The sequence below is a fragment of the Terrapene carolina genome, unplaced genomic scaffold (assembly GCF_002925995.2).
Source record: "Terrapene carolina triunguis isolate 2854851 unplaced genomic scaffold, T_m_triunguis-2.0 Scaffold96, whole genome shotgun sequence".
Taxonomy (NCBI): Eukaryota; Metazoa; Chordata; order Testudines; family Emydidae; genus Terrapene; species Terrapene triunguis.
This window is the reverse complement of record NW_020664447.1, coordinates 4,108,246-4,169,208: the sequence shown is the minus strand read 5'-3', so window position 1 is coordinate 4,169,208 and position 60,963 is coordinate 4,108,246. Positions and strand designations below refer to the sequence as shown.

The following is a 60,963-nucleotide window of genomic DNA, read 5'->3' as shown; positions in this document are numbered from 1 at the left end:
TCAGTGGTCTCCACCAGCATCGGTTCCTCCGGGTAGGTAGCGAAGGGTAGGTTCGGCTCCTCCTCGGGGTAGCTGGAAAGGGGCAGACTCGGCTCCTCCTCGGGGTAGCTGGAAAAGGGCAGACTTGGCTCCTCCTCGGGGTAGCTGGCACGGGGCAGGCTCGGCCAGTCCTCCTCAGGGTAACGGGCGAGGGGTAGGCTCGGCTGGCCTGGTGAGTCAGCAGGCCGGTCGCGGCCTGCTGCTGTCTCCCAAGCGGGAGCTCGGCCACAGACGTCTGCTCTCTCCGCCGGCTTGTTCTCCACTGAGCTCTGCAGGCGGGCTTTTATACTGCCGGGTTGGCGCCGTGACCTCTGAGGGGCGGGCGCTGGACCCGGTGGCTCCGCCCACATTGGTGTTAGGGGAGGTTCGGCCCTCAGCGGGGCTGTGGGGTATCCCACCGCCTCGCTACACACACACACACACACACACACACACACACACACACACAGAGTCCTGCCAGTGATGTTTATAGTTACCAGTCTGTTGTAGCTCGAGTCAATCTAATGGCCAGTTAGATTGAGCACGAGTGTGGAGCTGGGTTCTGTCGGTCGCGATCCAATGCTCCGAGGCTTTGCAGGACTGAACCCAGAGTTCCATGGCAAAACACCCCAGCTTTATAGTTGTAAATTCTCATTTGAGTCCATGCATTTTGCAATGTTATCCTGTAATCATTAGTCCTTAAGTGGTGTTATTATTTGATGATTATTGTCCGGCTTCCCATCGTTATCTCCTATTTGTTGTCTCGCCTTTGGGGGTGCCTGCCTCACCTCTGAGGTAGTCAGTGCTGCTAACATGTTTAACATCAGATACAATGAATGTTTTCTGATTGTCTCCTGGTCTTTTCAAGTCTCTTACTTCTTCTTGACCATCTGGACATTTGTGATGGCTTTCACACCTTATCTTTTCCTGATGCATGCATTCCTCATTCACACAAACAATCTCTTACAGAAACCTTCAAAGGTATACAGACAGCAGTATTGTATATTCAGCAGAATACATTGTAAATCAAGCCTTGCTAAATCTTATAACTAAAACAATTCACAGGTCTGGTCTATACTACCCGCCTGAATCGGCGGGTAGAAATCGACCTCTCGGGGATCGATTTATCGCGTCCCGTCGGGACGCGACAATCGATCCCCGAATCGGCGCTCTAACTCCACCAGGGGAGGTGGTAGTAAGCGCCGCCGACAAAAAGCCGCAGAAGTCGATTTTGCCGCCGTCCTCACAACGGGGTAAGTCGGCTGTGATACGTCGAATTCAGCTACGCTATTCACGTAGCTGAATTTGCGTATCTTAAATCGACTCCTCCTTGTAGTGTAGATGTACCCACATTGGGGCTTCAGGCTCTCAACATTCCTCTAATCTTCTTAACATAGATACAATAGAGAATCCTGTCTCTTACTTCCTAATTTGTAATACATATAGGAAATCATAGTAGCTTTATAACTTATTCTAAAACAAAAGGGTGACCATAATCAGTCATAAGGATTGTTCTGGTCTGTCATTCCTTTCTGCTATTCAAAAAGGGTGGCTGACAGGATGAAATCAAATCATACATTAATTCTCATAGTACATTATAAAATCCAGCTCCTACACCAATGGGATTTGGACCAGGTCCCTGAACAGAAGCAGTATGCACTTCTGATTAGTTCTTCAGTCAGCTGCAAGTATGTACAATGCTCTGAAAATGTAAGCTCTATATAAATGTGAAGTATCACATTATTTATTTCTTGGCTGAGGGGATAGAAATATCCCCCTAAACTATAGATTCTTTTGGGATGTGGGCCACATTAACCTGCCTTTTCCCTTGTGCTCTCTTGAGTGCTATGGTGAGATTCTGCCATCTATTGCACAGGGAGTAGAGGCTCCCTCCTCCACTTCCTCTTGTGTGCCAGTGAAGTAAAGGGCAGGATTTGGCCCTGTATCAGAGTTCTGAGATGGAACCTATGAATTTACAAAAAATTTTGGAAGATTTAAAGGGAGTCATTATTCAATGAAATTGCTCAGAGTGATCATATGTCTAAGTGCTGATAAGGGAATCCAATATGACAGGAGCTATGAAAATATGAAATGACTATATAAAATTCACCATATACATTGATTACAAAAATTGATTTCAAATTGAGAGACTGACAAGTAACTCTAACCTTAATAAATAATTTTATTCAAGTTTGCATGTTATATGCTGTCCAATAAAGCAAATGAAGATAGAATTCTCTTTCCCATCGACTTAAAAAAGGACTTTACCTGAGTAAAGACTGAATAGGATTTGGCCCTAGATTTGCACTGCTGTGCAGAAACTCCTGAAATACACATGCAGCATACCACTAAGGTTATATTCTACAGTTACATCTTTTAGGGGTCTACACAGATAATATCTTCAACCTTTCTGGAACACTATGTACATGAATGTTAGCAGCAAATGGGGCTGTAATGGCCAGGGCAATATTTTCTTTGTCTTACTGTTTGGTGCAATATTGCTACTACGTTCCCTAAGGACTAGTATGTGCACAGGGGTTTTTTATACTGATTTAACTAAACTGATTTAGAATCTGATATAGTAAGACTGATACAAAATTTTGTAGACCAGATCTAACAAATATTTTTGGGAAAAAATTGTTTTATTTTTAAAGTACAGGAACTAACTGCTGTGGTTCCTGCTGTTTTTCTGCTTATTAACTAACCTCCTTCTGTGGATGGCATAGCCCAAACAAATAAAGTATAAATAGCTAACAAGTTGTATAATATTTTCAGAAAAGAATTAACTATTCTAAATGCCAAGAACTCCATTTCATGTAGCAGTAGCTTGTTGCTAACAACCTTCACTTTCCTCAGTAGATGTCACTAGATTCCAAGGTATTTCCAAGATGAGGCTAGAGGGCACAGAAGAATGTTGACTAGAGCTGGGCAAAATTTTTCAGACACCTGTTTTTTTTGCTGAAAAATGAAGTTTGGGGTCAAATTAAACATTTCATTAATCTGCTTTCAATTTGCCAAATCCTTTTGGTAAAAAAACAGCAACCAAAGTCTAAACATTTGTCCCTGTTTTGTTTGTTTTGTTTGTTTTGTTATCCTTGTTTATTCCCAGACCCACCCCAGAGCCCTCACTCCCATGCCCCAGCCCCTGAGCCCCCTCCTGCACTCTGAACCCCTCATTTCTGGCCCCATCCCGGAGCCTGCAGCCCTAGCTGCAGCCCTCACCCTCTCCCGCACTTCAATCCCCTGCCCCAGTCTGGTGAAAGTGAGTGTGGGGAGGGGGAGGAGAGTGAGCAACAGAGGGAGAGGGATGGAGTGAGCGGGGCGGGCCTCAGGGAAGGGGGCAGGACAAGGGTGTTAGGGTTTTGTGTGATTAGAAAGTTGTCAACTTTATAGACTGCAGAGCAACCTTACAACCCGAGCCCCTGCAATGCCCGGCACGCTGGTAGTCTATAAGTACTGTTTTAAAATGAAGGGTATGATACATTGCTTTAAAACAAAAAAACTCTGTATACCAAGGATCACTTTCATCACCATGTCATTGGCATCAACTCTAGGGGAGAATATGGCACCTATTTAACAGTCTATGCCAATACTATACAAGTGTTTAGGACAGGAAGTGAAGAAGGAAATATCTAGTGGAAGCTGTGCTCGCTCTGGTGGGGGATGGCCTAGGCCCTTCAGGGGTCAGGGTGAGTCTGGCTGATTGGGATGCAGGGGGCCTCTGACAGGCAGGATCTGTCGCTGCCCTGCCAGCAGGGCCGGCATTAGGCCAATTCAACCAATTCCCCTGAATTGGGCCCCGCCCCTAAGAGGGCCCCGCGCCCAAGCCCCAGTACGGCGTACCGGGAAGAGCCGGTATGCTGTACCCGGGTGGCCCGGCTTCCCCAGGGGGCAATTTAAAGGTCCTGGGGCTCCCAGCAGAGGCTGGAGCCCCAGGCCCTTTAAATTGCCACCAGAGCCCCACTGCTGGAGCCCTGGGGTAGGGATGCGGGACTCTGGGGGCTATTTTAAAAGTCCAGGGCTCCCGTTGCTTCTACCGCCCCGGCCCTTTAAATAGCCGCTGGAGCCCCGCTGCTTCCCCAGGGCTCCTGAGGCTATTTAAAGGACCGGGTCGGTGGAAGCAGGGGAGCCCTGGGCCCTTTAAATAGCCCCCGAGTCCCGGGCTGCTGCTGCTACCCCGGTGGGGGAGGAGGAGGGGGCACTTACCGTACAGGCTCGCACCAGCCCTGCACCCCCTGCCCTGCCCGCAGCCAGCCCCTGTCTCCAGCCAGCCCCGCACCCCCTGCCCTGTCTCCAGCCAGCCCTGCACCCCCTGCCCTGTCCGCACCAGCCCGTCTCCAGCCAGCCCCGCACCCCCTGCCCGCAGCCAGCCCCGCACCCCTGCCCACAGCCAGCCCCTGCCGCACCCCCTGCTCTGTCTCCAGCCAACCCCTGCCACACACCCCTGCAGACCTGCCCGAAGCCAGCCAGCCCCACACACCCCCTGCCCGCACCAGCTCTGCACCCCCTGCCCTGCCTGCAGCCAGACCCTACCTCCAGTCAGCCCCTGCCCTGCCTCCAGCCAGCCCCATGTCCAGTGGTGCCCTGCAGTTCCCAGGGCAGTAACCCTGCACACCTGCTTCAATGAGGGGGGCAGGGAGCAGCTGGGACCCACACTTGTGCACACACACACACCCAGGGAGTGGTGGGGACCCACACATGTGAAACGGAGCTCATTTCTAGTTCAGGCCCATCTTTTTAAAGAAGAACTTTAGGTAGGGTTAACATACATCCGTATTTTCCCGGACATGTCAGGCTTTTAGGTTCTTAAATCGCCGTCCGGGAGGAATTTTTAAAATTTAAAAATTTAAAAATTCCTCCCGGGAAAATACGGACGTATGGTAACCCTATGGGTACAATAAATATATACTGTGGCACATCCCTTAAATCAAAACTTCTTATAGGGAACCAATTGCTAAGAAATGAAAGGCTTTTTTTTTTCCCGTGGTTTTATTTTTTTTTTTAAGTCATCCCTGCTGGGGCCCCACCAAAAATGTTCGAATTGGGCCCCGCACTTCCTAAAACCGGCCCTGCCTGCCAGGGTCCCTCCCCTGTGGCGGGTGACCCGGGAAGGCCGCAGGGGGGCTCGCCAACACTCCCCCTCACTTTGTTCCGCCCGGAACGTTTTGGTGAGTGCACCGAGCCCCCCCCCTCCGGAACCCGCGGACGGCGCCGCAGCTCCCCGGGGGCGCATTAGCCAACGGACTCGGTGTCACGAGACGCCAGGCCTTAGCGGAAGTAGGAAGTGAAGGTAGCGAAGCTCCGAGCTGGGCCTCGGGGGCTGCTCTAGCGGCCGTAAGGAGCCGGGCCCGGAGCCCGACATGGCGGCGCGTGCGCGGCTCTGCTCGCTGCTCGGCTCGGTGCTGGCCCTGGCCGCGCTCGTGGGGCAGGTGACGGGGGTCAAGGTGAGCGGAGCGGGGGCTCCCCAGCCCGGCCGGGATCCCCGCGGAGCCGGAGCCAGCCTCGCCCCCATTGCTGGCATCCAAGTGGCCCCGCCCCGCCAGAGCCCTGCCCCCTTACCCTGCTGACCCTCCTCAATAGACTCCCCCGCCCCAGCAGATCCCGGCCCCGGGGGGTCTGGGGGCCGCGGGGGAGACGCGGACGGTACGAGGTGGTGACGGGGGTGACACTCTCAGCCTGGTGCCAGCGGGAGCCCGGGGAATAAAGGCTCGGGGTTGTTGTCTAGTTTAGGCTCTTGCTGCTTCAGAGGGCTGGAGACGGGCGCGGGGCTTAGGGCGAAGAGGTGAGCCCTGCCTTGAAGAACTGGGCTCGGGCTTTCGAAAGCAGGGGCCGAAATACCTGGTTTGATTTTCAGGAGTTAATGGGCCCTCAGCGTTGTTGAAGATCGGCCCACTTACTTAGCAGACTAACTTTAGGCTCCTATTTTTTGAAAATCAAGGCCTTCGCTTGTCATACGAAGTAATTGAGGGGACTGGGACCAAAATCTTTAGTTAGGATGTTATTTTGAAAGGTGACATCTTCAAGTATGTAAAAATATCTGCATGGGGTTGAGTTTATGGACAGTTGGGGTTTATTGGAGTGAATGTTTTAAGGCAGCCATGAATAGGCATGATTCACTTCATCGTTAATAAGTTTTGATATAAGAAACCAAATGAATCCCCTTTTCCCACTACCCCCCTCAAGATTCTTGATGATTGCATTTTGTGTGGATTTTCCTCAATCGCCCTTAAAGTCCAGCTCTTTATTTGTGCCCTCTTATTATTGAACTACTCAATTTCTCATTGAAGTTTTTGGCACCCATCTCCTTGATTATCCCTCAGAAGTCTGCCTTAGTTTACCTAACCTATCAGTATCCCTCAGGTCCCGCATCATCTGAACTGTGTTTTTGTATGGTTATGTAGGCAATGCACTCATAAACTAGGGTAAATTTGAATCTTAATTTTTATTAAACCAACATAACTTGCTCAAGAGACAGAAGGCTGGGTCAGTGTGAAGAGAAGCTTTCTTTGCTAGAGGACCACCACCTGCTAATTGATGTAAGAGAGGGATTCCAGTAATCCATGTTCTCTTGTCTGTAACTGAACATGTACATGCTTAGACAAACAGATACATGGGTCTCATTACCAGAGTAAATGCTTATATTTGTTTTCCTGGTTGAAGGGTCTTGGCTAAGCCTGAACTAGGACATGAGGAATTTGTTGTGCACACCATATTGGATTTAGGAGGCGACTTTAGCTTATTCAACCAAGAAACTAATCTTGTGGGCTTTCAGCTGGTAGACAAGCTACTTCTTCATTTGCTGTCTGTGTACAATGTTGGTAAAATGATGGATGGTTTTAGCTTTTTAAATGAAGCTCTTTATAGTCTGGTTTACTGACAAGAAAAATCAGAGTTAGACATGAATAATAAACAAGAACAAAATGTAGATATTAGTCTACCAGTTGTAAAATTTAAGCTTGTGTTAATCTTGCAAGTAAATATTGTATTTAGTAAATTACTTGACTCTGACATTCTGTATTGAGGCACTGTCAAAGTGAATCTGTTAAAAATAAGAGGACAAGTGGTTGACACCCATCAAAGAGCCCCTTTCTTGAGACAAGGCTTCTGTATTGTGTGTATAGTCAGAATACTTATTGAGGCCCAGTTGTATAAAGGTATATATAGGGACTGTCACATGTACATCTTATTTCAGTATTTGTTTGTATCTTGGTGAACCAGTTTTATGCAATATTCCAAGTGTAAGTTCTCTAGCCCTCTTTAGGGCTCCAACAGCTTGTGCTGTTTCATTGATCTAGATTGTCTTGATTTTCTTTTATCTGATTTATGTTTCTTTAGGTGCTCCACTGTTGACTAGTATCTTGTAGTAGGTGAACATTTACAACATCATCAATTTATTTGCCCTTTTTATCTAGTTGTGAATACTCTTCATGAGCTAATTGCCAGCTAAGCGCTCCCATTTTATCCAGATATCTTATATCTCCTTTTTAGTATTAGTTAGCCCTCCAACTGTCATGTAACAAGATGTAAATACGTGACATTACTTGTTGTCTTCTGCAGGTGGCTGGTGTGCAGTGTGAACAAGATTGGCTCTAACATCCTTTATGCCTTCCTAATCAATCAAGCTACATTCATGTACCATTACTCTGAGCTCATTGACCAAACCAGGATTTTATTCAGTGTACATGTTTATTGTCAATTCTTTTTTAGCTAGTAGTCTCTTCTGCAATACTTTGTTGAAATTCAAGTCAGCTTTCAAGCAGGCTGCCCGTTTTTGCTTTTGCTGGCTTCCTGTCCCTTTCCCAAATAAATTCATCTGATTTGTGTTTAAGCATGCCATCATTTATAAATACATGCTGACCATCTTTGACCCATTCAGAAATCTGTTATATGTATGGACTTGAGGAAAGGGAAGGGATTTTTCCTTCCTATGTATATTTGCAAATGGGAAGTAAGTTATTGGAGGCTTTTTGCTTCCAGTCCAATAATAACCTAAAATATGAAAACCTCAGTTACAACTTCTCCATGCCATAGTAAGCTGTTAATTTTATCTTCTTTCTGTAATTTTACTCTTGTGCTTCCTTGGGTTTTATTACTATTTTCTCCCCTTTTGTTTGTTTCTCCAAGCGTCCTGTCCTCATTTTCCAGTTTCCCCTTTCTTTATTTGGGGACCAGGATGTCTTCTGGGATTCCCCTTTTCCACCTTCCACTTTGACCTCTCTGCTATTGTCTCCTTCATCCACCTAAAACAAGGACACTGTGCGTTCTGGTGAGCCTTCTAACAATTTCCCTTACAAGCCTTTCTCTTTCAAGTAAGAATAATAGTCACTGAAGAAAGATTTGTTCACAAGGGTCTCTCCCTACCAGTCTTCATTCAAGATGAATATTTCCTCCTTCATTCTTCTTAAACTGTTCTCTAGTTACACATCTGTATCTTCATTATACAGCTACCATCACAAATTGATTAATTCAGGTACACCTATTTAAGTAATCCTTGAAATCCTATTGTAGAAAATAAAGTATATTTTACAAATTCAGATAGTCTGTTCTTCCAAAGCAAAATAGGGAAGGCAAGCTACTCTTGCAGTCCAAAGTACACCTCTACCCCAATATAATGCTGTCCTCGTTAGCCAACAAATCTTACCGCATTATAGGTGAAACCGTGTTATATCGAACTTGCTTTGATCCGCCGGAGTGCGCAGCCCCGCCCCCCCCAGAGCACTTGATCTGCCGGAGTGCGCAGCCCCGCCCCCCCGGAGCACTGCTTTGCCGCGTTATATCCAAATTCGTGTTATATCGGGGTAGAGGTGTAATACAATTGCTTTTGGAATCGGTCCATTTTCTAGAAATTGGCTTCTGTCCCCAAAACTGCTAATAGTTCTTACATTTAAGAAAAATTGGTGATTAAGACAGGTTTCAATGGACATATGTGTGTAGTGTAGTATATAATATGTATTGCATCAACTATATGTTTTTGTAGAAGACTTTTTGATGGTTGATAATTTGTTCTAAGCATGTGTTTTCTTTACAGAATTCTGAGGATGTCCGATGTAAATGCATATGTCCTCCTTACAAAGATCATCCTGGCAATATTTACAACAAAAATGTTTCACAGAAAGACTGGTGAGTTTATGGAGTTCAGAAAGTAGAAGGTGTATTCTCATTAGGGTTATATTGCAGTTCAGTGGGTCATCCTTCATTAATGATTATATAGGGGATAGTTATTTCTTTTGTTGTGGCATGGGGAGAAATTTTATCCCATATATTAGTAGTTGATGCTCTCCCTCTTCAGAGTGTTCGCCTTGAACTCATTCTTCCTTCCCTGTTGGTTTTTTTTTGGGGGGGGTGGGGTGGGGGAAAGAAGGGACATAATTTGATTTGGCTTCTTGGAATTGTTTTTAGAATGTGGAGAACAAGTATGGTCATAGGACTGGGAGTTGGGAGATCTGATTTCTGTTCTATTCTGAGTTTGTTGAGTCACCTGGGCTCTACATGCCTGAACCTTCTCATGTGAGCAGTGGAGGAAAAGTAAAAACCAAAAGTTTTTTGAGGCCTAATTCATTTCTGTAAAGTGCTTTGTAATCCGTGGATGGACTATCCTGTAGAAGTGCAAAGTATTCATTAGTGACATATTGACCTTACCTCTTATCTATTTTTAAGAGACCTAGAGACCTCTGAGCATGATGAGAAGCCACAAATTAATAGCTCAATCCTGCAAATGCTTTAACGTCTGAGAAATTCCATTGAAATCAATGGAACCTATCATAGGAGTAGAGTTATTCATGTATGTGTCTGCAGGATTGGAGTTTAATTTATTAAATCACTCACTCTCATCGGACGAACAAAAAAGGTTTGGTAGAACCTACATTTTGTAGATTCAAAGCTTAAATTAATGTCATGAACATTATTTGAGTATAAAGTGCTTTGTCTAGTCAAGGCCATTATTTTATTCCAAATTATTAAATTTGTCACAGTAGAAATAATGTCATGGTGCAGTGATGAAACAGATTGAGATTACCTCAGTTGCAGCACACTTACGAAACCGTTTGCTACAAGCACTGCTGCCCATTATTTCACTTCTCTGTAACTAAAAATTACTTTCTCAGTGGCTTGCTTAATCTAGGATCTAGCAGAAGGCCTGCTGCTCCTATTTCATTAGGTAGATATTTTCCCTGAATTCAACTGGAGCAGAGTTGAACCTAAGGTTCCTTAGTATTGTCATTAATTGAAGGAAAAATCAGTTTTGAAGACTTGAACAATAAATTGTATGTGGAGAAAAACTGGTATATAATGGGTCTTGGATAACCTACTCTCCAGCTTTTAAATGTCATCTTGTAATCATGCTTGAGACCATTTGAGAACAGTTTATGGATTTGTGGACTTCTTTTGAAATGTCTTGATGCTATTTCAAATTCCTGATTTACTTTTTCAGAGGAGTATGATGGCTGGAGAGTGCATTCATGTGTAATAAAGCTGGGAACTTAGTGCTGTACAGCTGGCCTCTTCTCCATCTGCATGAGTTAGTTTTATTGCTGAATAGGACAGTGATATACTGCATTCACTTGATATTTAGCTCAGTTAGTTACATCGTACTAAAGAACCAGATCAATTTTTAATGTGCCTGTATAAGTTATTCACCATATAGTGGCCGCTTACAATTGGATTATCCAGACATTAAATTAGATTTTATATCCAGTGTGGTGTCTGTAATGTGATGATAATGAACTTACCATTAGGGAGTCTTATCAGGGCTTTTATTCACACTATTTTTCCAGGTTCAGACTTTGGACATGATCCTACAAAGTGCTGATGTCAGTATGAGTTGAGGATATCTTGACCTCACCAAAAGTGCTCACTGCTTTATGGGGTCAGGCCCACAACTACTGTAGACCGTTCAGCCCTGATGACTAATGCACTAGGCCCGGCATAAGGGATGTTTTATTCTAATAATTGAATACATTGTGCTCTCAGATATCAGTAAAATGTTAACCCTTTTGAAGGAAGTATGTTTGAATGGGTTTTAGTGCCCAAGAGACTGACCAAAGTGGGATAGCCATGGGTTGGCATTTAGTGGGGAGATGGAGGTGAGACACTTAACACTCTTCTGGCCTAATGAGTAAGGCTACGATTTTTTCACGGAGGCCGTGGAAGTCACAGAATCCGTGACTTCCAGCAACCTCCATGACTTCAGCCCCAGCAGCCAGGAGCTGCGTGTTCCCCCTGCTGCCCGGGGATTGGTCACATAGATCTCTAGCATTAATCTGGCCCAGCACTGTGCTAAATCTTAACTGAGCTGTCCTTGTAAGCAGATATTTTAAGGTTTGATAACCTGCTATTGACTTGTCCTATTGCTATGAGTTATGGGCACAAAGGCAGAAGTTGGTTCCAGCACCAAATAAGTGTTATGCACCAAAAGAGAGTCTGGGATGAGCACTGTGAGCAAGCAAACGGTGACTAAATGAAAGGCCTGGAATTACACAATGCATTGGCAGAGCAGTTGTCTTGGGACAGTTGGCGTCCAATGCTGTAATTTATAATGACTGCATTATATGCCAAAAGTTTGGTCACCGCAAAGATCTTGCCTTATGTTTTGTTTAGTTTTTAACCAAATAATGCGTGGGGTTGACGCTTCACTTTTCTTTCTACTGAACGTGTTCCTAAATGTTCACCTTTATGTCAGTTTAAATAAAAAGGTAACTTTATTCTTTCTCTGATACATGTGTGTAACTCACATTGGCAAAAGTGGGAGTTCTGTTCACATATCAAAGAGAGACTAAACTCTGTTTTTCTTCAGACAACATCTACTTGTTCTAAACTTTTCTAAATAGTGCCAAAAATGTGTTGGGTGCTTTACAGATCAGTAAGAAGATATGGTCTCTGCTCAAAATGGGCTTAAATCTGAATAGATGACATAGATGGGTAAGGAAATAAAAAAACTATTTGATGAACATGAGGAAGGGAGAAATGGACAGTAGCTGTAGTCACTCCTACCTTGCCATGATGTCTGTCAAAGTACACCTTGTCCGTCCTTTAAGTTCTGAGATTGCTTTTGTCATTTTAAAAAAAAGAAAAAGTAAATTCAACCCTTATAATTTCCTTCCTTGAGTCTATTGAGTGTTGAATACCCTGCTCTTGAACTTGTGTATTGTTTAAGGCCAAAAATCAGTGAAGCAAATGTCCTGTGCTCCATTCTTGTTTTTGAGATGTGGAGAAAACTAATGGAAACGCTAACCTGTGGGGGAAGTGAGGTCTGTTGCACTACTAATGGTGGCATCTTAATGTCTATTTCTCAATGTTTGAATAGACCAGTGCCCAACCTTGTTACACAGGCCACATAAATCTAAGCACAACCTTGTGTGGGTCAAATAGATTCTGCATATTTTAATAAGATTGAAAGTCACCTGTATTGAATTATATTTTAAGTTCATATATATATTTAGATAGGTTGTTTCTATGTACAGTCGTGTCTATTTACACACTTGTGTAAACTAAAATAATGTAAACATGACAACAAAATGCTAATGAATCGAACATTAGTATATTGTATTGAAGCAGGCTCTGGGCCTTATGAAATGCTCTAGTGGGCAGTAGATTGGGCACCCCTGGAATAGACCATCTATATTAGTTTTAATAAGAACTTTCTAGCTGGCTAACTAAGCTTGAGCAGCTAAGTCGCTATGTAATTTGTCTCATTTAAGTAAATTCAAAATGAAAAGTTAAAATCTGAAAAAGTTAAAGCTTGAACTTTTCTAGGTAGTAATTTCTAACTCTTAATCAAAGATCAGTTTCTCTTGCCCCTTGCTGTGGAATCGGCATGCATTCAGAGCAGAGGGAACTGCCTAAGTAGTGGAGTAAAATCAACCAAACTGACTCTAAGCTATTTTTCTTTCTCCAGTGATTGTCTTCATGTGGTTGAGCCTATGACCGTCCCTGGACCTGATGTGGAGGCATACTGCTTACGTTGTGAATGCAAATACGAAGAGAGAAGCTCTGTCACAATTAAAGTAAACATGTCATTCCACTGCTGTATATTAAACATTTCAGCCAGCTAATAAATGCACTACCTTTTATAAATGTATCCTTAAAAACAAAGCATTCTGAGTGCTCTAGAGGCATTATAATAATTAAATTACATAATCTCACTTAAACTCAGAATAGCAGTAGCACTAATAGTTAAGGCTGAATCATCAGGCTTAAAGGGACTCTATTAAATACCTTAGTCTCAAAATTTTCCATCCCTGACATTTGCTAAGGGGGATTCTTGTTTTTCTAAGAATTCTGGGTATTTTTATCAGTTTATGGGTTTAGTATCTTTCTCACCCTTTCCCCCACCTCCCCACAGTCCCTTGTTACGAAGATGCATATTTTGCTACCTTGACAGACACAGTTGGCTAACTATTCTCAGCTCAAAGTGATGCTGTGCCCACAAAAAACAAATCAGCCATGTTAGCTTTAATGGGTGAATTTAATAAAAATGAGCTCAAGTTTGGGCAGGCAACCAACCTTTGGGACATCCTCCAACCAGGTCTCTTATCTGCCTTCTTCGTCCCTTCGTTGCTCTACCTCTCCTGTACCTTTTTTGGCCATCTTGGGAGATCAGCTTATGGAGAAAGTTTTAAAGTGAATTTTGAAGCATAGATTTTGAATATTGTTATGCATTGACATTATCCAGTTAATAATAAGAAACTGTGGGTTTCTTGTCCAAACCTAAGATAATTGAATGGAGACAAACAAGCTTGACTGCAAAGGGAACCCCTGAATCACCAGCCCACAACCGAAACGGAATGTTAGTCTTATTTTGAGATGGGATTTTTCTCCCCAGTCTTTTGCAGAGAAGGAGCTTGAGATCTCAAGAAAGACTAAGAGGAAATTAAGAGGAAATTTTGTCTTAATCTGTGAACTTCCTTTTTCTTTGTCATTCACTCCAAACACATTAATATTATTTGGATCTGTGTGTCTGTGGCTTAATTTCTTGAGGTTGTTTGTTTAATTTAGAGACATTGTCAAGGTTAATAGGCATAAAGCAGACCTACTGACTGATTTACAGGCATTTTGTGTGTCTTGTTGTTCCTTTGCTTTGGCTGTCTGCCCTGTTCTTGAGAGTATTATGTGGAGTAAGTTCTCAGCAATAGTGAAAATTGTGCTTACTGCATGCAGGTTACAATCATAATCTATTTATCCATCTTGGGCCTCCTGCTGCTGTACATGGTGTACCTTACATTGGTAGAACCTATACTGAAGAGACGTCTCTTTGGACATTCACAGCTAATTCAAAGTGATGAAGACATTGGGGTAAGTTCACTTGAATGAATGCAATTGAACGCTTCCTTATGAAGGTTTTTCAATGGCAAAATAGCCCTCCTTTTCGAGGGACTGGTGGTAATCTTCACTGTTGCAGAAAGTTGTGTGGTCTCTCCAAGACCATTTCTTCACTTCCAATATGTCCACCCCATAAACAGGTGGATAGCAAGTTCAGGAGCTAGGGATTACCCTTTTCTCCCCCAAACCTAGATTATCGAGTAGTCCCCCTTTCTCAGAGCAGTCAAGGGAGGGAAAGAATAGGAAGTAAAATTTTCCTTACAGGGTTAAATGCTGCATTCCACCTGATAAGGGTTGCTATATTTTAGGTGGACTAGCGCAATGGTAAGGGGAAAATCTAAATAATAGATATATGAAGGGGTGTAGTCCTCCTTTGCTACTTCAACTTATGTTGGTTGACACTATTAAAAAAAAAAAAAAAAAAAAAAAAGTTCCAGCAGTGAAATATTGTCATGAGGGGACATTTTATTTCAGTTAAGTCTTATTCTTATAATTTAGTTTCCTGCACGTGATGAGAATAGGTTCCCTAAGATCCAGAACAAACTGTTTCAAGAGGTCTACTTGCACTATGGAAATGGACCATTGGTAAGCCGTATGATGGCCCATGTTTGGCCCAGTTTGTTTATTGTTAATGTAGACAAGACAAAATTGTCTTCAGCACCATAACGGGAAGGGTATTTAAGACCTGAAACATGGTGCTGAAAATAATGGGGGATTTTGTCCTTGCTACATTAGCAAATAAACAGTTGGTACCAGTTGAGTGGGGTAAGGGAGGACTATGTTACAGACAGCTATTGCTGGCGCGGGTCATTTTTTATGTTGTAGAGAGACTTACAGAATATCTATTAAAATAGAGAGATGATAATGCATTACAACTAATCAGCTTTACAAAGCTGATGGTCTGTTGTTTGCTATGTAGAGATGTCTGAACAAAGTAATATAGATATGCTAGTCTAGGGTGATGTTGCTGTGAAGCCATTATAGTCACCTGTTACCTTGACTGACTTATTACATTGATAGTGAAGCACTTCACAAAAGTATGAGCCAAACTCTCTCAGGGGAAGTTTGCTGAAGCAATTTGAAAAATCAAGAACTTATGTTTGCAGTCTAAGTATTAAGTATGTACGGTTCCTAATCCATGCTTACAAGTAACTGCTAAATATACAAAACAATTTATCAAGTCTAGAAAATACACTGGTGTATTTACCATATTGTATAACCAAGCAACATTAGCAGTAGAGTTAAAGCTCATTTTGAGCATAGTGTAACTTTAGTAGACCTTAAAGGAGGAAAAAAAACATAAACAGGTGGATTTCAGTTTGCTTTAACTAAGTTTGCCAGCAGCTGTGACCACTTAATGTCCAGTTTAGTAGGGTGGTGGTGTTTTTTTAAAATAAACTAGGGAACAGAATAAAGAGATTAAAAGTGCTTGTTATGCCTTAAGAATATTGTCATTATTGCTTCAAAGTAAATAGTAAGTTAACAATGCAGCAACACTAAAAGGTGTCGCACAATTTTGGAACTCATAGCAATTTTGTTTACAGTGAAACAAAATGATGATATCTTTATTTACAAAGTCTATTTAAAAACCCAATAGTATTGTGTGGCTGTCACTTTAATAGCTTTAAATCCAAACTTGGATAGTAGTCAAACCCTAATGGATCAGACTTGGTTTCCATTCATGCTCTGTATTTTTATTTGCATAGTGTGTTTAAAAAGTTGCTTCCATCATATTTAGTATGGTGACTTGAACACTTTTTAATATGGAAAGAATTATTGTCATCCTGTGTAAACCGAGAAGTAGATCACTTAGAATTCTGTCATCTTAGCCTACTACCAGTGGCCATCAGCCACCTTGATGAAAAGTAATCTTATTCTTAAAAGATGTAAACAATTATAAATATCTCCCTTCTGGAAATATAACTACAATATCCAACATTAAACACTTACATTCACCTGATACTTAATCATGAAAACAATCAAATACTTCACAAGTCATATTAAAATCTTTAAACTATTTTCTCTAAATCATAAGAGGATCAGCACCAGCCCTCTTACAGATTCCAAGACCAGAAGGGACCATTGTGATCATCTAGTTTGACATTCTGTGCACAAGAATGTCTTGCTGGGAGTTTGGGATGGTCATTATTTATGTGTGATGTAGCAGTGTAAATTTTAACTCAAGGCAGTAAAAACACGCTTCAGACCAACACATTTATACATCATCTGTCCCTGTATTTTCCCTTTCTTTTTGAAGCAACATTTAATATGAAAAAATCCTTTGCATGAGCCTTGTGGCATACCTAATTGTAGTATAAAACTGTCTGGTAACTTATGTCATGATTTATGAAAGAATGAAACTTTCACAACTGTGTATGTGGGGTTTGAAATATGCCTGACTACCTAGGTTAACTACTAAAGCTGTTTAGTATTTGTTTACTGCAGTTTGACTGTTATAATGTAATGCAGAGCTAGAATCTAAAGCCCTGATTCTGCATGGCCTTTTATGTGGTCAGACTCCATTTAAGTCAGCAGAGTTTTGGATGGACCAAGGAGTCCATCTATGCAGATGTCATGGCAAGTCTGGGGTAGAAAAGAATATTTTCTTTAAGGGGAGGGATTTTCAGAAGTGCTCAGCATAAATCTACCTCTGCTCCCATTAAAGTCAGTGGTAAGAGTTAAGGCACCACTGAGTGCCTTTGCAACTAGCACTCTGAAGCAGAATCATATTTCAGGAGTTTTATAAATGCAAAATTGGCCACAGGCAATAAGACGTTTTCTGCACCATAATTACTGTAGACAACACCTCTCTCACTAAGCTCTCATTAAGACCTGTAACCTGGGTGTCATCTTCAACTAGGTCCCAATCTAGATTTATGTCAGAATCTTGCTGCTTCTTCCTGATTAACATCTCTAAAATCTGGCTTAATTCTCCATCCACATAGCTAAAACCCTTGTCCAAGCTTTCATCTCCCGTCTTGACTACTGCAATGTCCTCTTCTTTGGCTTGACAAATGGTCCTGCTTATGTCCATTCAGAAAGCTGCAAAGATAATTTTCCTCGTTCCTGGCTTTGACCACGTTGCTCCTCTCTTTTCATCCCTCCACTGACTCCCCCTTCTCTGTCACATCAAACATAAACTACTTGGCTTACCTTTCAAGGCCCTTTGCAGCCTGTCCTCCACTATACCTATCATCTCACCTCTATCGAGTGTCTGCTCCTGCCTTCAGTCAGCCAGTCTTCATCTCCATCTTGCTAAACTTTCAAACAAGCACCTTTGTGCTTTCTCCCGTGCTGCCCCCCATTGATGGGAGGTGCTCCTGGGGAACGTCTACAAAGCCATCTCCACTATCGTCCTTTGAATTCCTCCATAAAACTCTCCTTTGCTATGTTTACACAAAACTTAAGTTAGCCAGCTGCTGTGCTGAGACCCTCTATCATATCTAACCAGTATTTTCTAATTTTCCTTGTGCTCCCCCATTGGCCCATCTGTATCCGCCTATTGTCTCTTGTCTAATACTTAAACTCTTTGGGGAAGGGAATGTCTTTTTGTTCTGTGTTTTGTACAGTGCCTAGCACAATGGCATCTTGGTCTATGAGGTGCTACCTCAATATAAATAATAATAATCCATTTAAGGGTGAGGTGTATTGCTGATCACTGAGTTGCTGTACTCAATATCATGTCACAAATAAAATAATCACTTCTGAAAACTTTTTTGCAATAAAACAAGGCAAGGTATAGAAATACACAAGCTTCAAAATTGAGTCTCCTTTGCTGTGTTAGCACAGTGCATAGTTTATAATGGTGTTTTTTCATCTGAAACGCATCATATACATGACCTTTTCCAATGTAGTTTTTAAAACATAATTTTCTTTGTCCAAAACATTTTGGGAGCCAAATAAAAGGTTCTGTTCCAAATGTCTTTGTTTATGACTTGGGATTTTTTTCCAGTAAATAAATCCAGCTTTGCAGATACTGTTAGAAAAGGGACAGCGTAAATGCTAAACAAACACTCAGTTGTTCAGCTCTTTGTCACTTAAACAGCTGTATTTACATGTAGCAGTGGGTTTGGTTTAGTGACAGTAAACATCAGTGTTTTGGTATTATAGGGCATCTTTGTGCGACTATTCAAAATTACTTTACGGTAACAGGTTAAAATCTGGTAGTGTGCTGGCTAAGCAAAGACGCGGGCTCCTCAGTTCAATTTTAAATTGAAGCACCAGCATGAAAACAAATGGGAGTGTCCAAGTGCCTTGGTCAACAATTTCGGGCTTCATGTTCAAACAGGTGCTAATGTATGTAAAGCTGTGTGCATGTTACTTTTGAGTATGTGGTGGTGGTGGTGCTCTTGCCTACAAAGTCAGCATGGGTCTGCTCCCATTGAATTCAGTGGCTAAATTCCCATTGACTTCACTGGTGTAGGATCAGATTCCATATGACCATTACTTATTACTTTGAGACACTGACCATATGAAAGGTACTGCAGAACATAACACTAAATTGTTTTATATAGGAAATCCACAGAAATTATTTTCTATAAAATGTTGAAATATACAGTCTATATCCAGTTAAAGCTTGTTTTGCACACACAGCTGCCTGGCAAGCTTGCGTAACTTATTTTATCCAGAAGAATATTGTAATTAACAGTAGTTTACGCAGTGAAATTGCTGAAATATAAATACTACTTTCTGCAATTGCAGGATCACCAACCTTTTGCAAATGCCCACGATGTGCTGGCTCGTTCCCGGAGTCGTGCCAATGTGTTGAACAAAGTGGAGTATGCCCAGCAACGTTGGAAGCTACAGGTCCAAAAGCAGCGCAAATCTGTCTTTGACCGTCATGTTGTGCTCAGTTAATTGATGTCTAATTCAATGATGACCAGAAGAAAGTAAAAGGGACTAAAGGAAAGAGCTGACTTATGTCTTCCTGATTCTACCACTTTTGAATGGTTTGTTACTGGCAGCAAAAAAGTGTTAACTTTGTAAGAATGTTCTGGAGTGGAAACTATCAAAAATAAACAACAAAGTTAATTAGCCAAAAGCTGATAATTCTTTACATTTTTTTAAATGCCATTTACTAATAAAACTAAAAAAAACAACTTACTCTAAGGTATCTTTGGATGTAACTGTGGTACCTTATTTATTATGACTAAGATGTTTTTAAATGTAACTTATACGGTTTAAAAAGTACCAGAGAGCATACTCTGTAACAAAAGATCAGTTACAACACACTAATCACTTTACTCAGTGAACCTTTGTAAATATATTCAGTTTTTCTCCTCACTGTTTAATGCTGTGTACTGGAAATCTAAATCTTGCAGTGTAGTTTTCCTATCTGACATTGGCCAGTTGTGCTCATCATTTGGTTTCTTGCACTGTTACTTTGAAGATGTTTGTATAGCAGCTGACCGTTGCAAACTTAAGGCAAAACTTAAATGGACAATGACTGTTGATGATAAGCTGCACACTTAAGGTACTGTGATGTAGATAAACTAATGCAGTGCACATTAAGACAGCGCTTTACTGTTTTGCTTTGATCACTTAGTATATTGTATGTGCTACCTACAGATCTCTTCCCTGTCTCTTCATGGATAAAGTCTCAGGAGTTAGTGTATGATAAAGTATATATTTAAAAAATAAACTCTGTATTTGTCTGGGTTGATGGTATAAGGCATATACTCTCCAGCATCTTCTGTCATCTTGGGAGTTAGGTGTATTTTTTAACTGTGATGCTGTACTCATCCCTCTGAGGTATACAGCTACTGGATAACTAACTTTCATATATCCTCTTTGGAATGGAACAATTAAAGATGATCATGATTTTTGAAAAACCTATTTGCAGTATCTGTATTTCATCATTTCTCTCCCTCATCACACTGCATGTAAATTTCATATTTAAAATAATTTTGCCAAATGTGCCTAAGATTACAAATGATGTGCATTGTTTGTAAATGTTCAATGCTTGGGTGACGGAAAGAATGGCTCAGAAAACTGCTAATATACAGAGTGCTTCTAACCTCTGATTCAAATCCAGGTCCAGGCAGTAGTGGCTGCAAGTTATCACCCATCTGAGGGTTCTGTGCTGTGTAAAATGAGCTAGCATCAGTCCAATTTCTAGTGAGAGTTCACATAAAATCACCAGTTATTACTGCCTGGCACTCTTCTTGGCATTTTAAACAGCAAGGTGGAGGACTAAATGGGTACAGAAACTTAAATTGGCTGTTGCAGCTAGAGCTAGTCCATCCATATTAGCATTTGAGACACTAGCAGGGCCATATAAGGACACTTCCACTGCCCTTACCCTTCACAGATAAATAGAGCACTGCAGTCTTCTGTTATTTCAGTACCTTTCACGAGGACTAACTTCACAAAAGCAGAAACTCTTCAATACTAGCAGAATCATAATGAGTATTAAAAAAAACCAACCTCCCCCCCCCCGCCCAAATCCCAGCAACATGTAGCCACTAACCAATGAAAGGTTAACACCAGTGGGCTGACAGTACAAGTAATCAAAGTTCAGAAACTACTGTTCCTCTCCCCCCCCCCCCCCCGACACACACACAGTATCCAAACTGGTGACAATGATGCACTTGACATCTATAGAGGAGAAACAGTTGCAGTTCCTTGTTGCAAGGGTGCCTATTGCCTACCACTTCAGATAGCAGCAGTGGCAGAAGCACCGCTCCTTGCTTGCTTGCTTGCCTGCCTGCCTTCTCTCACAAGACATCAGCAGGTGAAGTGAATTTTTAGGGAGATAAACAGAGGTCCCTACTGCGAAGGCGTGAGGATATTTTGAATCCCAAAGACTAATCTTTGTTCAGATGCAAAGACCGCTTCAAGCAGAATCGATTCTCTTAAGGCTTGAATGGGCCTTACCAGGAAAGAAGAGTGTGTATGCACTTGTCTCTGAGTAGTGGATTAGCTGTCACTAATTTTACTGTGTATTTCAAGTGTTCAAGATAAGACTGTGCAGTATTATGATCTATAGCAGGTCTGATTAGTAAATGAGTCCCAAATTTAAAAAAAGGCTAGCTTCCTAATACTAGACTAGAATTGAGGCTTTCAAAATGAGTTAATTTACACATACTGAATTGTAGTTAGAACTTGTCTATAATACTTGGTATAAGTTATATAAACTCATTTAGCACAATTAATAGGTAGTAGTTGCCCACTTAGAGTTGCACTTGCTGGTAAAGATGCTAAAATTCTGTGTTAGGGTTCCCTGGTTCTCGCCTCAGCTCTACCCTGACCCTAGGGTTCCCTGGTTCTCGCCTCAGCTCCACCCTGACCCTAGTCTAGGAACTGTTAGGGACAAATTAGGGATAGCCAGTGAGCGTGCAACACACACACACACCATCTGTATGGCTACTGGGAATCCTCCTGAGAGGATATCCAGGCAGTTTCTATTCCTCAAGTAATGGAAAGGAGTGGAGAAGGGTTGAGAATCTGGTCCAATGTTGAGATTTTTGGGATTAGCACACCAAAGCGGCAATTTAAAGATTACTCAAAGCAAGACCTATCTTGTGACACTACCATAAAATCAATCTAGTTGCAGATACCAACGTCATATAGCCTCTTGTTCAAATATATTGAGATTTCTGTATTTAACAATGAAAATCTAACTGAAGTGCTAACTAGTTTTTATTCTGTTAAATATTTGGGTGTAAAATTCAATTAAATGAAAAGGGCATTCATTATAGCAAATTGCTATAGCATATGGATCCAAGGGCTATAAATAAAATATGTTGCTGATTACTTTCTAAGATAGCTCAATTGTATCTAATACATTGAAACGTTCTATCCCATAATTCTAATATTTGTTGCCATTATAGCTACAGTGTGGGTGGAAAAAGCTAAACCAGAAAAGAGCAGATCTAAGTGTAAGCTACTTTGCATATTGTCAATTGACTATAAATTACACCAGTCTTTGACTCAACAAAACAGCATTGGAACTGCATAGTTCAGGTAAGAGATTGTCAAAGAAAGCAATATGTATTTGAAAATATATAGCATTATGGCTTGAATAAATATCAATCAAAACTGATGTAAATAACTTCAGTCAGCTATTTAATGAGTACTTCAAATAGTCTATTTGTAATGTGTATTTAGAATGACCCATTGTTTGATAAAATAAGTTACACTGGCAGGTAAGAATCAAAAATATTAACTTTAAAACTTTTAATTTTCAATGCAAAATTCTGATATTTTACAGACATTTTGAGCAGCCTGAAAATTCTGTTTCCTTGGATTACTTGAGAATTTTCTCTGTCTCAAAACAGGTGAGTCTCTATAGCAATGAAACAATTTTCATGCTCTTTGATTTTGTATTTGTCTTGGACGTTAGGATGGCAGATAGTGTTTTGTGTAATCCTGTTGTGCAGCAAAAGTGTTAGTGCCATCCAGCCAATGCTATGAATTTCTGATTTTTTTTATTTTTTTGCTATACAGTGCACATGTAGATTTTATCTTAGGGTAATATTTAACATTCATATGTCAGTAGAATATAATCAAAGAAAATAATTCATTTTCTTCTAATATTAACAAAAGGAACAATCACCATTTGCTATTTTGAATTTATCTATAATAGCTATATGTTCACCTCAGATTTTCCCTCATGTATAGCAAGTTAATTTGTCTTCTGTCACTGAACATGAATTTGTGTGTTCAGTGCATGTTTCTGCTAGAAGCTAGCCTATGAAAGCATCTGTTCTAGAACATATTTGATTTTCTCTTTTGGAGAGCTTTTGGCGAATATGGATTCTTAAGTCAGTGAAAGTTTTAGTAAAATCAAAACTGAATTAAAACAGTAGTTGTGATGGGATACCCAAATATTTTGATTGAACATGACTTTACACATGGGAATAATGTGCACTTGGGATCTGAAGATAGGCCCAAACTTTGGTCACACAATTCCCTCCCTTTTGAGTATGGAGGGTATGAAAGTATTAGAATATCTGCTAAAATAGCCCCAATTCATTGTGAAGGAGTTGACTCAATGGTGGCATTCCCTCTGTCAGGTAGCAGACATCCCTCTGTGTAAACACTGAACACCTAGTGCTTGGCAATTTTTTTTTAATGAGTGATGGAAGTAGGGCATTTCCAGTAATGCTTTTTAGTTCTCCTGCCTCTTTTCCCTTAGAGGGCATGATGGAACCTGACTACTTTAGATGGTGACACCTTGATGACGTGGGGGTGGAAGGTAGCAAAAGGAAATCAGGCTGGTCTCTATACAGGCAAGGATTGCATACAGTCACTGAAAACAAATAGTGGTCTTATGAATTTGCAGCTAATTTTTTTTAAAGGGTAGCTTTGTTAGAAAAACTACTGGAGGGCTGAGGTTAAACTACTCTTATAGTGCCTTGACAATCCGTAGAAGTACAATATAACTTCGTATTAGAGAGACGATTTTACTGTCTCTCTCAAACTTCCAAGTGTGATTTGAATGGTTAAATACAAATCCTGAACAATTAATTCTGTCATATCTGCTGTCAGGCAGATGTAGAGAGAGTATGTGGTCCTCTAATGGGCCATTGTGAATTGAAGGGAGTGCGGCTCTAAGCAATACTCCAAAGGGAAGTTCGTTCACTTACGGTAGAAACCCCTCTCCCGAATAAAACTAACAAATAAACATTTTTACAGCTGGAATGTAATCTGAATAACTTTCTTTAGCATTGTTTAATACTGGCTATTAAGATGATCCTCAAATAATCCCGTATCAATTGCGGCGGGGGGGGAGAGAGATGATGCCGACTCTGCAAAACAGGCCTGGGTACAGGAATCCATAAGGAATCCCCTTCAGAGGAGACATGTGGAACCAGTGTGTTACTTTACAGACATAAAAATAAGATTGAGGTCCCTGCACAAAGGAGTTTTCAATCTAATTGCAACATAATACAGTGAGTGAAAACATCAAACATGTAGGTGAAAAGACAAAATAAGGGGAGAGTTTAAAACTCTTGATGAATGTTTTGTTTGATTCAGTGAAGGTTACAGGCACTTGAGTGGTAATGTTTTTTTGGGGGAATAATGGGATGGAGAGGCTGTTTACTTTGCCAATGCGTGATGGGTGTATGGCAGTGCCTGTGTCTCTCTGAGTGGCAGAATGCTAACTGAAAGTGGTGAGGGTTGAAGAGGGAATTGAAGGAGATTGAGGTCACTAGAGGCACAGGAGGAAGGAACAAGAATTCAGCCAGTTTTATTTTATATAATGCCAGCTATAAGTGTATTTTGTCAATTTCAGACTGAGCTGGACATATGTTTGGAAATGAAGAGGATCTGGTGTTACAAATTCCAAGTAAATTAGCTTAATTGTGGTTTCCTTTAGGAGGCTGAAGGGATTACTTTATCTTTAGCCAGTGCTTAGTAAATTTCTATAGCATATGCTGGTGATTATGCACTTTCGTGTGTATGTGAAGGATGCTATTCAAATAGGACATCATTACACACCATGTGGCAACCTCCCACACCATTCGATAATATCATAAATGCATTAAAATCCCTCCTTCTGGAAAATTATTATTTATAATTTGTATTATTGTAGCACCCATGAGCCCTAGTCATGGACCAGGACCCCACTGTGTTAGGCGCTGTACAAACACAGAACAAAAAGACAATTCCTGCCCCAAATAGTTTACTGTCTATGCCAGTAATAGAACCTAACCCATTTAAGTAGTTGTAGTGTATGAATCATTCAATTAATATGCAAATATACATTTCCAGGTTAAACACAAAACTCAATGGATAGTAAAAGCTACTGTAACTTCATGGACAAGTTGTCCATCTACGACTCACAACATGTACAACTGACTAGGCCTTTCGGTGGGGACCCTTTTGTCACGTTTCATGTGTACCCTGAGACACCTACCCAGTTCACTTGCTCTGAGGATTTGCCACTACTTCCTTTTACATCTGAGGAGTTGATCACAGAGAACTTCTATACTGATCCTTGCAACTTTCCTTACCAAGTGGCCCAGGCGAATTATGGCAGAGGTGACTATTCTTATGGACCAGCTTTCATCAGAAAGAGGAATGAAAGGGAAAGGCAGAGGGTTAAGTGTGTCAACGAAGGATACGCCAAACTCCGACGTCACCTGCCTGAGGAATACTTAGAGAAACGGCTCAGCAAAGTAGAAACACTTCGAGCTGCAATAAAATACATTCGCCATCTACAATCTGTTCTGTACAGTGATTCTGCAGTGACAGAGAAGAATAACCTGGAACTGGGCCATACTTCCAAGGCAATTGCCAGAGAGATCCAGTTTTGAGGACTATCTGAACTGCTCCAGGGAAGAAAAATAATCACAGCTGAGGCTAACAACAATCACATTATTGGTGACACAAATATTTCTGTGAAACTGACACATTTTATGAACTGTACAAGGCACACATCTCTACCAGTCTACTGGGGAAAGAGTTTAAATTAACCTACAGGGGATTACACTGAGATGAGAAATACTAATCTACAGGAAAATTAAATGTAAACTCTTTTAGTTAATTCATGGAAATTAGAAAAAAATCCTTTAACTTTGTTAGTTGGAAATCGAAAGTATGACTATATATCATTTTTCAGAAAGGAGCAAATGTATACACCATCTCAGTCTGCACATTTTAAATAAAGTGTAACCTTCTCATGGATGGGGGGCTCAGCTTCTGTTAATTTTCAGGGATGTTTCATTTTCTGTTCATTTTCACACCTCCCCAAAGAATCTCTGCCCTAATTGCCGCTCTCTTCCTCAAAATACACAGGACAATTTTTTCCCCCAAGTTTCTTGTGTATTGGCCTAGTGGATATAGCCCACGACTGAGACTCCAGTTTTGCCACAGGCCCGCTGGGTGAACGTCAGCAAGTCAGTGCCCCCCTCTGTGCCTCAGTTTCCTCAATTGTAAAATGAGAATACTGACCTTTTAAAACACTCAGATCTACTCATGTAAAGTATTATAAAAGTGAAGTATTATTATTTTATTATTAAAAAGGGGTAAAAACACTTTCCAAAATATAGTTACCTGAATGTGGAAAAATGCAGCATTTTTGGAAATGCAGCTCTATCCTTTTGTTAACCAATTATTTTTCGTACTTGAAACCTGGAACTCTTATTTTGGTCGTAAACCCCTTTTTTCCTGGCCAAATTCCAGTCTGTGAGCCAGATTCCATCACCCATACTGTCAGTGAGCTTAGTTCATGAGTTATCTTGTTGAAAATCACTGAATATGGATTTACTTACTGACATAGTAAGATACTACTCCGAGGAGGGGTGGCAGAATCTGGCCCTGGGGAATGACATCCTGCAAGCCTATATGCCTCCGCACTTTCACTGGGATAATGTTTTCTTTACTTCTTGTCCTAAATTGTTGCTCTGCACTCTTAAATAACTGACAGTTTCACCCTACAGCTAGCTGCATTTCAGCAAAGTTTTCTAGTTAGGGCCTACTCACATGAGAGTGATGGGGAAGATTTAGCCCATGGTTTGCAAAGAACTTTGACATCCCTTGGGTTGAAAGGTGCTATATTATTTATAGTCCTATTTTATTGATATTCAATAAAAAGGCTCTCCACGTACCATAATGAGAGCAACTGCAACGTGAGTGCAGCAAAGTACGGAGGAAAAAGGCATTAGCATCTGATAATCTAAACCAGATGTGGCTTTGCCTTTAGGCCCAGCAGTCATGTGTACACTACTGGGTTTATGGAAGCAAAAAGCTATTTTTACCATGACACAGAAAAGGAACATTAGTCTACTAATCACTATTTGCATTACTATCCCTTTAAGCGTGGGGCAGGTCTCTAGTGTACACATGCACATGTATCTCTCTCCATTCTAGTTGAAGTCTTGAAATCTACACCATTGTTTTTGAAGGCTTAAAAGCTTTGTTGCTGCTACAGCCCATATTGGACCTGGTCATGACCAAGTTGTCTTTGCTCTTTTCTGAGTGAAAACAAAGCTTTAAGGCCAAGAGTTTCAAAAATAGGATCTTCAAGTTCAGCTCCTAAATCCACATTCAGGTTCCTGAGTAAGTGGCCTGATTTTCAAAACATTGGAGCACCAGCATGCCCCAGTGACTTCATGCCTGAGTTCCTCAGGAGGAGGAAGACAGCATGACTATTTTCCAAGCTTTTGGATAATAGGATTGTAAGGTCAGAGGTAATTCTGCTAGTCATCCAGTTGTTTTAAATAATTAAATAATTTCCTTAGGACAATCATCTGGTTCAAAGACTATGAAATACAACTCTGATGAAACAGATGGGAAATAGAATTTTTTTACATTCATAATTCATGCAGCAAACCCAGAGGTGCCAGGGCTATGAACTGCCAAGCCTAGAGGTGCCGGGGCTCAGCCCTGGCACAAATTAAGTACTGGATTTCATATGTGTAGTGGATAAATGTAAAAAACTCCAGCAGAGGAGCAATGAAATGCCCTTGCAACAATTCATTAAAGCTATGGAAGAGGAGACAGATCTAGAGGTCAGAGCAGGGATCAACAATCAGGAAGATTCCTAGATATTATTCCAGGTTAAGAAATCTCTCTCTACTCACCTGAAAATGGGAGAGGCAGTATCGTCCAGTATCGTTCCCTTGACTGGAACTCAGGAAATCAGGGTTATGTTCCAGGCTCTGCCATTGACCTTCTGAGTGACCTTCGGACTGGAAGCTTTGTGGGGCAGTGAATATCTCTGATACGTTTTTGTACACTGCCTAGCACAATGAGGCTGGGGTCTCTAGGTGCTACTGCAATACAAATAAAAATAAATCACTTCACCTATCTGTGTCTCCTCTGACCCCTTATCTGTCTAGTCTAGGCTGTGAGCTCTTAGGGGTAGGAACTCCCTCCCACTGTTTATATAGTGCCTAGCACAATGGGGCCCTGATCTTCTTTGGGGCTTTGAGGTGCTACTGTAATACACAGCATATTGTATTATTATCTACCGAGTAGATGGATGTGAGATTTAATGACTTCATGTTTGTAAAGTGATGTGACACCAGCTCAACCACTTCCCTTTTGCCCTAACTGCATAGCAGCACTTTTGTTACCTCATATGGGGGCTTTTTATTTTAATCCCGCAGGTTCATGTGATCCTGTCTTGGTCAATAAAATTGTGTTTGATCATTCAAGGGTGCAAAATAGACTGTATATGCACAATGCATTCCTACACTCTAACCCCACCACGGTAAATGATACTTTGATCGAATGGATTATGTCTGTCACATGTAAAATCGAATGGATAAGTGTTAGACAGATGATCGTCTATGGGAGTATCGTTCCTTTGGCTGTTAACTGAAACACTCATGTACGTGCATGCGTCGCTTTCTTCAACACAGTCACTTCCTGTTGGTAATGAATCTATGGCAACCAGCTTAGTAACTGGAAACACTAGCAACAAACGACTTTTCACACCAAACAGGCAAAAGGGCAGGATTTCTGAAGTCAGGCCAGGTGTGGGATGACAAGATTGGGCACTCTCAATATCTGGTAAGTTCAATATATTCAGTTTCCAGAACCACTGTATCGAAGTAATTGAAGCTGCTCAGTAAACATAATATAATTTTATACAAGTCACTTTTGTCTTTGCTCTCCTGTGCCCATGCTGTATCTGTTCTGTGGATAAGAAGGGACTTTGCTCTTCAGGGCTGTCTGGCCAATATCTTTCCCAAGCACTAAATTCACTGCAAAAAAAATTTTAAATGTTAAATTAAAAATAAAATTAATTTGAAAATCAACACAAAATCTACCTTTACATTAATTATTTCATTAATCTTTGTGTGTAAGAATCAGTATGCTTGTAAAGTAATCAATATCCTTGACATTATTTGCTCATTTGCAGACACAAGTTTTGCAGAGATTATTACAATAATTGTTGCAATCTGTGATCATGTTGCAATTTATGATCCTGTTGGGTGTTTATGTAAAACACTGGTTTGTTAAATAAGAATTTTCTGAAATCTGACCATATTTCTCAAAAGAGTAGCCAGATAATAGTCTTTTATTCCAGAGAAGACGAGAGTAAAATCCACAGGTAACATTTTTCAAATGCAGCTAAATACCATAGGAGCCTAAATTCCATTTGCAAATGTAGTTTAGGAGCATAGCCCCATAGACTTTCAGTTTGAAAAATTGACCCCATGTATAAATATTTTAAAGAAATATAAAAAATCTAGTTAGAATAGAAGTGTCCTGCTAAATCTTGCCCAGGTGACAAGGTAGCTATTGCATTGTAAATCTTAATATGACAGCCACAGAATAGTTATCTTTCTCTTCACTTGTCAAATGTGAGCATGATTTCCTTCTTTTCCTAAAAGCATAACCTGTCATCATAAAACATGACAGAACAGCTGCAAGATGAAATTATTTCCCCTTAAATACATCACTATAACACGAGTAACAGGCAACATTAATCTAGTGCTACATTCAAAAGCTGTCTTCGAGCTCATTCGGCTATATCAGCTCCAGCTGTGATTTTTGTCATAGCTCATAAAATATGTAGGATTGGGATGGGACAGGATGCAGATAGGAAACATTTTAGGACGAATGAAGGTGCCGCAGGTGATGCTGGTGATTCCCTAGGTGGCATAACCATGAGACTCTCAGTGGCGTTCGAGGGCACTGTCCTATGAAGGACTTGATTTAAAACAGAAAATTCCCGAAGACTTTTCTAGTTTATTTAATGTTGCTAAGGTGCCGATCATCTTATGTAAAAGTCTGATTCAAAGTCTGTTGAAGTGAATGGAAAGGCTCTTATTGACATCAGTGGATTTTGGATAGTATAGGGGTGTTAACCACACTGACTTCTGGCCAAATTCAGGTCTGGTGAATTACATTCCACCCACCTAAATCCCCCCCTGTAATTTCAACTGAATACCTTAATCTTCAGTTCCTGTTGCTCTGCACTGCTAAACAGTTGTTATATTTCACACCAGAAGTGGCTGCATTTCAGTGGTAGGCAAAGTTTTGATTCATTTTCTTATGTAAAACTCCATTAATAAATGTTTTAAAGTCCTTTGGGATCCACTAGAAAATGCAAGTTGTCATTATCATCATTTAACTTGTATATTTCCGTAAAACCTGGTATGCTGTGTTTGTTCATCTCAAACACCAAATTATCACAATTCCATTTTGCAGGTAACTGCTTAGGAGGGAATGGAGAATCCAGGAAGCTCCTTGTTTACAGAGCACAAGTACTGCAGAGCAATGACAGCACTAGATAAACTCTCATGCAGCAACTTCCTAACTAATATCGATCCCTTCTCTAGTGGCTCTTTCATAGTGCAGCCTGCTTGGGTTACCAGACCTCTCATCCCCCAAAGGTAACAAAAAGTTCTTGCTTTTGTCTGTCATTTGCTTTGCAACACTGTTGACGATTGAAAACAAGCTGTGAAGTAAGCCCACTAACTAAAGAAATGCTCTGTGAGATAGGTCTATTGGTGCCAACTGTTCTTTACAAACAACTCCTTTCTCAAATCTGACAAACTCACTACACTTAATACATCCCTTTCATGGTATTTTCCCATGAAAGGTAGCATGTAAGGTCTCTACTGAAAGCTTGTAACTTATCAATACTCATAATCATCGTTAGATGTGTGTACAGGTAATATTTAAGGAATAATTTAACAATATTGAAAACTGTCGTATGGTCTTAAAGTTAGTCACCAGGGAATTGTATAACTGGGTAATAGTCCACTCAAGAGGGAAGGAGTTGTCATCCTTCCCTGGTAGGCTGGTGATGTAATACAAGGTTCAATTGTCTAACCATGCCCTATCCTAGAACAGTCATTGGAAAACCATCAAAGCCAACTGCAAACAATCAAAACCACTTGGAGGTAAAAAGAACCATTACAACAGACAGGGGATTGCCCTGTCTGTGAATAAAGACGAAAGACTGATTCAGTATAACACAGGATGGAAAAAGACTCCTTGTATCCATTCATTGAGGAGACATGTTGTTGAATGGGGGGCAGGTTTAATGAAAAATTGGATCCTGGTTCCTGTGATGCCAGCCAGAGACTGAACTGTGGGGGAGGGAGGGAACCTACTTTATTAGCTAGGAAAAGTAACTATTAATAAAGTGTAGGCCCTAGTTTGCATTTTATGATTTGTTTTGTATTGTATCTAGATGTTTCCATTACTGTCTCTTGTTTCTAGTGGAGTCTCCTTTTGTTTTATCATAAGTGCAGTACATTATACAGAAGTGGTGATTTAGGGTAAAAGTGGTAAACTGGAGCACACTGCTCCTTTGAGGGCAAAGGAGCTGGGATTTCTGAGAGTAGCCAGTACAGGGTCTGGATATCACAGGGGAATGCTTCAAGGGGACTCGGGACACCTCTTGTTAACCTGGGGCAATTAGAGGCTAGTTTCACTTCCAGCATAAGTTAGAGCAACTACTGCTGTAGGTTATACCAAACAGGATCACAGTGTGATCCTACCAAAACCACCAAACACCCTCCCCCACAGTGGTGTGAGGCTGAGAAGAGCTGCTGGAGTCAGTTATGCTGGAGTTATGCAAGCAAGGGATTCTCCTACACAGGTAAATCCTCAGCCAGCTCCTTCTGCCTGCTTTGCACCATAGGGGTGGAACAAAACAGGTCCACTAGGGCCCTGGATCTGGCCCTTGAAGGTTAATAGAGTGTCTTAATTTGACTCATGGAAGCTGTTTGCTCTCACCACTAACCCTTTTCTTTTTATTCAAGGTGCTCATGGATCAGCCACTGTCCCCATTTCCCTGACACAGCATATAAGCATATGAAGGTGTGGGAAAAATCAGTGAACATTGCTCATGTTCCTGTTCTAGCAAGAAGGGAATCTGATGGGTTTTATTATCTTGGTACAATAAAACAGGAGATAGAGGCAAGTAATCATTGGCTCACCTATCTTGTGTAGATATTCTTAATTTACTGTGTGCCTCCATTATAGTGAGATCTGTTCATTGTAGAAAGTCACCTGGATATCACAGTGGACTCTCCCAAAAGAGATTCACAAAGGGTCAAATTCATGGATTGCAGAATGCCCCCCAGTAGCACCTCTCTGCCACTTGAACCCCTGCTGTGGGTGGAACTGGGTTGAGGGGGCTGGGAGTGCAAAGGCAGATCAGCTGTGCAGTGGGGTCTGTGCATCATACAGGGTTTCTGTCCGTTCTGATATAGGCTGTTGCATGAAGTCAGGAGGCAAGTCACAAACAGAGCATCTGCATTTGTGATTATACCGTTCCAGTGGATTAAAGACCATGTAGAGGGGCAGTAGTGTCCAGTGGTCCTGCCCATCCTACTGTACCTATTGATTAATGGCATACTGTATGAGTCTGCTCGGGATAACAAAGGTATGGGCTGAGATGACACCTGTATGCAGACTCTATAGCTCACATTCAGCAGCCTCTATGCCTCCTTTGCTGTGCCTTCTCTTCCTGATGTCAGACTTTCTGGCAGCTATTCTAGTCTGCATGAGGGATTGTTGGCTTGTGGAAAGTCGGGGCATGCCCCTTATTCAGAAAACAAGGCAGCTGCTTGTGAGATAAGGGCTACCAGCTTGATCTCTTTAGGGAAGCGCCTGTTGTAACACTTTGCCTTCCCATTCTTCCACCAGCGCTTATGTTTTTTTGGAACTTCGTTGGCCCCAGTTGGACCCATCCTGCAAGGTTGCAAGGAGCCTTGGCTCCTGCTGCGAGTCAGGGCTCTCAGCACCTTGCAGGGACAGGCTCTTTGTTTCTGAGCCGGTCATGCTGGGCACTGAGCCACGTTTAGATGAATTTTGTGGTGTTATGGCCAGCGCCCCACCTACGGTTGTGAATAGACAGATAAACATCGATACTGCTGGAAAACTGTTAGCCATAAGTGTATACATAACACACTATATTCCTCTGCAAACCAAGGCACAGCATGTCTTTTCAGAGACACTAGTGAATGCTTTAATTCATTAAGTTGTTAGTACTTAAAACTTTAAAGAAAAAAGGGCCTATTCTTTTTGAAGAGCAGGGGAGTGGCTTGCTTCACTTGCTGATGCAAAGCTCCTTAACTGTTTTCTAAAAGATAAAATGCCTGGTTACCCAGTATGTAATAGGAAAGGATTCATGAGTGAATAGAGAACAGCTCTGAACTGCCTTCAGATACTTTGTCACCATCTATAAAACAACAAGGAGTCTGGTGGCACCTTAAAGACTAACAGATTTATTTGGGCATACGCTTTCGTGGGTGAAAACCTCATTTCTTCAGATGCTACCATCTATGTACAGGGTAGCTTGTGAAATCGGCAGCATCACATGAATTACAGCTGGGCACATAATCTCAGGCCTGTAGTGTCTTTTGCAGTGGAGAAAATACAGGTCTTAGTTGAAGTGGATATAGGGGGGGTATTTTACCGAGGCTGCCGAACACAAACATCCCCCTGTAGTTTTTTACAGTTCTCTAGATGAGAGACTAAGGGTATGTCTACACTACGAGAGTAGTTCGATTTTACTTAAATCGAATATGTGGAATCAATATTACAAAATCGAACGTGTGTGTCCACACTAAGGACAGTAATTCGACTTTGTGAGTCCACACTAACGGGGCAAGCGTCGACATTGGAAGCGGTGCACTGTGGGCAGCTATCCCACTGTTCCCGCAGTCCCTGCTGCCCATTGGAATTCTGGGTCGAGCCGCCAATGCCTTCTGGGTAAAAAAATGTGTCGAGGGTGCTTTTGGGTAACTGTCGTCATCCGTCCGTCACTACCGCCCTCCCTCCCTGAAAGCGCCGGTGGGAAATCAGTTCGCGCACTTTTCTGGTCAGTGACAGCGCGGACGCCACAGCACTGTGAGCATGGAGCCCGCTGCGACCATCGCTGCAGTTATGGCCGTTGTCAACACCTCGCAGCTTATCATCCACCTTTCCCAGAGGGAGATGCAGAGAAATCAGGCGAGGAGGCTACGGCAGCGCGGTGAGGGCCTGAAGTCTGAGAGTGGCACAGACCTGTCAGAAAGCACGGGACCCCGCGCCGAGGACATCACGGTGGCAATGGGTCATGTTGATGTTGTGGAACGGCGATTCTGGGCCCGGGAAACAAGCACGGACTGGTGGGACCGCATAGTGCTGCAGGTCTGGGATGAATCCCAGTGGCTGCGAAACTTTCGCATGCGGAAGGGGACTTTCCTCGAACTTTGTGAGTTGCTGTCCCCTGCCCTGAAGCGCAATGACACCCGGATGCGAGCAGCCCTGACTGTCCAGAAGCGAGTAGCCATAGCCCTCTGGAAGCTTGCAATGCCAGACAGTTACCGGTCAGTCGTGAACCACTTTGGCGTGGGCAAATCTACCGTGGGGGTTGTTGTCATGCAAGTAGCCAACGCAATCGTTGAGGTACTGCTCTCAAAGGTAGTGACCCTGGGAAACGCGCAGGTCATCATAGATGGCTTCGCCGCGATGGGATTCCCAAACTGCGGTGGGGCTATAGATGGAACTCACATCCCTATCCTGGGACCGGACCACCAGGCCAGCCAGTACATTAACAGAAAGGGCTACTTTTCAATGGTGCTGCAAGCACTGGTGGACCATAGGGGACGTTTTACGAACATCAATGTCGGATGGCCGGGCAAGGTTCATGACGCTCGTGTTTTCAGGAACTCAGGTCTGTTTAGACGGCTGCAGTAAGGTATTTACTTCCCTGACCAGAAAGTAACTCTTGGGGATGTGGAGATGCCTATAGTCATCCTCGGGGACCCAGCCTACCCGCTAATGCCCTGGCTCATGAAGCCCTATACTGGCGCCCTGGACACTTAAAAAGAACTCTTCAACTACCGGCTGAGCAAGTGCAGAATGGTGGTGGAGTGTGCTTTTGGCCGTCTCAAGGGGAGATGGAGAAGCTTACTGACTCGCTGTGATCTCAGCGAAACCAATATCCCCATTGTTATTGCAGTTTGCTGTGTGCTCCACAATCTCTGTGAGAGCAAGGGGGAGACCTTTATGGTGGGGTGGGAGGTTGAGGCAAATAGCCTGGCTGCTGATTACGCCCAGCCAGACAGCCGGGCGATTAGAAGAGCCCAGCGGGATGCGCTGTGCATCCGGGAGGCTTTGAAAGCTAGGTTCCTGAGTGAGCAGGGTAACCTGTGACTTTTAAGTTTGTGTACAGAGAAGCTGAACCTGCCCCCGTTTCTTTACCCACTAAATGTTCAGTATCCTCTCCAGTTACATACCCCGTTCCCCCCCTTCCAACACACTTTTAAAAATAAAATCACTTGAATTTTGTTAATGAACACCGTTTTCTTTATTACTGTTTTCGCGGGAAAGTTTTAAACCTGGGACGCAGACTGTGGTGGGGAGCGGGTGTAGTGTAGTGATGCAAATGACGCTTCTAAACTCCAGGAATGACAGGCTCTGCAGTGGTGGACTGGTTGTTTCAACGGAGCCTGCCACCCCTCTTGATCGGGACTCTGTGTGTGTGGGGGCTATGTGACTTTGTGGCAGGGGGAGGACGGTTACAGATCCCCTGCTGCGTGGCTCTGTGATCCAGGATAAGGACCGCGGCATAAGATCTCTAACTGCCCTCCCCCGCCACAAAGTCACAGAGCAACCACCCCCCCACACAACATGAAAACCACCTCCCAGACTGACCAGGGTAACTAGTGACTGCACTGTGTGTGTGCCCTGCTGCTGAACCTGCCCCCGCCTCTGTACCCTGCTAAAGGTGACTGTCCTGTCCAATTACCAACCCCCTTCCCCCCCTTCAGACAGACTCTCCTCTAAAAGAACATGATGGAAACCGTAATTAACAGAAAAGTATTTTTTATTAGCAACTACACATGAAACTGGGGGGTGAAACTTGGACGGGGGCTTGGGTGAGGCGGGAAGGAAAGGACTTGTCAAATTTTGGGGAATGAGAGCCTTCTAGTACTAGAGCAGTCTGCAGGGGTGGAGTGAGAGTTTTCACGGACTCTGCCGCCCCTCCTTCTTGGGACTTTGGGTGAGGGGGGTATGGGACTTGGTGGCGGGGGAGGGCGGTTACAGATAGACTGCAGCGGGGCTCTGTCCTCCTGCCTCCGGTCCTGCAGAACATCCACAAGGCGCCGGAGCATGTCCATTTGCTCCCTCATTAGTCCAAGCAGCGTTTGAGTCGCCTGCTGGTCTTCCTGCCGCCACCTCTCCTCCCGTTCCATGTGTGATCGGTGCATTTGGGACAAGTTATCCCTCCACTGGGTCTGCTGGGCTGCCTGGGCTCGGGAGCAGCCCATAAGTTCCGAGAACGTGTCCTCCCGTGTCCTCTTCTTCCTACGCCTAATCTGCGCTAGCCTCTGGGAGTGTGATGCCAGGCTAGGTTGGGAGACAGTCGCAGCTGTGGGAATGGGAAAAAGGGAGTGAATTCCTCAGAAAGATAAATTTAGTTGTGAACAAAGAACATAGTCTTTCTCTGTGAACAAGACCATGCACAGCACCTATCACATGCACACTCAGGACAAGGTCGAATTTTCGGCCTTCGCATTCAGTGCCTGGGGTCTTGCAGTGCAGATCAGAGAAGCGGGGCAGTACACCGGAATTTGTGTAGCAGGCTGACATGGTAAGCCGTAGACTTGTGGCTACTATTAAAACTTTAATAATAGCACTGGCCTCCTTTCACATTGAAAGCAATGCCAGTCCCTGCTGCCAGCAATCCGGCAAGCATGAACTCTGCCCCTGTCCCACCCCCTCGCGGCTGTCCCAGGGAAAGATCCCTGTATGCTGCCCCTCTCCCGCCTCCACCGCGTGGCTGTAAACCGCCGGTTACAGTTCTGTAAAGGAACGGGCAAGCAGTCCCAATACTAAAATTCCCCTACCTAATTCAAAGCAGGTCACCATGAGCGACATCACTCTGATGAGGATTTCAGAGACGGAAAAAGAAAGGATGCTTCGGGAAAGCCTGCAAAGACCAGGGCCGTATGCCGCCATGCTCTGCAGGGCAATGATCCCGGAGTACTTGCTTGTCTCCTGGCGCGGAAATGTTTGCTACTACGGAGGACCCAATAAGGCCGCTCTCCCCAGGAACCTGATGCAAAGGCTTTCCAATTACCTGCAGGAGAGCTTCGTGGAGATGTCCATGGAGGATTTCAGCTCTATCCCCGGACATATAGACCGGATTTTACTGTAGCTGCACTGGCAGGGACTAAACAGTAGAGCGGCTTGGGCAGAACAATCATGCTAAACCGGACATTGTTAGATTTTTTTCAGTAGTTGCACTGCCAGGGACTGAAAAGTTAAGGGCAAAGTAATCATGCAAAACCCATTGTTAATCTTGTTAATATTCCTGTTCTGTTAAAAATAAATGTTTACATGTTTAAAACACTTACTGGCTGATCCTTCCCCTGATTCTGTGTCCGGGTTAACGGCTGGGGACGGTTGGTAGGGGATCTCTGTAAGGGTGATGAAGAGATCCTGGCTGTCGGGGAAATCAGCGTTGTAAGCGCTGTCGACTGCCTCGTCCTCCTCATCTCCTTCCTCATCTTCCCCGTCCGCTAACATGTCCGAGGAAGCAGCTGTCGACAATATCCCATCCTCAGAGTCCACGGTCAGTGGTGGGGTAGTGGTGGTGGCCGCACCTAGGATGGAATGCAGTGCCTCGTAGAAACGGGATGTCTGGGGCTGGGATCCGGAGCGTCCGTTTGCCTCTTTGGTCTTCTGGTAGCCTTGTCTCAGCTCCTTGATTTTCACGCGGCACTGCATTGCATCCCGGCTGTATCCTCTCTCTGCCGTGGCTTTAGAGATCTTCTCGTAGATCTTTGCATTCCATCTTTTCGATCGCAGCTCGGAAAGCACGGACTCATCGCCCCACACAGCGATCAGATCCAAGACTTCCCAATCAGTCCATGCTGGGGCCCTCTTTCTATTCTGAGATTGCACGGCCATCTCTGCTGGATAGCTCTGCATCGTTGCCAGTGCTGCTGAGCTCACCACGATGTCCAAACAGGAAATGAGATTCAAACTGCCCAGACAGGAAAAGGAATTCAAATTTTCCCGGGGCTTTTCCTGTGTGGCTGGTCAGAGCATCCGAGCTCGGACTGCTGTCCAGAGCGTCAACAGAGTGGTGCACTGTGGGATAGCTCCCGGAGCTATTAGCGTCGATTTCCATCCACACCTAGCCTAATTCGACATGGTCATGTTGAATTTAGCGCTACTCCCCTCGTTGGGGAGGAGTACAGAAGTCGAATTTAAGAGACCTCTATGTCGAACTAAATAGCTTCGTGGTGTGGACGGGTGCAGAGTTAATTCGATGTAACGGCGCTAAATTCGACAAACTCCTAGTGTAGACCAGGCCTAACACAGCATGTGCTGCTTACTGTCACCATTCCTGCTGTCCTAGAGTTCAGGCCTAGTCTAAGCTGCCATGGAAGGGACTGCTGACTGCAGTACAAGGCCTTATATTATGTATTACATGGTGGGCTTCCTCATAATTATGTTTTGTTCCTGGTAACAGGGCGAGAGAGGAACTTTCCTGGTAGAGTTCGACAAACCACCTGCATCAGGTGACAAGTACTCGGTATGTGTGCAAAAAACATCCAGGGATGACATCCTTGAATATGTCAATGGAATGAGGCACTCCATACTCCCTGGAGACAAAGTGCTGGCACCCTGGGAACCAGACCTGGTCAGATATGGCCCTGGAACCATCCTACTGGGCATTGAAACACGGGATCCCCTGAGAGGTAAGAAGGGATCCCCTGAAGTGGTAAGAATGAACACTATTTTTGGTATTGCTACTGTAGCAGAAGCATCAGTGCAACTTGCAATGTTTATTTTAAAAATGTATACAGGTTGCAAGGGATGTAGTGGGAACTAGTAACGGATTCCTAGAAAGTGCTCCTTAGCAATACCTTGAGCATGAGAGTTAACTTCTAGATTGATCTACCTTTTATTAAGAAAACTAACTTTTTAAATTTGCACCTTCGCTATCCACTATGTCTAGTCTTTTAACACTTATTCAATTTAACTTCCTACTGAAACAAGGGCACCAGCTGTGGGGGAAAGGATAACATGTTCAATTCCTGAGACTTGATGCACAGGGAAGCCCTGTTTTCAAATGGGGTAGTTTTAAGAATATGGCTTATATTAGAATGCTCAGATCAGCACTGGGTTATTTATGCAGTGTATTAAATTGCTAAGACAAGTCAAGATGCTAGTATTTCCCAACCAGAGTGGTACTGTCTAATGGTATCTTACCTTTTTCTTTTCAATAGCTTCAGAGGATGAAGAAATCATGGTCTATTTTTGGAATGACAAGAAAGTGAAAGTACCACTAGGTGTGGCCTTATGGATTCCACCAGACACGTGGGAAAGGATAGTAGAGATGATTCACATGCCCTTCACCAGCAGATTAAAGTTTATGAACTCCCCCACCACCACTAGCTCTTACACTTCTACTTGCAGATGTCTAAGAGCCCCCATCCATTCATGTGCTTTAGATGATGGGCTGAGTAAGTACAGGTGGCCATGGCCATGCCCATTAATCTGCCCCCCTTTCCATGGTCACTGTCACAGTATATGCTGTTCACCAGTCCATGTGGGATGCATGTGCTGCTCCCATCCCAAATTCAATGCCTGGTGGCCTCTACTATCCACATCTTTGCTCCCTCAAAGAAGCACTAAACAGCAAGAGTCCAATAACAAGCCTACTGCACAACTTCTAGAATTGGAAAGTCCAAAGGAAAATGAACCAGCAGCAGCTACTGCTTCTGCTTCTTCCTCCTCCTCGTCCTCTGATTTAGAAAGTGAGGAGGAGACGTGCCTAACGAAGAGCACGGTGGTGGATAGTGCTGTTAATACAGATTCCAGCCTTTTCAAAAAACCCAAACTGAAAGATGCTGCAAGACCTGAGTGGAAGTATTGGAAGAGAAGCCACGCCAAGTCACATCCTAGGAATCCAGGTATAGTTCATCTCTTTCCTTGGTTACTTGTCAACAGGTGCTTCTTCACTGAAAGCATTCTATGAGCCTCTTCAGTCTGGCACTGTATCTCATTGAGTGTCAGACTTGAATGCAGGCCTATATCTCTGCTAGCAGTGACACAGATGTACTTGTAAATGTCTAACTTACCTTATTTCAACATTGCATCTGAAGAAGTGAGGTTCTTACCCACGAAAGCTTATGCTCCCAAAGGTGCCACAGGACCCTCTGTTGCTTATTTCAACATTGGTAGACAAACTGTGTGTATGATGCATAGAAAGCAGAAAACACATCTGACAATCAATATGCCATTAATCCTTTAACTACTACCTAGAATTTAAAATAGATTAAATACATTCATAAATCTGAAATTCATAAAAATGTTATTTTGTAACCCCACTCCCCTTTTTAAAAAGCAAAGCAAAACTTTGTATTGGGGCCTAAACCAGGCATCAGTTAAAAATCCCTCTAATTAATTTCTATAAATGCAAGATCTGCACCAAGTTTTGCCCTCTTCATCACATGTAAGGGTTCCTGTTTCCATACTTTATCCAGTGGAAAACCATGCAAAAATGGAATCATTCAGGAACACACGCACACAACTCTAAATTCCTGATCTTCCCCCCAATCCTGCCACATTTTTCATGGTGCCATCCACACAATTGACTTTTACTTTAGGAACAGATATCCAGAACCAGAAATCATGCACCTACAAGAGTTCCTTTTAGGTTAAATTGCACTTTCCTTTCCAAATGACTACCATTTTTAATCTTTAATGTAAATGTAAGATTATGCACATTAAATATAGTATCTATATCCCCAGGAATCAGCATTCCCAGCAGCAAGTGTACAAAGGGGAAAGCAGAATCCAGAACCATTTTCTCCTTGGACATGTACCCTGTTGCACCAACCAACCAGAGTGCAATGTTTGAAACTATTGAACAGTCTCCGAGAAGACATCTCACACTGAAAGATGTCTTAATCCACCATGATTTCAAGCCATCACTGGGGGTAAGTAATCTATGGTGAAACAGTATTATAATTAGGTACCTTGGTTCTTTAAATTGAAGATGATGTTCTGGATATCAGCTGAAGAAGCAAATGGCCCTGAAGTTACCCTGTTGCCTGCTAAACATCTCCCCCCCCTCCCAAGCCCCATATCTGTGTTGGGGAGAGAGCTCCTCTTCCAATTCAAGATACAGCTGGGCAGGATCTGAAGCCATCTTACACAGTTCAAAAAACTAAAACTTGGCATGTAACTAGATGGTGATTCAATTGAGCTTGTAACCTTGGAGACTGATCCAATGCCCACCGAAGTCATGGGAGCTGGATTAGGGCCTTAGGAAGGTAAGTAACTCCTATAGGATGCTTGATCCTGGGAATGGATGGCTCTGAAATTCAGGAGTAATAGAATCCAAGCAAGGAGCTCTCCTCCCTTCTACTTCTCCCAATGCAGCTCTGCACCAGCCTCACTCTATTTTTTATACTGCCCCAAAGCCTGATGCTTGTGGGTATTTTTCTAGAAATCAGTCCTGTAGATCAGATTCTGAAAGAATCTCTCCTCCCCCACCTCAAAATAGCAGACAATTTAGAGAGAATACTGCTCTAAAGTTCAGCTAGAGGATACAAAATGCATAAACTGAGTCAGAGGAAAGAGGACTAAAGTCCTAGTTTTCATGCTTCATTTTTCCCCAGCCACAGGCCACTCCTTTTTTAGAGAAACTTGGAGAAAATCAAATAGAACGTGAACGCCAGAGAAAATCCTGCATGGAACAAAAAAGGAAGAAAAAAATCCAACGACAGAAGTGGGAGTGTGAAAGAGAACAGCAGGCTGAAGAGAAGTACTACACTGCACAGGAACACCGGAGGTACATCACACAGGTCAAGTATTAGCTACTCTGCATCTTCCCTCTTTTGGTTCTATGGACTTTGACTACAGAGTAAAGCATTGTGCACACTAAACTTAGATGATTTCTGTTTTCAAAGGACAAAGCTCTTTCTACTGGTATGTATTCCTTAGAACTGAAACATCTTGGAATGTCTGTTCTACACACACTAGTGTTTTAATTCCAGTGAAGAACTCCTAATAGAAAACATGCACAGTAATTTCAGCTATCTGAGCAGAATGAGTGTCTAGTTTAAATTAGCAATATATGTCCACATTGTGCTCTGTTGTAACTGATTTATACCTTTTTTAGGAAACCGCTGTTCGTAAACTTCTTTGAAACAAGTACAAAACTTCAGACATACAGTACATTAATGGTTAGGTCATGTCAGACACTTGTTTCTACCAATTTTGAAATAAGTGACTAAGAAGTCATATCCCGCTGGACAGGGCTTGAACACAAGCCCCCGTGTCACACATAATTTTTACTGAAGTCAATAGCTTTGCATGTGGGAGGACTGCAGAGTTAGGCCCTGTATGTTTGTAAAGACTATAAAGAAACTAAATGAAGAGACTGAGTTGCATCTGTGGCAGGCCATCCTGTTCCCTGTAGTACTGGTGGCAGTAACAGAAGGGACATTCCTTCTCCGATTGATTAAAGATTTAAAGGATTGACTCGATAGGACATTCCCCAAAAGACACAGGCCCAATTTAATGTCCAACTAATGTTGTGAGACCAAGTTACAATGTGACTGTCCCTAAACACAGTTAAAGCACAGTTCTATCTTGTACTCTAGATGGAGCCTTAAACTACTTGACCATATCCTTTATAAACATACAACTGTAAGAGCCAACTAAAACTTCAGGGTGGGTTTTCAGAAATGCTCAGCTTTGGCCTAACTTTGCTCCCACGGACATGAATAGTGAAAGTCCCACTGAGTGCTTCTGAAACTCTATCCTAAGGTTTATTATTTTAAAACATTTATATTCCATTGAAGAGTTTATACACATGTAAAACTGCTTCCACTGGGAAAGCTACACTAGGTAAGTCTATTTATTTTGAGGATAGGAGAAGAGCAGACAAAAACACTGATTCTTTTCAGAACAATGCTTAACTCACTGGGTTTTTCTTCTCCAGGAACAAGAAGCTGCAGCATTTCGAGAATGAAGATAAGAAGGTAAAAGAACAAGACAGAAAGCAGAATCAGACAATGAAAACAAAGCAACTTACACAGCAGAGGACAAACCTGAAGATGCAGACTATGGCAGAGGAGGACAGGCAGAAAGGACAGCAGAGACTAGCTCATCTGCAGCAAGTCAGAGAGACACATGATCAGAGGGAATTTAATAAGTGTATAGCTGAAGAAATTAAAGAGAAACAATCTCAGGTAAACTACCCATCTATATAGGGTTATTTTTATACAGGGAATAAAGTGTGCTCTAATGACCTTCGCCTCTCCTTTAAACAAACAAAATCTGTAGGTAGCCAGAATAGCTTTATGGATAGTAGCACCACCTTAACCAATTGAAATAAATGCCATTTAGATGGAAATGAGGCAAGTACCTTCACTCTCCTGTCCAGGGGAAGTGTGTCTTTCCATATTAAGTTCCCACTGTGCTGGACTAGAAGCCAACACTCTTGGGGAGAGAGGAACAACAAGTAATAGTACAGAAAACCTGAAAAATTGGAAACAGAGAGCTTTAATAAGCCTCTTGTTTGTTCTCATGGTTTCAAAAAGTCTGTGGCAGGGATTTCAGCATGATGGTTTCTCTCTTGTAGGAAGCCCGAAGGAGAAGAGTGGAGACCCAGTACAAGTTAATGGCAGAAAAGATCTTTCAAGATGAAAAACAGAAGGGAAAGTAACCAGACAGCACAGAACAAAGGAGATACAAACAACAAATATTTATGTAGAATCCCAACCCGTTATGGCTACCATACTTAAAGCTTCCCCCAAATAAAGTCTATTGGAACCTTATTAGAATAAGCCAAGTAAAAGTTTGCATATGCATACTAAAACACGACACCCATTTTATTCATAGGTGCCCATTCAGCAAGCTACCTGAAGCCCATGAGAAGTCCCACTGACTTCAGTGGGATTACTCATATTCTTAAATTAGGCACATGTTGAAATGCCTTGCTGAATCAGGGCCTTTAACTCCCACTTCAGTTCACTATCTTTATCAGGTGTGTATGTGTTTTGCTCAAGTGGGATTTAGCTTAATGAAAGTGAAAACTAACAGTACTGGCAAAACTTACATTTATGTAGTAATAATTGGGCTTAATTGTTTTAACTGCAACCATGTGCAAGTTTTAGTTTGAATTAGAGCTTGTTTCTTCATTCATACCAGTATGACCAGTTATCAATTACAGTATTCTACATGTAACACTGTAGCCCAGGGGTAGGCAACCTATGTCACGCGTGCCGAAGGCGGCACGCGAGCTGATTTTCAGTGGCACTCACACTGCCCCGGTCCTGGCCACCTGTCCAGGGGCTCTGCATTTTAATTTAATTTTAAATGAAGCTTCTTAAACATTTAAAAAACCTTATTTACTTTACATACAACAATAGTCTAGTTATATATTATAGACTTATAGAAAGAGACTTTCTAAAAATGTTAAATGTATTACTGGCACGCGAAACCTTAAATTAAAGTGAATAAATGAAGACTTGGCACACCACTTCTGAAAGGTTGCTGACCCCTGCTGTAGCCAGATCCTCAGCTGCTGTAAATTGGCATGAATTTCAATGGAGTTACATTGATTTACAGCAGTTGAGGATCAGGCTTTTTACATTCAAGCAATTATAAATATAACTTACATGACTTTAGTTCCTAATTTAAAAAAAAAGTAAAAAATAATTCTCATCTCAAAGATTAATTTTTATCCTTTATTCCACTGATTGCTTGACTTAAAAATAACCCCAAGCTCTGGGTGATATGTCACATAATTGAAATTAAGGCATATTTATACAAACATTCATAATGTCCATGTACACAATGGGCTATAATAGCACTGAGTGTACAATAAGTAGACAAAGTGAGTAAAATAGAAGAGGCCCAGAGAAAGGAAGTTGTTAAAGTGCTAAAGAGAAACAGATATGCATAGCTTGTTATATTAATTCATTAGGAGACCGTAGTATTGTTTTATTCCTTTGATTGCTGAGGAAGAGTGATCATCATATACTGAAAGTTAAATCAATACTTTGTCCTGCATTAACATCCACCATGTGTGTCTGTTTCACCATATCCTCTGAGGTTGCTGTGACAGAATAGGTGCCAGGGGAAACTTCAATGTAGAGATCTTTGGAAGCCTTTCTAGCCTGAAAGGGGAAAAAATAAATGGTAAGTAATACTGTTTGGAATTTTTTAGTTTATATAGTTACATTTCAACTGATATATTGACATATTAACATTTTTCAAAATATACTGGCAGGACGGACGTTAGTGGTAGCAAAATTTCTGTCCAATACAAAAATTAGCAAGCTGTGATTGTAAAAAATTGCCATATTCACATCCTTTCATTTTTTTTACGTATACTTAGGTAGAAATAATGTGCTAATTAGCTATCCTCTAACACTGGGAAAAATAGGGTTGTCAAAATAAATATAACTTTAATATGGGTAATAACACAAATTTAGTAGAAAAAAAATCTTGTTTGGGGTTCTGATAAAGATTCCATATTTCTCAATTTCTGTGGCCCAGAAGCCATAGCAACTGGTTCCTAAAACTGCTTCAGCAAATTAGCCTTTGGAAAATGTAAAGTATTTCTCTTCTTCCCACTGACCATTAAGCCTACTGCGTCAGAATTATATCTCTCCACCAAGTTAGCGCAATGACTGACACCCACAACCAAAATTAACTTTCCACCGTTGCAGCAGATAGTGTGTTCAGTAGTTAACATCTTTAAGGAGAATTCTGAAACACCATGTGATCTCCTCCCACAGTGGAATTTTCTAGGCCAGATCCTTGGCTGTGATATGGTCCCTTTGCATCATTCAAGCAGCACAGCTGGCTCAAAGTTACACCTGCCTGGCTTTGCTCCAGTACAGGAAAGGTGCCAGAAGTACACGAAGGTGTGTCTGAAGGACTGCTGGACTGTTACTGCTGGTGTAAGTTAGAGAATGCCTAAAACAATTTAATCATCCACTTACAATTCCTCACAAATTTCGCATCCATCCAAAATCCAAACATGGATCACCTTCATTAGACATGTGCCAAAATTTCACAATTTGGCTTCCATTTTGTGTGTGCACAAACACCTGTGTGTGTTTTCGTTCTAGCACTCACACCTATATGCAGTGGTGATAGATTTTGCACATGTACATTCTATCATATGTGATGGCAGGTAATAGGGCAAAATATTTTTTTGCATTATCCTTAAAACTTTTCACTTGACTATAAATAGGAGCTAGAATTTTCATTTATTGATTAGATTAAGTAACTCCAAATACTAACAAGTTGCTTGGGGGTTTCAGCTGGATTTGACACTGGAGAGGTTTCATTTTTCTGGAAAAGAAGTGGAAAGATGCTAGTCATTAAATTCCTTAACCTGTCAGTTCTGGATTCTGTTTAGTGTTCCACTTTGGGATCTCTTTCATCGTCCGTTAGTGTTTAGCTTATGCCCTGAAGCATTTTTCCAAATAAGTATCTTGCTATACTGGGTCAGAAAGAGTGCAGAGGAATTTTGATATAATTGGATTTAAAAATAAATAAATCATGGAAACATTAAGTTTGCAAAACCTAAATTTGGCTAAACCTGTATTTTGGTCCAAAATGTACCTGGTGAAGTCCCTGTAAGCAGCAAATACTTGCCTTTCCAATAAGGGAGGGCATGAGAAAGATGGAGTAGTCTTGTGTCAAAATGCAGAAAGTTCTAAAACTGAATTTACGCAATACAACACCTAAAACATTAAAACTGGACCGTGAGAAAAACTCAGATCACTTTAGTCCTTAACTGGAGTCCTCATTTTTTATTATTTTAATACAATTATCCCAATATGAACCTCACAATCTGCTGTCGTAAGGGGGTAAATTAAGCAAGTCTGGCAGGCTGAATCACTGAATGCTGTTGGTTCCACTGTTCAGTTTACCCCTGCAACATGATACATTATTATGGAGCATGCTGCAAGGACCTACAGTAGGAAAATTATATAAATGGCAGAAAAGATTAGTGGTAAAAATATGAAAACAAAAGTAGGAGAGACATCTTTGATCATTGGTAAAACTAAGAATGCTTGTTAATAACACTCTGGCTGAGAAATGGAAGCTCTGAGTACACTGAAAGTCTGAATTAGAGCCTTTATTCAAAGTCAGTTTTAGACCTTTCACCCTTCTGACAGTCGAACAGGCATACTTTGGCACCTGTGCCCCTTTCTGGTGCTGCTGTCCCCACGCAATTAGTCTCCTTCAGCCAAAATAGCTAATAAATCCTGTGTCACTGTATTATTACTATTGTTATTAGAAATGCAGGATAGGACTGCTGCAATGTGAGGACAACAGGGTGAAAGTGCCTTGGAAGTTGAATGTGTGTTACACTGCAGTGTGCCATACCAGTGTGTCACACAGCCATGCAGAGACCTGCATTTAGGATCCTGTTCCTTTGCTATGCAAGGATTGGGAATACAACACAGACAGCGCACACAGCCCTGGAAAGGGAGCACTTGAAGGAGTGACTCCCTTCTTCCTACTAGCAGGCATTTGGAGTGACTGCATGTGTCTCCTCCCACCCCCTCAGCTAGAGGGAAAGATCATCTCTCTCTAGATTCTTATATTGGCACTCATCACTGTAGTATCTGAGCACTTTAACTGAAACTCAGATTAGTGTGACAAAGGGCCTGGAGAGGGGGCAGGCACAGGGGGATCCCTGAGAACATTATGCAGACATCTCCATGTCTTGGATGAGGAAAAGAATGAAATTAAACATGAGCACTACACTTACCTCTTGTTCCAATGTCTGTAACAAGTTTTCTGCTGCTTGTCTGCTGTGATATCTGCAGATGTGTTTAATTTCATTCTCTTGGCATCTACTTGCTGGCACGTAGCTATAATATTTCTGGAAGACAGTTAAAGCAAAGAGGATTACATAGCCAAACATCACAACCACACCTAAGAAATCCCTTCTTTCACAGTGAAAACTAAAGAGCGGAAACGCACTGTTGTTGACCTTTTGAATTAAATCAGCTGATCTGTTCCCATGTTAGAAATGGGACTATACCCTGAAGCATCAAGTGACTTGAAACCAACCCCTTCAAACAAAGTACTTGAGAATGACTCTACTGCCATCTGCTGTTCCCACTCAAACAAAACACATGAAACTTCTGTAGATTTGCTCTGTTGGGTTCCTAGATGGTGAAAGTAGGAAGTTCAATTTTACTTATTTATTTCCTCCATCTGATCAGACATGTGGCCAATATACATTTTCGTTTCCAATTCCACTACCTTGCTTTACTCCTTTTTGTTACAAATGGAAACAGTTTACATTTGGCAATTGGTTAGTCTAATTTTTTTTGTTTATATTGTACATGTGCCCAAAATTACATAAAAATAGAACAGCTACACTGACATAATGGCTAATATGTCACATATCATTGCATCGTAAAAGTCAGGGTGGATCTCTCTGTAGTGAAGTTTGGGAGAAAAACTTTTGACATTAGGTAAAATTTTCCAAAAGTGCTGAAATGACTTAACAGCCTAAGCCCCATTTTCAAAAGTGAGTTAGTCACTTAGGAACACAAGTTCCACTGATTTTCAATTACACTTACACACTTTGAAAATCTGACCCTAGAATTTATGGGTAAGAGAATCCCCCCTCCCAAAATTATGATCTTGGAGAGCACATAGGACAGCATGGTCTAGTGGACTGAGCATGAAGGGTGGAAGCCAATGACTCTCATCCCCATCCCAGCTCTGCTACTGATTCCATTGAGATGTAGCAAGATTTAGGGTCTTGCCCAATTTCCTCTTTTGTAATATAGAGATGATAACTTCCTGTCCTGATTGATGGTTGACTAGTGTTTACACAATGCTTTGAAATTATAAAAGGTACTGTCCAAAACAAAACTACTTTAGTGGTGTGAATGTCTGTGTACCATTGGAAGCAATTGTGTCTATAGATGCATGGGCACTTTACAAGGGTAAATAGTGGTTAACAAGATTTATCTAGCACAGATATGATGTATGCAGTGGATAGCTCCTCCATTTGAAGTGTCTCTTTCTGCCCATAACTACTCCATAATCAAACTTTTCTTCCAGCTGAGAGGAAGAAATGGGCAGCTGCCTTAGGCTGTTACTCCATTACAATTCCATCAATGCTAGTAACAGTGGGAATGTTAGTACAGGCCAGGTGGTGGTAGTGTACATACCAGCATATTATCTAACCCAACTCAGAGCAGGTTTAAAAGACAGTGGTAAAAATGCATCAGTCTAAACTTGCTCTCACACAGATGCAAACTAGACACAATCAACTCAGGGCTAAACAGGGATTGGGAATGGCTGAGCCATTACAAACATTGAATCTATCTCCCCTTGTAAGTATTCTCACACTTGCTTCTTATCAAAGTGTCTGTACTGGGCTACCTTGATTATCACTTCAAAAGTTTTTTTTTCTCTTACTTAATTGGCCTCTCAGAGTTGGTAAGACAACTCCCACCTGTTCATGCTCTCTGTATGTGTGTATATATATCTCCTCGATATGTTTCACTCAATATGCATCCGAAGAAGTGGGTTGTAGCCCACGAAAGCTTATGCTCTAATAAATTTGTTAGTCTCTAAGGTGCCACAAGTACTCCTGTTCTTTTTACAGATACCATGGTGAGGGTGGGAGATGTTCCTAGATTTCTTGTTTTAGACAAGGCCCTAGAAGCCACTACCGAAGCTCTTATTGATCAACTTGTGAGGTTGCTCTGAATCTCTAATCCATTCCTAGTTTTCCTAACAGCAATGGAACTGAGCCACTAACAGGCACAACATTAGGATATTTCCCCCCATCCCTCCCAACATAAAATTTACCTCACACTCCTTTGTGGTTCGACTCATGAACTCCACTACTGAAGCAAATGCTGCATTGAGACGTTCAGAATCTTCTTCCTGTGATTAAACAAATTTGTATAAGTCATTATGTCATGTTATTTGGTTGAAAGCAAAAACCTGCTGAGGCACCTCTGCAGCTCATGCCTTGTGCATTTAATTCATAAAAGCCAGTCCAGTTGGACATTACTGCAGTGATGCTAGCAGCTTAAACAACAAAATCCTGATTAGTTCTGATGGTTTTCTCCACGGTGAAACTGAACCATCTGTAGGCTATTACTGTATGTTATGTAGCCAATTAAAAACTATGCCACACTGGCTTTACTCTATCCTTGGTAACATACATCAGAGGCAATGAAGACCTTTACTGTATGATTACATTCAGTCAACCCACGGCTACACTATGTGAAACAATTACCTGACTTCAGTCTCTCTCAAAGCACCGAGTTAGATAATAATTTATTTGTTAAGCAGCCTTGAAGATTTCATGCTTGCTTTGACTGTTTACCAAACAGAAAGGTAACCAAGCTTGACTTTGTACTAAGGGATATTAAAAAGTGTCCTCATGTGTTATAGCTAATTAAAATGTAAACACTACATGTCTAAGTCCTGCACATTCATATGATAGGTCCCTATGGGACATGAGGTATAAGGGCAATCATTAAGGATATGTCTATAATTAAAACACTGCAGCAGTATCGTCTCTCAGAGTGTGGATTTTTCCCTGAGAGATGCAGCTATACCAATGTAAGTTTTCAGTATAGACCAGCCTTAGATTAACATTTTTGTGGAACTGAGTTTCACATGTATTAGTTTATATTCACTGGTATTTTCAATCCTACAGCTCTCTCAAAATAAATCTTTTTCATTACATTCAATTTGCCTCCATTTCAAACCTACAATATTTGAACAATTGCAGTTAACATGTCACCTTCAAAGCTCAAGGTTAGCAGTGTCTTGACATGGGGCAATACTCAGTCAGCAAGTCGGGCTGCAATGCTTTTGCAACCCTCTCTGTCTTGTATTGATTTCACAACTTACACAGCAGCCTGACAACTCTACATGGTAGAAAAACTAGGAGAGTCAACTCAGTGTGACCATGCTGAATGAGTTTCAGTAGAGCATGATCACTCCCTGCATGAGCAATAGAGAACGTACCACCTTGTTCCAATTTAAGTGTCCGCAGATATATACAGAAAATCTATTTAAGTTATTCAGGGAAGGGTTCAGTCTCCTTACCTGTCTGTAAGATGCTATACAATTCTCTATCACTATAAATTAAACACACCCACCACCTAGAAAATACCCAAGCACCAGTAAGTGCTTAGTTTGAGAACACCGTTTAAAGTATTTTTCATATTTAAAAAATTAAAACCATAGTTAATAAGCTGAAGTATAAATTACTGTAATATATTAGCATCAATTCATCCATCACTAAAATACAGATACCTGCGGGGCTAGATGGGACAGCTGTTTAACAGCACACAATTTCAGGCAGGAACTAAACACTACCTTACACAATTGAAATTTCAGAGGAATTTTTAGGGAACTAACACCATTGTGCAAGACTGGGAGTTGGCTACTTAAAGCATTATTGCACTGCAGGCATTATTTTTTATTATTATTTTTTATTTATTTATTTATTATTTATTTTTTTATTTTATATATATATATATATATATATATATATATATATATATATAAAAAATTTATTATTATTGCCTGCATTACTCTGGAGGGAGTTTATGGTGTCGGAGACAAACATGATTTGTGTGTGCTGAGCAAGTCATCCAAATATCCAAAGGAATATAGGGTGAGATTTTAAAGAGACTTGTGCTCTCAAGTCACTTAGATACTTTTGAAAATCCTAGCCATAGTCAACATGCACTGACTCCTTACAATATTTATTCTTAAAAGTTATAGGGCATGGGACCAAAATTCAAATGGTGCCCTTACTTAAATCTCAGTATGCCACTTAACAGTGGACCTTTTTCCTCAACAAAGGTTCAACTGCTCACTTTATTTTTCAAATCATCTTGCACATTACTTAATATGGCCAGGTGTGTTATAGTGTCATATACAATAACTGCATATTTTAGATCCCCAAAGTGCTTTGAAGATAAAAAGAAAATTGTATGTGCCAAGTGTCTATACATTATATTAAACTTAGCTATTAATAATGCAGAAAGACTGCAGAACTATATTAAGCAAAAATGCTATTCAACAGATGTGCAAACACAAGGGACTAGTGGTGGGATCTACTTATCGTGTCATATGTTGAACTCAGGGCCAGCTCTATGTTTTGTAAGAGCTGTCTGCCAAGACATACGGGACTTCCCAGCTTCCTTTGAGCTGTAACTTAGGGCTTATCTACACTTACATTTTATAGCGCTCTAACTTGCTGGCTCAGGGGGGTGAAAAGTCACCCCTGAGTGCAGCAAGTCTGGGCGCTTTAAAGCGCTAGTGTAAACAGGTTCCGAGCGCTGGGAGCCACACTCCCAGCGATCAGAGCCAATCCCCTCATGGAGGTGGATTACCAGCAGCGCTCGCACGTGACCACACTCGCACTTCAAAGCGCTGCCGTGGGAGTGTTCCCGCGACAGCACTTTGAAGTTTCCAGTGTAGCCATGCCCTTAATCCCCCATCTCTACTCTTGCCTAAGCAGGGAGAATGGACTGAAATTCTCTGGCAGAAGCAAGAGGGATGGGCACTAGAGAAAGTATACAAGTGATAAGTTGGTTGTGGAAGGTTGCCACCTTTAAAAAGTATTTTTAGCTGGCCAAAATAATGATGCCAGGTTTCCACGGTGACATTGTTACAGCCCCATCTTCTATAAGCAACGTCATCAATGAGTTGTTACAGACCTGACACGATAGAGTCAGAGAAGAGAATCTGAAGTTCTTCTAGCCCCATAAAGTCTGGATTTGTTTGGTTCAGCAAGCAGGTCTTCAAGAGGGGGTACAGGGGGGACACAACATCCCCCAAATCCGTAACTGCCCTGGGTAAATCAGAAGAGGCCGCAACCCTCCACACTTAAGTGGCTATTCACGCCTAAAACTAGCACCGGATTAACTACCCCTGTACTCTTCCTGGAGCGCAAGGGAAAGCTGCACTGATTGTTCCTAAGGGTTCGTTAGTAAAAGCCAGACTGGGAGGAATTGCTGTTTCTAGACACTGACCACAGGCTCCGGCCAGCTCACTTTCCGCCGCTTAGCCCGTTCCAGGACCTCCTGAGCCAGCCCTGCCGTGCGCTGAGCGATGCCACAGGTCCGCCTCGCTGGCCGGCCGCTCGCCATTCCTCGGGCCCTGGCCGGAGAGACACAGGCAGACTCATCAGAACAGCCCCCCCGCTGGCTTAGGGGGAGACAGAGCCCGGGGGTGGGAAGTGGGGGCCAGCTCCCCGATGCTGTCTGTGCTGTAGGCTCAGCGGGGCAGGGCCTGGGCCTTGCCAGGCAGCCCGACAACCAACAACCGCAGAGGCAGGCAGCGCTGGGAAGCTCCCCGGGGCTAGTGCCGAGGGGCCGCTGCAGACACTGCCCCACGGGGCGGGGGCAGGGCCTCGGGCCGCCCGGCGGCGGCACTCACCGTGTCTCGGTGCAGCGCGGGGGGAAGGGAGGGAGGAAGCAGCAGGGCGGTTGGCTGCACAGCTACAGGCGGGCAGGGAGCAGCGCCTCCCTCCCCGCGCTTATCAAGGCCAAATGCCGGCTCCGCTAGCTGCGGCGGCCTGCGCGGGGCGGGGCGGGGGCTGGTGCCGACTGCAGGCCGGTGCGCCGCGGCCGCAGCTGCTGCTCCCCTCGCCCCACGCGGGCCGCGCCTGCGGCTGGAACACGGACAGTGCATCACAATGCGCGTGCGCTGAATGGCCGCCGCGCGCCGCCTGCTCCGCGGACACGCCCCCCGCCGCGGGAGGAGCTCAGTCTCGGGCCTGTTCCCAGGGGCAGTTCTCCCGGTTCTATAGCGGGGCTCTGCCTCGGGGAAAGCGCTCCCCGGGCCTCGCAGCGGGGCTTGCCCGACCCCGCGCGGCTCCCAGGGGCGATGCACCCTCCCCTGCAGCTGGAGGTAGCTGCTCCCCCTTAGGGTCAGGAGTACAAGAATGGCTGAACTTCAGTTTCTTAGCCCAAAAACCCCTCTCGGCATATTAACGATATGAACGTCCCCATGGCAACCCCGAGCAGATTATAACCCCTGCTCGGTAAAGTTCCTTGAAATTGTATTAGTCCTCTTTGTCAAGTGCAGGTCTCCTCCTATGGGCTCTAAATCAGTGGTTCTCAACTAGGGGTACCCGGAGGACCCAGAGGTCTTCTGCGGTGGGGTGGGGGACATCAACTCATCTAGAGATTTGCCTCGTTTTACACCAGGCTACATAAAAAGCACTAGCGAAGTGAGTACAAACTAGAATTTCATACAATGACTTGTTTATGCTTTTCTATATGCTATACACTGAAATGTAAGTACACTGTTTACATTTCAGTTGATTTATTTTATAATTATATGGTAAAAATGAGAATGTAAACCATTTTTCAGTAATAGTGTGCTGTGACACTGTTGTATTTCTATGTCTGATTTTGTAAGCACGTATTTTTACATGAGATGAAATTTAGGGTATGCAAGACAAATCAGACTCCTGAAAGGGGTACAGAATTCTGGAAAGGTTGCTCTAAGTGACTCCAGATGAAATGTGTCCCATTTACAAATAAAATGATTGTTTTAGTTTAATTGTCAGACCTGCAAATGCAGCCTGGGCTCCCAGAGCTAAGCAGGACTCTGTCCATCTCCTACATCATCCCCAGTTTTGTAGACCTGACTGTATTTGAAGATACACAAGCTGGAACAGAATCTACAGCTCAATCAGTCATAGCAGCATTGAGTCTGCAAGGTGAACAGTAGTAAGAAAAGCAGTAAAAAAGTTAGTTTTGTCACTAAAATTAGCAGGTGGGACAATAGGCACAAAGCTAGATCTGTTGAATAACAAGGGGCCAGTTTTATGTAGTCATCTTTGAGAGTACCATACAACTGCTCTTAAGTCATTAACAACAGCAGGGCTGGATTTAGGACAGGTGACCTAGGTGCTTTGGGTGCTGGGCTTTGGGGGTGCCGTTTTTGTTAATGACAAAAGGGAAAATAGAATGTTTGAAGTAAAATGTTTCAGGTATTCTGTATGTGGATTCATTTTTCACTAACCTCCTAGAATGTTCTGGACCTTTGTAGAATCTCATAGAATCTTCCAGACTTTCTGAGAACTACATTTTCCTCAAACCTCCTATAATGTTGCCTCACAGGTATATAAGGGCGGGAAGTTGCAAGCCAATCAGTGAGGAGATATGAGAATGAACTGAAGTGAAGTGAGAGCCTAGCTGCGATATTGTGAACCTTGTTTTATTCTGTAATTGTGAAAGTGTACTTGTGTTGTAAGACTTGAAGAGTGTAAGTAGCACCTAATTAAGGACATATTTACTGAGACACCAGAGATATATATCGAACCCCTCTCCACACAACAGTATAAAAGAAATAGTTACTTCTTTTGCCATGCTTAACATAGAACATAGACTTTTGCTCTCCTTAATACTGTCTGTTTTCCCCTGTAGAAAATAAAAGATGTCACAAAGAAGACTTGGAGCTCAGTAAGCAAAAAGCTTAATTGCAATCTAGTTTGCAACAAGGGGCAACTTTGATGGGAAAATATCAGAAACAGAAAAACGTAGGGTTAACATTCTAAGACTGTCACCTACTATAACACTATTTAATACTGGTCCAGCCAATGTTGGTGCAGTTCAATTTCTTGATGTTAGTACATTCCAGTTATTCTTAAAATTAAAAAGTTTCTATAAGCTTAGAGGAAATGAATTTTTTTATTTGCTTATATATGGCATGAATAAATATAGGTTTACAGATCCCAGTGTGCAGATTTAGCATCTTATATGACAGAGATAAATCATGCATGCGCAAATTGTGCATCAAAGTCATGACATGGGCTACAAATGTAATAAAAAATAAGGTATTTCAAAGTTTAACAAAAGTTTAACTAACTCAGAGCCCTTCCCATCTAGTTCCCTATCTATGGCTGTTGGGGATTTTTGCTGCTAGCAATTGCAGATGGGCCACATGCCATTTTAGGCAATTTCATCATACCATCCCTTCTATAAACTTATTAAGCTCAGTCTTGAAACAAGTTAGGTTTTTTGCCTCCCCACTGCTCCCCTTGAAAGGCTATTCCAGAACTTCACTCCTCTGTTGAGTGGAAACCTTGGTCTAATTTCAAGCCTAAACTTGTTGATGGCCAGTTTAAATCCATTTGTTCTTGTCTCAGCATTAGCACTTAACTTAAATAACTCCTCTCCTTCCCTGGTATTTATCCCTCTGATGTATTTATAGGGAGCAATCATATCTCCCCTCAGCCTTTGTTTGGTTAGGCTAAACAAGCCAAGCCCTTTGAGTTCTCTACATGTAAAAGGACTTGTATCTCATTTAAGCAATATTATACACAGTGATTTAAAGCAGTACTCTACCTTGGAGGTATTACGATATTATATTTCATGACATTATATGCCAGAAAAAATCCTGAAATTATTTGTAAAGCAATGTGACACTTCATAGCTACAGCTACACTTCTTGCAAAATCACTTTCTGTGAAACCATTGCTCTTTGGTGGTATGTTTAAAATGATACGAAGAAAAATGACCACACTTCATGCAGCTGTTGCTTGCTACATAATGCCAGTGCTATAAAGTTGCACATCTACATAAAGAGCATAGGGTCCTGGTCCAGTTTTGGAGCATTGCTGCCATTGTGTTCTCCTGACAATTTCAAGGTGGTAGCTCAGCAAAAACATGTAACTATAATGTAATTTGTCATTCATTAAGTTGCCTTTTAAAATGAACAAGGCGGTAATACTTTCAAGGACATTTAACTAGTTACTTTTGCTGTGGCGTATCAGAGTTTATGAGAATACAATATTACTACTATTCAATACCAAAAAAAAAAAAAAAAAATTCTCAGGGCTGCATTGGAACCAGCAAAAGCACAGGAAAGCTAAAGTCTCGTTTCATTCTGGGTATGCGGAGTTTTGGTTTGATGCTCAGATATAAACCCCTCAAACTTGTGGTTTATATGGCATTGCTGACAGACCCTTACCTAGAAAATTGAACCTTGTCCACATGCATTGTGGCATTGAAGGCACTGTTGCAAGTTACTGGAAGGCTGGTAACATACCCTTAGGCCTGATTGTCCATTCTACCCAGGCCTCTCTACACTGTTTTGATAGCAAAAAGATTGTAAAACAGGCATATCTGTTCATCAGAGAACATCCCCAGTGTAGTGGGACTCACGCTGTCTCTACACCATCTGGAATCAGGGCTACACCACTCTCTCGGAGAGGACTGTACAGGAAGCTGTTGCAGCTGAGTGTATGTTAGAGCAGTTCCGAGGGTTTCTAACCTATGCTGGGGGGAGGAGGAGAGGCATAGAGGGAGGAGCAAAGTGGGCATACAAACCTTCTTTACATTCAGTTGCTGTGCTCAGTGCAGCTTGGCTAGAGCCAACAATGAGGCATGTTGGCCCTGATTTTCAGTTCCTCCATCCCTCTGTTTTAGGCTTTGCCTGTGCTAGCTGTAATCTATCCAGCAAAGGAAGAAAAGGACCCCCTCTTAACTTACATGTTATCAGCATCTCTCAATTGCTTCATTAGAGCAGCAGCCAGCTGCTTGCCAGAGACTCGCTTTGTAATAAACAAGCCCTTCCCAGCTGGCCTGAAGTGATAAATTTAAGCACATGCTTAAGTCTCCCTTTTCAGCAATGCACTTAAGCATGTGCTTAGACCAGGGGTGGGCAAACTTTTTGGCCCAAGGGCCACATCTGGGTATGGAAATTGTATGGTGGGCCATGAATGCTCACGAAATTGGGAGTTGGGGTGCAGGGGGTGGTGAGGGCTCTGACTGGGGGGGTGCAAGCTCTGGGGTGGGGCTGGGGATGAGGGTTTGGGGTACAGGAGGGTGCTCCCGGCTGGGATCAAGGGGTTCAGAGGGCAGGAGGGAGATATGGGCTGGGGCAGGGGGTTGGGGGATGAGAGGGGGTCCAGGCTCCAGGTGGCGCTTACCTCAAGCAGCTCCCAGAAGCAGCGGCATGTCCCCCCTCTGGCTCCTATGTGGAGGTGCAGCCAGGCAGCTCTGCATGCTGTCCCGTCTGCAGACGCCGCCCCTGCAGCTCCCATTGGCCATGGTTCCTGTCCAATGGGAGCTACAGGGGTGGCACTTGGGGCGGTGGCAGCGTGCCGAGCCTCATGGCTGCCCCTATGTGTAGGAGCCAGAGGGAGGTTGTGCTGCTGCTTCCGAGAGCCACACGGAGCCACAGTACACAAAGATCAGGGCAAGACCCCGACCCCGCTCCCTGACGAGTGCCAGAGCGGGGCAAGCCCCAGACCCTGCTCCCCGGCGGCAGCTCGAGGGCCAGATTAAAATGTCGGAAGGGCTGGATGCGACCCCTGGGCCGTAGTTTGCCCACCCCTGGCTTAGGCGCTCTGCTGAATGGGGCCTACACCAGCAACGGGGATGAAAAACAAGTTGGTTCAGGTGTTTTCAGTGTATCTGTTTCATTTGTTTTACATGATGGTGAGAACAATCAAGAAAGATCTTCCCCATTCCCCTCACCCCCCAGTTCCCAGAAGCCGGGCTTCTCTCTTTGGGCAGGATTTTCAATGTTCATTTTGGACAGCTACTGAGACTAGAGGCTCAGTCACCCATACCTTGTTTTTTTTTCAAATGACAATGTAAGCGCTTTGCAAAATTACATTTTTTTTAGCGCTTTAGAGGAAATCTAAAAGGTGGGTGACATGGGTGGCTGCCCCGGGTTTTAACAGCTAAGGGTGTCCCTTGGATGTATGTATATAATAAAATTCCAGGATTGTCACTCTGTCTGTGCATCGTTCTGAAGCCTAGAATGTCTGTTGAGTCTGTGTGAAGCCAAGAAAAGAGCTACAAGCAAGGCTGAGAGTTCTTTCTGTTTACAATATGACCCAGGTTCAATCATCACTGGGATTTGTCGTCTGTTCCCATCCAATTTTAAATTTTCAGCCATTTTTGGCTTTTTTAGACTTTATTAATTATCCTCATATGACAGCATGGGCTTTCACCTAGGTGAATATTTATCTCCAGTTGCCTGGACAACTTATTTTGGGACACCCAGTCCATGCTCACTGTCTGAATACATATAGGCTGTCTCTGGATCAGTACAAATTTAGTACATATAAGACTTTATTCTTGCCTCACATAAAAATAACAGAGAGACTAGATGGGCAAGGTAATATTTTCTATTGGACCAATTTCTGTTGATGAGAGAGAGACATGCTACACTGCATATAAAAATAACAATAATTTTAATCTATAAATACTTAATATGTTGCACTTATTTATTGCCTTTTATCTGGGGCTTCTCAAAGTGCTTTACAAATATTAAAGTCTTGCAAAGCCCTTATATCTCTTTTGTTGATGAGTAAACTGAGGCACATATAAGTTATGTGATTAACCAAGGTGACACAATGAGTCAGTGTTAGAGTAGGGAACTGCTGATTCTCATTCTGCTGGTCACTGTGTTACATCCATTTTCATCTTCAGGATGCTGCATTTTGAAATAGCCACTATTGCATGGGCATAATATATGAAGATATGGGATGGAACTAACGAAAGCTTCTTCTATGTCCTTTCCTTGGTTAGAAAAGATAGATTTATTCATTTTTGTTCCTGCCATGATTTTTCATAATATTTTTAACAGCAACTTTTTAAACAAGAGTTAGTTCAGTTATTATCTGTATGTTGTAACTTAAACTCCCACCATTTTAGATGTACAGTGACACAATACACTTTTTGCAGCTGAGTAAATACATCTGCTACAAGAAGGCTGACAGCTGAAGTGCTTTGAAACACATTTTAGCATTAGAAACCAGATGAGTGTTGCACTTATTTCCTTTATATTCTTTTTCTGAAATGTAAGTGGGTTTGTGAAATGCCAGACAGCTATATCATATTTCCTTGTCATGTGGGACTATACTGTCTTTAGATATCAAAATTCATCACCAGTAACTTATTTGTATGTGTGCTGTGGAAGTGAAGAAAATCTCTTTCCCCTCTGTCTTGATTCAGGAAAGCATCCCTACTAGGAAAGCAGGTAAGCATGTGCGTAATTCTAACTATGATTAGGTCCCACTTAAGCACATGCATAAAATTAAGCAAATGCCATAGGGCCAGAATTTTAAAGGTATTGAGGTTCCCAATTCCCCTTGAGTTATGTGCCTGAATACCTTTACAAATCTGGACGTTGTGTTTTCCTGATTTGGTGCCTTTCTGATCTTTTCCCTTTCACTTAATACATTATGATGTGATTTATCTCTGTATAAATATTTACCTCTCCAAGACTTTTGTGTTTTTCTCACTGTGACGGGTTGGATCACAGAAACCCTCTTGGGAGCTGCCACTTGATGTGCAAAGACTACCCCTGCTTCTGTTTTCCCTGCCAGCTCAGGACTCCAGCACCCTGTCTTGCTGAGCGAGACACTCCAGTCTGGCTCCAACACAGACCCAGGGTCTGAATCACTTGCCCCAAAGCTGCAAGTTTACCTGAAAACAGCGTACAGTAGTGTGTTTGTCTTTAGCACTCAGATGCCCAACTCCCAATGGGGTCTAAACCCAGATAAATCCGTTTTACCCTGCATAAAGCTTATGCAGAGTAAACTCATAAATTGTTCGCCCTCTATAACACTGATAGAGAGATATGCACAGTTGTTTGCTCCCCCAGGTATTAATACATACTCTGAGTAAATTACTAAATAAAAAGTGATTTTATTAAATACAGACAGTAGGATTTAAGTGGTTC

General features: G+C 42.4%; 4 protein-coding genes across 6 annotated transcripts; 3 read left to right on the top strand and 1 right to left on the bottom strand.

Moving 5' to 3' along the window:
• The first annotated feature begins 5,278 nt into the window (after nucleotides 1–5,278).
• TMEM9B (TMEM9 domain family member B) lies at nucleotides 5,279–20,624 on the top strand. 2 transcript variants are annotated; one of them, XM_026651528.1, is made up of 5 exons: nucleotides 5,279–5,462; nucleotides 9,047–9,138; nucleotides 12,911–13,019; nucleotides 14,173–14,307; nucleotides 19,036–20,622. In XM_026651528.1, the coding sequence occupies exons 1-5, from the start codon at nucleotides 5,379–5,381 to the stop codon at nucleotides 19,189–19,191; spliced, it is 576 nt and encodes a 191-aa protein (XP_026507313.1). In that variant the 5' UTR covers nucleotides 5,279–5,378; the 3' UTR covers nucleotides 19,192–20,622. The 2 variants fall into 2 exon arrangements, with proteins under 2 accessions (XP_026507313.1, XP_024051700.1); XM_024195932.3 differs by lacking the exon at nucleotides 5,279–5,462 and adding an exon at nucleotides 8,270–8,284 and having other exon boundaries at nucleotides 19,036–20,624.
• A 3,527-nt stretch (nucleotides 20,625–24,151) lies between these two features.
• On the top strand, nucleotides 24,152–25,926 carry ASCL3 (achaete-scute family bHLH transcription factor 3). Its single transcript, XM_029911525.1, has one exon. It carries the CDS (start codon nucleotides 25,071–25,073, stop codon nucleotides 25,596–25,598), a length of 528 nt encoding a protein of 175 aa, XP_029767385.1. The 5' UTR covers nucleotides 24,152–25,070; the 3' UTR covers nucleotides 25,599–25,926.
• Nucleotides 25,927–28,577: 2,651 nt separating this feature from the next.
• Nucleotides 28,578–44,021, top strand: CUNH11orf16 (chromosome unknown C11orf16 homolog). The gene is made up of 8 exons (XM_029911540.1): nucleotides 28,578–28,732; nucleotides 32,013–32,167; nucleotides 38,724–38,957; nucleotides 39,489–40,175; nucleotides 41,017–41,204; nucleotides 41,889–42,079; nucleotides 43,217–43,466; nucleotides 43,859–44,021. The coding sequence occupies exons 1-8, from the start codon at nucleotides 28,578–28,580 to the stop codon at nucleotides 43,940–43,942; spliced, it is 1,944 nt and encodes a 647-aa protein (XP_029767400.1). The 3' UTR covers nucleotides 43,943–44,021.
• A 931-nt stretch (nucleotides 44,022–44,952) lies between these two features.
• On the bottom strand, nucleotides 44,953–53,946 carry AKIP1 (A-kinase interacting protein 1). Of its 2 annotated transcripts, XM_024195879.2 has the most exons (6): nucleotides 53,689–53,946; nucleotides 53,283–53,409; nucleotides 50,086–50,163; nucleotides 48,017–48,130; nucleotides 46,534–46,584; nucleotides 44,953–45,398 (listed from the first exon to the last, which is right to left on the bottom strand). In XM_024195879.2, the coding sequence occupies exons 2-6, from the start codon at nucleotides 53,397–53,399 to the stop codon at nucleotides 45,255–45,257; spliced, it is 504 nt and encodes a 167-aa protein (XP_024051647.1). In that variant the 5' UTR covers nucleotides 53,400–53,409; nucleotides 53,689–53,946; the 3' UTR covers nucleotides 44,953–45,254. The 2 variants fall into 2 exon arrangements, with proteins under 2 accessions (XP_024051647.1, XP_024051658.1); XM_024195890.2 differs by lacking the exon at nucleotides 46,534–46,584 and having other exon boundaries at nucleotides 53,689–53,944.
• Nucleotides 53,947–60,963: the final 7,017 nt, after the last annotated feature.

Bases quoted from the DNA above. Each gene is read 5' to 3' on its own strand.
- TMEM9B (XM_026651528.1), top strand. From the start codon at position 5,379: ATGGCGGCGCGTGCGCGGCTCTGCTCGCTGCTCGGCTCGGTGCTGGCC. The intron at 5,463-9,046 runs GTGAGCGGAGCG...TTTTCTTTACAG, and splicing joins GGCAGGTGACGGGGGTCAAG to AATTCTGAGGATGTCCGATG. The intron at 14,308-19,035 runs GTAAGTTCACTT...CTGCAATTGCAG, and splicing joins AAAGTGATGAAGACATTGGG to GATCACCAACCTTTTGCAAA.
- ASCL3 (XM_029911525.1), top strand. From the start codon at position 25,071: ATGGATAGTAAAAGCTACTGTAACTTCATGGACAAGTTGTCCATCTAC.
- CUNH11orf16 (XM_029911540.1), top strand. From the start codon at position 28,578: ATGGGAGTATCGTTCCTTTGGCTGTTAACTGAAACACTCATGTACGTG. The intron at 38,958-39,488 runs GTAAGAAGGGAT...TCTTTTCAATAG, and splicing joins AACACGGGATCCCCTGAGAG to CTTCAGAGGATGAAGAAATC. The intron at 42,080-43,216 runs GTATTAGCTACT...TTTCTTCTCCAG, and splicing joins AGGTACATCACACAGGTCAA to GAACAAGAAGCTGCAGCATT.
- AKIP1 (XM_024195879.2), bottom strand. From the start codon at position 53,399: ATGGCGAGCGGCCGGCCAGCGAGGCGGACCTGTGGCATCGCTCAGCGC. The intron at 50,164-53,282 runs GTCAGTGTCTAG...GTTTAATCACAG, and splicing joins TGAGCTGGCCGGAGCCTGTG to GAAGAAGATTCTGAACGTCT. The intron at 45,399-46,533 runs GTTAGTATTTGG...TTCCCCTTTCAG, and splicing joins CTGAAACCCCCAAGCAACTT to GCTAGAAAGGCTTCCAAAGA.